The sequence below is a fragment of the Pseudorasbora parva genome, chromosome 7 (genome assembly GCF_024679245.1).
Source record: "Pseudorasbora parva isolate DD20220531a chromosome 7, ASM2467924v1, whole genome shotgun sequence".
Lineage (NCBI taxonomy): Eukaryota > Metazoa > Chordata > Actinopteri > Cypriniformes > Gobionidae > Pseudorasbora > Pseudorasbora parva.
In genome coordinates, this window is record NC_090178.1 from 47,758,317 (window position 1) to 47,830,405 (window position 72,089).

Sequence of the window (72,089 nt, forward strand, 5' to 3'; positions counted from 1 at the left end):
AACACAAGGTCAGCAGGACTAAACCCGGTTGATTCCTGCACAGACTCACGGGGGGCAAACAGAAGAAAAGGAAGTCCCTCATCCCATTCTCTTTCAGTTTCAACACAGTATGCACACATCATTGCTTTTAGGGTCTGATGATAGCGCTCCAGGGCACCTTGTGATTCAGGATGGTATGCAGTTGACATACGGTCCAATGCACCCAATGTTTGTGTGAACTTCTTCAATGTAAAGTTCGACCCTTGTTTGGTCTGTTTGGATCTCTTTGGGCAATCCAAATGTGGTACACAACTTTACAAGAGCTTTAATTACAGCTGAGGACATAATTGTGCATAGGGGAACTGCCTCAGGGAACCTAGTTGCAGTGCATATAATAGTGAGTACATACTGGTAACCACTTTTGGTTTTGGGAAGGGGGCCTACACAGTCTAATACCAACCGCTCAAATGGTTCAGCTATAACCGGCATGGGATGTAGAGGAGCAACAGGGATCTTCTGATTTGGTTTGCCAGGCCTTTGACATATGGGGCAAGTTCTGCAAAACTCTGCTACTGAAGACTTGCAACCTGGCCAGACGAAATACTTGGTTAAACGGTAAAGTTTTATTGATAACCAAATGTCCCGCAAGTACAGTCTCGTGGGCAAGCTTCAGCACATGTGGACGATAAACAGCAGGAAGAGGCATTTGATTAACTTCATGTCAGTCAGAATCATAATCCTCTGGCTTCCATTTCTTCATTAATACTACACTATCATAGTAATAGCAAATTCTCATTTCAGGGCCATTTTTACAGCTGAGGGCTGCCTCGACACATGGATAGGTCTGTCTTTTGAGCAGCAACCAATTGATCTCTGTCAACACTAAGAGTCTCATGGGGGCTATTTACAGTATTTTTCAAAATAATAGCAGTACAATGTGACTAACCAGAATAATCAAGGTTTTTCGTATATTTTTTTATTGCTACGTGGCAAACAAGTTACCAGTAGGTTCAGTAGATTCTCAGAAAACAAATGAGACCCAGCATTCATGATATGCACGCTCTTAAGGCTGTGCAATTGGGCAATTAGTTGAATTAGTTGAAAGGGGTGTGTTCAAAAAAATAGCAGTGTGGCATTCAATCACTGAGGTCATCAATTTTGTGAAGAAACAGGTGTGAATCAGGTGGCCCCTATTTAAGGATGAAGCCAACACTTGTTGAACATGCATATGAAAGCTGAGGAAAATGGGTCGTTCAAGACATTGTTCAGAAGAACAGCGTACTTTGATTAAAAAGTTGATTAGAGAGGGGAAAACCTATGAAGAGGTGCAAAAAATGATAGGCTGTTCAGCTAAAATGATCTCCAATGCCTTAAAATGGAGAGCAAAACCAGAGAGACGTGGAAGAAAACGGAAGACAACCATCAAAATGGATAGAAGAATAACCAGAATGGCAAAGGCTCAGCCAATGATCACCTCCAGGATGATCAAAGACAGTCTGGAGTTACCTGTAAGTACTGTGACAGTTAGAAGACGTCTGTGTGAAGCTAATCTATTTTCAAGAATCCCCCGCAAAGTCCCTCTGTTAAAAAAAAAGGCATGTGCAGAAGAGGTTACAATTTGCCAAAGAACACATCAACTGGCCTAAAGAGAAATGGAGGAACATTTTGTGGACTGATGAGAGTAAAATTGTTCTTTTTGGGTCCAAGGGCCACAGGCAGTTTGTGAGACGACCCCCAAACTCTGAATTCAAGCCACAGTACACAGTGAAGACAGTGAAGCATGGAGGTGCAAGCATCATGATATGGGCATGTTTCTCCTACTATATGGTGTTGGGCCTATTTATCGCATACCAGGGATCATGGATCAGTTTGCATATGTTAAAATACTTGAAGAGGTCATGTTGCCCTATGCTGAAGAGGACATGCCCTTGAAACGGTTTTTTCAACAAGACAATGACCCAAAACACACTAGTAAACGGGCAAAGTCTTGGTTCCAAACCAACAAAATTAATGTTATGCAGTGGCCAGCCCAATCTCCAGACCTTAATCCAATTGAGAACTTGTGGGGTGATATCAAAAATGCTGTTTCTGAAGCAAAACCAAGAAATGTGAATGAATTGTGGAATGTTGTTAAAGAATCATGGAGTGGAATAACAGCTGAGAGGTGCCACAAGTTGGTTGACTCCATGCCACACAGATGTCAAGCAGTTTTAAAAAACTGTGGTCATACAACTAAATGTTAGTTTAGTGATTCACAGGATTGCTAAATCCCAGAAGAAAAAAAAATGTTTGTACAAAATAGTTTTGAGTTTGTACAGTCAAAGGTAGACACTGCTATTTTTTTGAACACACCCCTTTCAACTAATTGCCCAATTGCACAGCCTTAAGAGCGTGCATATCATGAATGCTGGGTCTTGTTTGTTTTCTGACAATCTACTGAACCTACTGGTAACTTGTTTGCCACGTAGCAATAAAAAAATATACTAAAAACCTTGATTATTCTGGTTAGTCACATTGTACTGCTATTATTTTGAACAAGACTGTACCTCCATCCGCTCCCCAAGCTCAGGCTTTATTGTGAAGTCACATTGGAGAGGTTCAGAGGGGATTTGTAAGAACGAGTCGGCAAGACTTAGAACATCTTCAAACTTTTTGGACTGTACTCGAGTGACGGCACATGCAGGAAATGTAGATGAGAACTCTTGGGAAAGAGTAGACATTTCATCAGTTTCACCCTTATTTGTCACGACCAGTCTTGGGAAAACTTGACCACCTGCCAAATAATTTCCTAAGATGAGACCTACTCCATCAAATGGTTAGTGTTCACACACTCCAAGATTAACTAATCCATTCACAAGATCAGACTTTAAGTGTACCTGATGGAACACTATCACACCCCATCTCAAATACCACGAATTAAAACATTTGTGCCAGTGTATTAATTTAGTGAGAAGGGTAATACCTCTTTTAAAATGAAGGACTGCGCCGAGCCAGTATCTCGCATGATCACAACAGACTGATGTGCAGTGTCAGACAAGGAAACAGAGCCAGAAAAGAGAAAAGGTTGCATAGACTAATTTTTATCCATAGCCATTGCGTGCTAACCTAGAAATCTAGACGCACCCTAGCGGCAGCAAATCTAATCTGCTGCGAGTATCGTCTAGCAACTCTCAATACAGTTCTGAGCTGTAAAAAAACAAACTCTGGTCAGGCCAATCACATCGTGTATAGAGTTGGTGGGCGGGGCTTAACATAGTGACGCCAGAGTTGCGCCCGCATGCTACTAGTAAACACAGAAGCTGGCGAACAGCGGTCTGTCAAATCAGCTTTAACCGCGACTCTGGAAGACTTGGAGTTAAGCTTTTCTCTGAGAAAAGAACAAAGAACGGCACTGAAGTCATTCTTAAAAAGGGAAGATGTGTTCAGAGTTTTGCCAAACGGATACAGTGAATGTTTAATCTATCAACGAGCTCCACTTCACGTTGCTCTGGTTGGTTGTAGCGCTATCCTATTGCGTGCAGAGGGACTTTGAAAGACAACCGTTTATCCTGCCCCTCGGATTGAGCTGTCAATGGTGAGTTTCCAGACCAAACATCTTGATGTGGGTCTGGCTTGTCAGGCTAATTGCATGCACCAAAGTAGTTTTAGTTTTGGCTTCACCATTTTTCTTTTTCCAGGCCTGACACTCTGCAATCAGAGGCCCTTGATCAAGACAGTAAAAACAGGAACGTCCATCTCTTCCCATTGAAGAGACAGGTTTCCTATCTCGATTACCATTACTTTTCAATATGTGCAAAGGCACACATGAAAAACCTTGCGGGGTATTCCTTCTAGCAGGTGGCATGTTTGACAATCGGTTAAATGGAAAAAAAATTTGGTGCATCAAAACAAATTAAATTCACCAATACAGCAGCATCCAACAATGGCGTTACTTTGTGCTCATTTAGGTGAACGACGATACTCTCCGGAAGACAACTTTTAAAATCCTCCAGTAAGATTAACTCTTGCACCGTCTCAAAAGTAGTAACCTTACTGAAGAGACAAAAACAATAATATTTTCTCTCTGGAAAACTCTACAAAAGTCTGTCTCTCTGACATTGTATGTCCTCTGAACTTTTGGGGATACACTTCCGGGACAAGCTCATATGTGCGCAGAACAGCGGCTTTGACAATGTCATAATTGAGGGACTGTTCAATGGGCAATGATGCACTAATTTCTTGAGCCATACCTGTTAAACTACCCTGTAGTAACAGTGCCCACAAATCAATCGGCCATTTAAGCTTACCTACGATACATTCGAAAGCAACAAAGTACACGTCAACCTCTGACTCTCGGAAGGGAGGCACAAGTTTGATGTATTTACTAACATCAACTATTTGAGGTAACTAGCATAGCAGCCCATACGGAAATGTAATATATGTCTATATATGAAATATCAATATATGCGATATATGTGATATATAAAGTAAAAACATATATGAAACATATTAGAAATTGGAACAATTCCATATATTGACATATATATGTATCCCATATGTTAATGTATGTATAAAACATATTTTGACATATAGGTCTTATATATTAAATATCCTAATATGCTCATATAGAGTAAAAACATAAATGCACATATATGCACAGCATCAGAAATTCCATATATTGACATATATATTTATTCCACATATTATATATGTTTAAATTATATATGTGACAAATCATTATCACTGTCAAATGCCGTAGAGTCTTAAAATCTAGACTATGTATACAACAAATGACATTTAAAATATAAAATATTTATAATGTTACTTATTGTCAGGTGAGGCAAGAGATGAAGGACTCAAGGGTGCAGAGGTTAATTGGCTTTTTATTAGACTTCAAAAATAAACAATCGAAACAATCAAACCCCTTCATGCTTGTAACTGGCTCGTCTTAGTTTTTTATACAATAAGAAATACTCAAAAAAACGGGAATTCACTTTTGCCAATAGTTTGTGTTGAAACTAACTGTAAGATTCTCAATGAGGGAGTGAAAATAAATTGTATCTATTTAACCACTGAATGAGATAACATAGTAACAATTAGCACATGGATGGAAATCCAAGACAGCATTGTGAATATCAAAGCTCAACACTATAAGTAAACAAATAAACAGTAAATCAATTCTAAACCCAAAATACTAGTGATACACAAACAAAAAACAGTACCAAACAATTCAAAATGCCCTAGAGGGAAAAGGATATACAGTCTGCAATGCAAGTCTCTTGAGTGTTGTAGAAGTCCCAGTCCTAGCAGGCAATGAAGATATACAATACTAAATCCTAGATTAGGCACTGGCACAATCCAACACAGGTCAGAAGTAGGTATCAGTGCACTCAAGCCCCATAACAGAGTCCTCTGCGAGCTTCTCTGCAAACTTCCAAACACTATGAATTAACATTTTTATGGGTACATAAAAATGTGCATTTGAACAAGATTGTAAAGCATTAGAATGTACAATTCACTTAACTCTCAAACACAATGTGATTCCAGGCATTTTCACCCATGCTCCATTGCCATGCCTCTCCTCTATGCTACTCGTAACCTTAAAACCACTTCCTCCCTCTGTTGCCCTCTAGAGGACAGGATGAAAAATGTCACCCATGTACCAGAGTAACCGTACATGCTACACAGAACAAAACATGAAAGTACACGCAATGGCTATGATGAGCACAAGCCGCATGCTAAACAAACAATCCTAAACACATGGACAAAAGAGTGTATACTGCCCAAGCAAAACTAGATGCTCACACGAGACCAAGCGAATGCTCAAACTGTACACTTTCAACGGGGAGGAAAACACACATGGAGCTTTTAATGTCCGAAGCCTGAACCTAAACCAAATTATGAAATGCCAGGATTCAAACACCACTATATAAATCCATATAAAATCCAATACAAGCATACTGAATGTTTGCATATATTATGTTTAAATAAACTTACATATATAAATTCGACATATATTGTTTACATATATGGCATTAACATACAGTACCATATAAAAAATCATCATATAAATAATTTTAATATATGTATATATAATAATTTTTCTATGGGTATTTCATACATGGTATAAACCTATATCTTCATATATCGTGAGAATGTATATATGCGCTAATAATGTATTGCCTTATATGAAACATATATGACATCACTACTCGGATATAGGGACATATATGTACATACATTACATTTCCGTATGGGAGGAGTAGACATAGGGGAAGAAACAGAAGCAGAGGAGGTCTAGAGCATGGAGGAGGAACAGGTTGTCATCTCACCTCCTAATATTTTAATTTCTAAGTGTGGATTTTAACATCTCTAGCACTTTCCACCTCTACTACTCTGAGCTTTAAACGGAAATTTTCATTTTCCTGCTGCTTTATGTTGAGATCTAATTATTTAAGACGGCTGGCTAAGGCCGGATCAAAGTTCAACTCCTCAGTCATTGTCTTTTTCATAACTGCAGGTTGTTCTTTAACCTCTGGTAAAATACCATTGTCTACGAGCTGCTCAAAAAGTAAATCCTTAATTATCTGCTTTCTTTCTTCTTTCGGGACATCTATATTAAAAAATCTGCAATTTAAAGCAGATCCTTCTTCCTACACTTTTGGAAGACCTCTGTGGTAGGTGAAAGAGTAAATGCCAATAAATAAAACCCTATTTTTACAACCACAGAGACTCTCCCCTTCACCTAAAGCAAAGAGAGCGAGAACAGACGTTATAAGAGAGAAAAGAGAAATTGTTCTCACCATATCAACGTAGTTGTTTCTAAAAATGGATGGACGAGCCCCCATTGATAATTGATAATAAAATAAAAGGTAACACACTTCAATCTCCGGTCCCAGCGTGAAGGAATTAAAACAAGTCTGCTTAATTGCAGGAAAAAGTAGGAATTTATTTACAAAAAACCCCCCAAAAAACAGTAAGTTTAACGGGGGATAATCTGGAAGCACTGGGTCAGGGGAGAGCAAGGCCTAAAATAACAAAGAAAACGATCAAACTAACTAAATTTTGAAGCAGCTAACTTACCCCAGTTACTCAAAAGAAAAGGAGAAAATGAACAACATACAGTAAACTTTCCCATAACTCCTTAAAGGGATAGTTCACTTTGAAATTAAATATTGATATAAATAAAAATGGCATTATAAGCTCCCCTCTCAGCCGCAAACACGCTGACATAACGAGCTACAGGTGTGTGTCATCCTGCCTGTGAGGAGCAGAGAGAGAGAGACACATGCTGCGTCCCAATTCGCCTACTTATACTACGTCCTAAAAGTATGTACTCTTTTTGTGAAGAAAAAGTATATACTTTTGAGTGTGTAGCAGAAAAGTATGCAAGCTTCGGGACATACTACTTCGCCATCTTTAACGGACTCGCTTAGTCTGACTCGCGGACTGTCGCTTAGTTACGTGCATCCCGTCACCGTTTATCTGCCCTGTCAATCATCGTCAGATTGGTCACAGTTCAAATCCTTCACATTCAGTTTAATCTCCTACCGTATCGGAGAGAAATGTAGCCGCTCGTTGATCTGCCATGTGTGGGTCTTTAATGCAGAGACTCTCCTCATGTATTGACAGTTTAAATATAATGATGCATTTAAAAGTTAATGGCCAAACGTGTCATTTCAAAAGTTCTCAATGCTGCTGCAGGTGAAATATAATGTGACAACACTGAATAAATATATTTTTGTCAGGTTAAATATTGATAGTTGGTCACTCAAACCCCTTTATCTAAACTTCTCTACTTAACCGTCGAACTCGCACATCCGTCATGTTTGTAGTTTTTTAACGCTTTTTATCCGCGTTTGTAGTTCTAATCGAATCCTCGGCCAACTCGCAATGGGTTGTGGGCAATATCAGCCGTTAGAGTGCCCATCGATCCATACTGTGAATTCGGACCGGAAATAGTAAACCATCCGGGAATCTTTGGAATACTCTTTTCAACATACTACAATTTGGGACATACTAATTCTATTTTCGAATACTATTTAGGATGGATAGTATGCGAATTGGGACGCAGGGACAGCCACAAAGCATTACACAGGTTCACAGCATATCACCACGCCCACACAGGTATATACACAACTGAATAAAACCAATTTCAGAGCAACCATGGAAAAATACGTCCAAGGACGTAACAAAAGCACTACCTTGATCTGCAGCGTGCATTTTCCCTTATGGTTTGTAGGAGCTGCATGCTATGACTACTAGTGATGGTAAATTCTCACACTCTATTGTAGTTTTAAACTTATTACAAAAGACTGTGTGACAATTTACCTAAAAATGGAAAATTATATGGTGACTGGTAAAGACATGTTCTGTTCACTTAGCTTTATTGTGGCTACAACATATTCGGACGGGATTAGTTTAACATGTCAACATGACATCACGACTTTGCGTAAACATACATGCCACTTTTTAAAGCCAAGTGGCGTTTTATCTGTACGCATTTTGAGCTATCTGCGTGTATGTTTACGCCGAGTGATTCCGCGTGAATGTCTACACCGAAACTAACAATCATGCATTTGTGTGTGTGTGTGTCCACAATGTAAATGGATTTATAAACATACTAAATAATGCTTTTTTTGAAAATGTAAAAATGTAGAATGTTTCTTGTGATGGGTAGGTTTAGGGGCAGCAGCAGAGTAGGGGGATAGAATGAAACAGCATTGATAAACATGCTAAAAAGCAAATATGCATCTTGATAGCGCGCCAAAATGGCATACGAATTGCCATATCATACATATGCCATTTCATGAGATCAGTCTGAACATGGAGACGTGTGGTAAAGTAATTATTACCAGAGCTTCTCAGTGATTTTATTCATTTCTGAATGTGCCATCTCAGTAATCATTACAGACAATGTCAGTAAAGATTACGCCCACTTTTACCTTCTACTACTAATTTCGTGCGAATAGACCCGCTTTAAATATGTATGTAAATATTCTATATTTTCCGGTGTAAAACTAGTTTTCCACAATTTTTCAAATTCAGAGACGCTTGAAGAAGCATTCAGTTGGGGTGGGACAAGCATGTGCCAAACCTCAAGTGTTTTCTTCTTACTATTCAGATCACAAAGAAGGCTGAAAGAAGTTGTCAGAGGCACAAAACTTCTCTTACCTTTAGGTAAGTGCCTATTATCAACAGATTCCAATCAATATCCAGGTGCTTTGATCGTTTCACACCCTATCTACTGAGATACATTCATCTGATTTATATGTAAGGGTACCATGAATTTATCCTTCAATTTTGTGAAAAAATACTCCATCTGAAGGAAAAATTTAGCAGGTGGTGGTGAGTTTGTGTATAAATGTAACTTTTGTAACTGTAACTGTATTTCTAGCGAGAAATTAGTGTTGTGGCAATTCTTGGTTATCGCCAAAGTTCTCGCTGTTTTGTTGTGGATCATTAGACAGTTATTCTGCACCAGAAGCCTGTTTGAAATCAGTTTTGTGAGGTACATTTGGGAAGGCAACAAGCCAGCTGCTTAAGCTTTCAAATGTACCATATATTAATGAAACACTTAGAGCTCTCTCACTATAACTCGATAACTCACTATAACTCAATTACCCCTCCCTGTGCCAATGCTGGTTTCCAACTCTTATGCTACATAATATATATATATATTTTTGGTCAGATATTTTAAAAATATACTTCAATTTGGATTTTTCTCCTTTCCAATCCTACATGGGTTCCTTGCCGCTCTTCAAAGTGGGTCACTAGATGGGTGGTCGACTATCAAAACAATGTGCTTATTACGCACATAAAAACTTGATAAAGTATCCAGCTGTCACAATGGTGAAATCATCTATGTTGATGTTTTCCTGCTGACATGAGAACATTGGAGCAAGTTTGATGGTTCACGGTTTTCTGGGCAGTATTTTTGCAGTTCAGTGCACAGTTATGACAGCTGAGATTTTGAGTGTTATGAGGCACAGTGAGTTGCTAACTAGACAAACCGCTACATGAACAAGGACTGTGCATAGTTGACATATTAGATGAAGAGAGCACATTTTCCATGTGTACTTTCTTTAAGCTCCATAGAGCTCACCAGAGATGATGTCAATAGTTCAAGCCCCCTGGAACATTTAGGTCTAATTTTTTTTCTGTTTATTTTATTCATTTACAAGAGAAAAGACTGAATTTGATCAAAATGGGAAGAGATAATAAAGGTGTTATGATGCAGTACTTTTTTCACATCTGTTCTGGAGGTCAGTATTATGCCCAGAAGTATCTGCCATCTTTTCCCTCTCACTATCACAGCATGCCAATATCATTGTCATCATGTGAAATGCACATTTTTATGCTTCCCTGTTTGATATCAAGCTGTAATTTGGCATCCCAGACGGGATGAGCACCTGCAGAACAATTACCTTCTTCAAAACAGCAACCATCTCACAGCAGTTTCCTGCTGAAAAAATGATATTGTAAAAAACATAAAACTGATAGCTAGCCGTTCGCAAGTAGTCATACAACAGAGGATCTCAACTGGTAGTAATATGTTATGCACATAACATGTGACCCTGTACCACAAAACCATAATGGTTAATTAAGTTTTTAATTTGAGGTTTATACATTGATGTATGGTTTGTTAAGATTGGACAATATTTGGCTGAGATACAACTATTTGAAAATCTGGAATATGAAGTTCCTAGATATGCATATTACTACTTATAAAAAAAATAGAAATTTACAAAAAAATCTTCACGGAACATGATTTTTAATTGTTATCCTAATGATTTTTGGTTTAAAAGAACAATGTATAATTTTGACACAATATTTTGACACGGGTATTTTCACAAATATACCCGTAAGGCTTATGACTGGTTTGTGGTCCAGGCTCACATATAATATTGCATTTATATGCTACATTTTTTGGACAGCAAAATTCCCAAACATAAAATCTGGGCAGGCATATAGAAAGGGAAAAAACAGCTGCGAAGTGAAACAGAACCTCACCACAGCTCTCTTATGACAGAACGCAAGAGATTCCAGGAACTGGAGATGTTACAATTTAATCTAAAAGTGTTTTTGAGTGTCTGTGAAAGTGTGTAAGAGTCCTCTCCATTGTTTGTGACTGAAGCCTATGCTTGTGAAGGGGTGAGGAACAAGCTTTGTCAGCAGACTGTAGTGGCTAATATGTGGTTGAGCTGGTAAATTCCCACAACTGAATGTCATGCCCAAAGGCAACAGATCAGATTAGCAGTTCACCCATCCTCTCATGAGCCACACATTGAACTTTTTGCAGACTGATTCAATCTCTCCTGCCCATGAATGGCTAAAGCAAAACCAAACAGCACAGATGCCATAGACCAACCAAGAGACTGCTGAGAGGTCCATCCATTATCCTGTCACTGTGAATACAGATAAAAATTCTCGATTTGTGTTTCATTTAATCAGCATGCCTATGGAGATCTGCAGAATCGAATAAACAGGTGTGATTGAATCAGAGGCACTGTAAAATGTAGGGAGAGGGGAATGGGTCTGTCTAGGGTCGGAATGGCAAGGAAAGCTTCCCTGTGACAGGGAAAGCGTTTCGGCGTATCCCTGCCGAGAGTTCAGGCCCATCAGTCTAATGTGCAGTGACACCACATTACCAGCAGCACTCAGCACCTCTCTTCTCCTGCTGGCTGCTCCATTAATTAGGTTAGGGCCTGCTAATGGTACACCTCACAGTGAGGGAATGCAAAACAGGGCTACAATCCACCTGCACACGCAAATACGCACACTTGTGCGGGCAAAGACCTCCAATGGGCTACATTGCAGCAGCACCTTATTGTTTGATTGTGGTGTAAGACTTCCTTTGCAATGAGAAGAGGACAACCAAGAAATCGATAGTCTATTCCTTCCGTTAATGGCTGTTTTATCAATGAATGAAAGGATATTGAATGGGTTTCACTCAACTCTGGTGTATCTACCAAGGAGGTCTATAATAGTTGGACAGAGCACCTCTATCATTCCAGTTCATCTCAAAGTTTGCCTCGGCTAGTGGATGCAGACTAGAACGTACAATAACATAATAACAATAATTGTGATTCTAACTAAAACCTTTAGGTTAAGTTATTGTCTTAAATTGATTGTAAAAAATCTAGTAATCTGCACATACTATACCTTGGTCACTCAGAAAACCCAAGTTAAGATGAACTGCCTTTTTTCAAGGAAAAAACAACAACTATGTAATACTTTCCTTCATTTTGTTTAATGATATTTTTCTATTTTATTGCTAACACTTACGTCACAGATACCTTGTGAAACTTTTAAATAGGTTGAAATAATCCCTCTATATTTGTGACTTCTTGCATTTGTGACAAATCTTGCAGTTGATCATGCTTGAGTTACACACAGTTTCACAATGGTAATGTGGCGATCATGGTATTACAGGAAGCACAGCAGCAATAAGCACTGGTTTCTAAATTGCGTTACTGCTTTCTCAAAGACGACTACGCCACCCAGAACTAACTTTGGGAAGAGCCCGAGGGGCACAAGTTCGGTTTCACAGATAATGACCACGAGGCATGGGTACCATAGATAACATTTATTGAACAATAAATTAGTTGTTTAAAATGTATTTCAATGAATCACATATGACAGATGGAGAATTCCACACACAGAGCAACACCCCCGGCTGTAAAAGTGGCTAAAACGGGTGGATTGTGACATTTATAAAATTCACAGGCGGGGATGCGGGCGGATAATTAACTCTGTGCGGGCGGTTAGTAGCGCGGATGAAAAATATGTGCAATATTTCTGTGGCACAGACAGAGACAGAGAGACAGACAGACAGAGAGAGAGAGAGAGAGAGAGAGAGAGAGAGAGAGAGAGAGAGAGAGAGAGAGAGAGAGAGAGAGAATGAGCGTCACCTGCGAGCCACACCGGTCTTGAGTCCTCTGTCGAGAGATCACCAGACCTGGATTTGACGTTAAATTGTGTTTACTTTTTATTATGTGCGCTTGGCAGATGTTCATGAGGGGCTGCCAATGTTACTTTCGTTTTGTTTGGTTAAAGTCTTTTAAATGTTTGTCGGTTCCCGCCTCCTTCTTCCCCCATCGAACATTTTGTAGGCTATTACACACACACGCAACAACGATATGCCATTTGACCCATCACGGCACCACCAATGCGACATTGAAACTTTTGTTGATGCCTCTCGTAGCGCAGATGGAGCGAGTGTTGCAGGAGTAGCAATGGAGTAAAAGTAAAGTTGGTGAGTGAAGTAGCTATATGAAATTGTTGACAATGAGTCTTTAAAGGCACTTTTGCCTGTTCCATTAGCCCATTCATGACGCTGTTGATGTTGAGAGAGGTGCAGGATAAAAAATAAAGCATTTTAATTTGAATGTTTTAGCGTGTGTGATTTATCGCGGGCACGGGTCGGGTAACGGGCCAAATATTAACGGGTCTGGGCGGGTACGGATTTAATTTTGATATTTTCATGGGTCACGGGTCAGATCTGGTGCTAAACTTTGCGGGTACGGGCGGGGGCGGGTCTCCAAAAATGGACCCGTGCAGGACTCTGGATCAAACAGACGATCACACCACCAGTGCTGGGGCTTACCACCAGGGCGGCAGGCTTGACACCGGGCTTCAATAATGCCCACAGTAACAATAATAATAACCACACGTGCTCCAAACCACACTCACACACTCCAAAGGATTCACGGTCTCTCCACGCCACTCTGGTGAATAGAGAGACAACCACACGGGAAAGGTCAGCCTGCCCTCTCCAGGCCCCAGCTCCAATACAGGAAAAAGAAAACACAAAGAACAAAATGTTACAACATAGACACAAAAGAACCACCAATCAACAAACAATTAAATAAAACAAAATTACAATTACCATAAAAAATAAACCAAACTAAATAAGACAAGTCAATAGATACAATGTAAAGCAGTCAAATACAACGTCGCTAAATGCGAAGTAGTTAAATGCAACATAGTCAAATGAAACGCAGTAAATGCAAAGCAATAAATGCAAAGGCAACGTCAACACAAAACAAATGAATCAAAAACAAACACAATAAATGCAAACCAAATTAATAAAACAAAAACATTACCAAATGCAACACAAACTCAATTGATACAAAACATGCCTTTAACAAAATGCAAAACAAATAAACGCTACAAAATATAAAAGTAATAAAGAAAGGAAATAAACACAACAAAATAATAGAAACAAACAAAAGAGACACAAATTAATAAATGCAACTCAAATTATTGAACTAAAATGGAGTTAAAGCAAAACAGCAGTGTTGAATGTGCACCCAAGCTGAAATCACGAGGTTCTGCAATCAGGATGCAGACTGGAATCAAATGGGCAGGCTCAAAGAATGGTTTAAACTCCTAAAACACACAAAATAACTATAACCAAGTTACCTTTATAAGGGCCAAAGGGAGTCAAGAGTGGGTTCTACATACCAGATTGTGCCAAACATAATCTATCCGATCACATGCCGACGAGAAATCACATGCAGTTCGCCAGTACAGCGGAGCCGCGACAACAACCGTTGCGTTGTTGATCATCCGCGGGTGCAACAAGCTCTTACCCAAACGCCAGCCCAACCAAAATCACTGTTAACTAACAAGCAAAAGCTAAAGGAACATTTAGCATCTATCACATAGACAGCCACGGAAAAAAACACTCATACATACCCCTCGTGTGATGTACCAAAACGCTGGAAGTGCGATCAGTCGAGTATGACGCGACACCCGTTTACCGTACCTCGCCTTATATATGCTCCATCGCAAATGTTACCACCTAGCAATAACCTGCACTTAACCACAGTAACAACAACGGTAGTCAAGAGTAAATTTAAATGTGTGGTAAAACACATTATTTCGAAGGCTTGATTGTGTTTGCAATGGGCTCAGATAAGTTAGCTGGCCGAGTGTGCTGTGATTCATTAACCGCCTAGTGCACGTTTTTTGGAAACCCCTTAACTTTACCGGTAGTCTGTAAAGACTGCATCTATAGCGATCGGCACCTTTTGTATCTTTAGAACAGTTATAGCCAAATATCTGTTGCAAAAACTATAGGAAGGCTTAGGTTCTTAGGAAGGTTGAACAAACCTGCAATCTGGATGAAAATAACAGCCCTTCGTCTGCATTGCGGCAACAACGCTCACATCAAGCTGAGGGGGGCACCACAAGAAAATTATCTCTCTACACCTTTTGCTGTAAGAACTGCACTAACAGAAACAAAAAAGCGCAATCTATATTAGCTATATCTTTCCATAAACACGGACTTTGCAAATAAAGAAAACTACTGAAAAAATGTCTCCCACACTCTTCCAGCCTAGGATGAAGTCATAATATATTAAAAAAAAGTTTTGAGACAAATGGCCGTTTAATGGAAAACCATGTGAATGTTGCTGCATGATATTGAACATCTCTGCCCCATCTGTTTGGTAACCAATGTGAATATTATCTTAATATTCAATGTTAATAGCCGGAACAATGTCAACATAGATGCTTTTTTCTAGGTGAAATGGAAATAGTGAACTAAATTTTAGGGCGGACACCCTGGACCCTGGACATCGCCACTCTGCGGGCAGCCCCTCACAGACCACTGCCATGCACACACATAATAAAACATAAACAAAACACAACGTAAAGTCCAGGCCCGGTCTTCACTTCTCCTTCACTGTCATCACTCTTCCTTCTATGCTCCCAAGCTCCTCTAAGAGACATGAGACCTGTGCGGCGGGCAGCTTGCGCTTATTTTCCCTCACGCCCGGCCTCGTCCTGCTCTTACGGTCCCTCAGCCTTGCTGCTTGCCACACTAAGCATTTGTTAGCACCGCATACTATAACTATTTAATTTTACTTGTTTTTATGGGCCTTTCAAGACACTCAAGGACACCACAGAGTTGAGTGACGGTAATAAAAAAAACAAGACAGCAATACTACAAAACAACAGCTGTTTAACACTAGATCATTTAAAATTGATCAGAGAAAGCCAATTTGAATACATACATTTTAAGACATGCTTAAAAATTAGTTAGTCACAATTATATGATGTGATAGTTAATCACATTCTTGTATACAGTCAAGCCAAAACCTATTCAGACCGCTTTGACTTTCTCACATTACCACAGTTTATTTGGTATAGTTTAGAAAATAAAAAAAGAACTTAAACACAGAGTTAAACTGTGTCAGAACAAATTCATCTTGATAATGTCAGATAACTTTGATGGAAAGGGACGTAATGATTACAATCAACCAATTAGCTGTTAAATTTAAGAACACAATTAGATAATACCAGTTTAGGTCAACTAATGCTTCATTTTGTTCAGTCTGTGGTGTAAAAGGTCACATTGGCAATAAAAAAAAAAAACAAGGGTCAAAGTGTCAGGATTGGTGGAATGGATGAGAGCGAGGACTCAATTTGCAGGAGGAAATGGGTTTTAATAATAATCATAAAATAAAACAAGACAAACAAAATCTACCCCGAGGGAGAAAACGAGACTTGACTAGACTTGGCTTTACTTGACATGATGACGATCCAGCACACGACTGCAAACACAAGGAGACTAATAAATAGGGAGAAAACAAAAGAGGGTAACGAGAGAAGACAGGTGGGACAAATTAACCAATAATCAAGAAACAATGAGGATGGCTTTGACAATGGACAATAGCACATGGAACACACAGACATTAGCCTTCAGGTAGGGAACAAGATTCATGGTGTAACAGTTCCCGGGCTTAAAAGCGGGCTCAGGAATGGCCTCCTGGCATACAGTGAGCTATGGGACAGTCTCCGGGCAGGCAGCGGGCTGGGCAAGGAGTCTGGGCAGCGGTGGCAGGGCAAGGAGCCTGGGTGGCACGGGCAGGGCAAGGACCGTGGTTAACATAGGCAGGGCAAGATGACTGGACGGTGTAGCTGGCACCTCTGGGCCGGTAGCAGGCTCTGGGATGGCCTTCAGGCCATAGAGGATGGAGAAAGCCTTTTCCTCCTCCTCCTTTTACGAGAACAAGACGATGGTATGGTGCTTACCGCCTCTGGGTAAGCTGCAGCGTCTTTGGCCTCCTCTGGGGAAGCTGTAGTGTCTTTGGCCACCTCTGGGAGAGCTGCAGCGTCTTCGGCTGCCTCTGGAGGAACTGCAGACTCATAAGCTTCATGGTCACACAAAACATGACAACAGGAATGCATGAAGCTATTGAAAAACATCAGCTGCATGCATCACAACAAAAGACAAAACATAACACACGGACAGAATAGTGCACACTCACACGACAAGACCGAGCACACAAGGACGAGCAAATGCTCATTCTGTGTGCTCACAACAGAAGACAAAACACTAGGAGCATGAATGTGTGAATCCCAACACAAAACCAAAACCCAACTAGACTGAAGTAATGGGAACCAAAAACCACACCCCAGACAGAAAACTCACATGGACAGAAGAGCACCCAGCTCGAGCATCCTCAAAGCTGTGTGCTCACACAAGACAAGACAAACAATACAGTCAGGGCTCTGTCACGTAACCAAGACAAAACTAGACCGAAGTGGCAGAACCCTGACACAAAGTGTCAAAGTTTAATGGTAGACACTTTATGAATTCTGTTTGGGCTTAATCTTAGTTTGCTTTTTTTGACTATCGTCACTTACATAAAATAACTATAGCATCCTGCACCCACTGGTATCTGAGAAAGTTTTGGTTTGACTGTAAATTTTGGAAGAGGATTCCAAAGATGAGGAGCAGCACAGCTGAACACAGTGGACCCTATAGAGACTAAACGAGGGTACAACAAGGAACACATATGAAGGAGATCTAAGTGTGCTTGGGGGTGTAAATGTAAAGCAAGTTGGAGAGATATGAGGGTGCAAGGTTGTGAAGAGCTTTACAAAGAAAATGAATATTGTACTTTACTTAATATTTAACAGAAAGCCAGTGTAAGTGATAGAAAAAAGGAGAGGTATGCTCTATGGAGGAGGTTTTAGAAATTATACGAAGTTTGTAAGGTTACCCAATTAGCAGAGATTTGCAATAATCAATGTGCGAAGGAACTAGAGCATGTACAAGGCTGCTAAATTTGTTGTGAGAAATAAATGAAGACGCTGATGTTTCAAATGTGGATATATGCACATACTTATAGTGCTATTAAAGAATTAGTTAATTTCAAAATTAAAATTCTGATATTTTACTCACCCACATCTCATCCAAGATATTTAGTCAAAAAATAACATTTTTTTAAGTAAAACATCCTAGAGGAAAACAATTTGCTCATTGGTTGCTTTTTCTAAGCTCAGGAGACATAGTTGTGATTCTCCTATGTTTCATGATTAAGTGTCAGTTGTTTCTCAGATGTTTCTCCTAAAATTCCTTAGGAGAAACAAATAAAGACGCAAATGAGAGATTTCTAAGAGAGTTAAAACTGAGACTGTGGTGAGAGAAGTGTGGAAAATCTCTTTATTGTCTAAATTAGGTGTCAGCTTTGTCTTCCCATGTTACTCCTAAATTCCATTTACAAGTTTGTGTGCCGATATATTCTTAGTGAAAGTGGTAAACAGCTTTGGCTTGCTGTCTGCTATCGAGGGGCTGGGAGAGGATATTCTACCCAAGCTCCGATTGCCCCCCCATAACTGGCTAAATTAAATGAATAAAAGAATGAATGAATGAATGCATGAATAAGTCATTTATATAGCACTTTCATATGTACTACTGTACACCCAAAGCACTTTACACTCGTGTCAGGTGTCTCTTCTCAACCAACACCAGTGTGGTGTACAAAAATGTAGAAAAATAGGAGCAGGGGATGCTGCAGGAACTAAAAAGGGGAAGAGGTAAGCTGCTGGTTTTATACCTTGGTATTAACTGAAAGATTTGATGGGCGTACTCCTCCCGAAATTACATTTACTAACTTCACGAGTTTGTATGCCCTAATCTTAGTGAAAGTGGTAAACAGATTTGGCTTGCTGTCTGCTATAGAGGGGCTCGGAGAGGATAATCTACCCGATCCCCCCCCAAAACATAATGCAGAAATAGACAGCAAGGAAGAATTATGGGAATTTAAACAGCTCATGATTACTTGAGGAGTAGGCATATTTATTCAAGGAGACCCCCAAAAATTGTAAAATAGACTGAATGGAAGATGGCACTGCAGAATCATTGAGGTAGGTAACTGTCATAGTAGTTTATGAAGCAGGTGAGGCGTTTCATCAACAGTCTGGTATCGAGCGGGGCACTGCAGCAGCATTCTCGAATTGGCGGGGCAATGCAGCGGCATTCTCAAAATGGCGGGGCAATGCAGCAGCATCTAGCAAAACACTGCAACCCCAGTCTCAAATTGGTGGGGCACTGCAGCGGCAGTCTCAAAATGGCAGTGCAATGCAGTGGCGGGGCACTGCAGCGGCAGTCTCAACATGGCAGAGCACTGTAGCAGCAGTCTCAAATAGGAGGAGCAGTATAAGATAAAAATTAAAAGATAAAGATAATTAAGATAAAGCTCCACTCTTCTCCCGAAAAAGTCTGTTGGTTCCTCAGTGAAAACTTTTATAGCATCAAACAACTAACTAAGCTAAACTTATTTAAAACAAATAGGCATCTGCAAACCGTTTTTGTGCTCTCTTTTTTTATGACATTGGGGTTCCCTTTATCGAGGGAACTCGCACTGCGTCATCGTAGATGACACTTCGGGGAACGCCACTAGTGAGACTCCACTGAAGCTTGAATGAAAAAAGGGCAATCCTGTTTGGTGTTGCGTCATGCCGTAGCGAGTGATGGCATATCCGGAAGGTACAAAGGGACTCCGGCACAAGCAGTGTTAGCTTTCTGCTCTTCAGCATTAGCGCTCTGTGTTGAATTGTTTGTCTATTTGGTGTTGTTTTTCCAAATGAGTATTATGTGGCAGGCTCGTGAGCCTCGTAGTTCTGTCCCGCGTCTATTGAGGCAGCGCAGTGGCAGATCAGTGGGCTCACAAATGAACTTTTCAGCAGGTCTTGGGGCTGCAGAGGCACTTTCTCAGTCCCTGCTGACAGTTCAGATGTTCTCCTTCCTCACGTGGAAGCCCGTGCTGTGGCCTCTTCCACTGGGGTGCAGAACCCGATGCTTGAGCCATCTGATTCTGAGGAATTAGATGTGCTCAGCATCGAGGGGGGTGACATTAAGCACCAACCACGCTGCTTCATTCATAAAATAGGGGAGCTCGGGCAGTTCCCGAGGGGGCTGCCTGTAGTAAACCGGTGTTCTCCGTCCCTGTGCGGAAGCCTGCGATGTGGCTCTTCCCCGGGGTGGAGAACCAGATGCTTGAGTGAGCTGATTCCGAGGAATTAGATGTGCTCAGCATTGACGGAGTGAAGTAAAAGAGAGCTCGCCACCTCAATGCAAGGCTCGATCTCGCATTGCCTAGGCAGCGCGTGGATTACGGGTCTGCGGCAAGAGTGAACACATGCGATCAGTGTACATGTGATACTGTTTGGCGCGAGGCATACAGTCAGCACCTGAGGGATATTTCAGCCTCGCGCCTGTGGTGTCATCTTGAGGGATGAAAGCCAAATATGTTGTAAACGAACCTCACGTTGCTGAGGCAGTGTGTAGATGGTGATTTGTTAAATACATATTAAAACAGTAATGTCTGGTGATTATGGCTGCATTTAATTCTGAGGAATTACATGGGATTTATCCAACTTTGAGGAGTAATATTATCAGCCTACAGGAGGAGAAAAGTCTGAGCACAGCGTGAGATACTGTTGAGATCTCTTCTGAATCTTGAGACGACAAATGAGCAATCAGTCACAGGTCGGAGTGGAATACCATGGGTCACGCTCCTCCCTCTAAGTCCACCCTGAGGGGTTCCCAAAATGCCCCAATGAACAGACGAAGAGAAAGTTATAACAACTTTATTTTTAAATTAAAAGAGGAAAACTAATAAAAACTTCAGCAGGAGGTTGTAGGGAGTGGCTCGGGACACCAACATCAACTTCTGGCAGTACAGGTAGGTACTCAGAATTTGGTCTCGTCGACTCACAGGTGGGCATACAGGTAGATGCTCTGAACTTAGTCTCACCAAAGGGCATACAGATAGGTACACAGGGCCCTAACTGGTGGGCATACAGAGGACAAAGGGCTTTGGCTGTTAGGCATACAGGTAGATATACGAGTGGGTTTATAAGACACAGAGCTTTGGCTTTTAGGCATACAGGCAAGTACACAGGGCTTTAGCTTTTTTTTTTTTTTTTTTTACTTTTGGCTTACTGGTAGAGGGAGGCAAGAACATCCAATCTCCTCAAACAACTGAGCAGGGTGTCAGAGTATGAACTGGCACCTGGAAACACTCAACAATAGAATGGTTATACGTGAGGGTAACCAGAGAATTCCCCAGCGGCAGTAGGTAAATACAAGCACTCCCTTTCTTGACACAGTAATCGAAGCCAGCTCTTACTTCCACAGCGCCACCACCAGACAATAAGGAAGGTAGAACAGTCCCCCAGTCATGGACGTGTTGAAAGGCTGTCCAACACCAGCACTCGGCTCTTCTCAGGCAAGGCTCTTTCCTTGGCCTAGAACACGGTCACTGACAAACACTAGCAAAAGCACTGCACTTTACCTGGTGCACTCCAAAGAAAAGAAAAAAAAGGACTGCACACACTCACGGTGATATAAGGCCAGTGGTACGTTTCCAGCCCGGGCTCCGAGTCCTGGCTAATTGTGCAGGTTTAGGCTTGGGACAGACACAAGGGATATTGAGGCCACAAACCAGGGACTCCTTCCTCCTCTCTTGCTAACTCCAGCAAGAAAACATGTACAAGCAGACTGGGTGATGGGCAAACACTGTTAATTAGATTAGCATCAAAGGAAAGGCATCAACACACCAAACAGTAGTCATCCTCACCTCCAGCCGCAATAACACAAGGAAATACCTTCGTTGAATCTGAGGATCTGGGCTTTTGGTAAGAAGTCAGCGCTAATATGGGTGGTAATATATAAACAAGGAAATGTTTGAAAGTTTCGGACTGCTCCTGTCTTTTCTCAAAACACATGTCAAATGTTCAAAGCATTAACTCACCAGATTAGCGTCACTCTCCTTCTTCTATTGCCTCTCCAATTCGATCCGTTCATTGTGTCTTCCAAACATCCAGTATTCCTTCAAAACACCCCACACAATCATAAAAGCACAATGTAAACAAAGGGCTTAGCACTTATCTCCTCCGGGTTTCAAACATAAATCTCCATATTCTTCCACTACAGCCTGCAAGTCCAAACAGCCAGTCTCACCACCACACCAGTTACTTCCATCACACTCCCAGCGAACACCTGGAACAAACTTCACTTCCCTTTTTTTTATAGGTCTTGCCCTTTCTTAATGGACCAATTGCCACATCCTCCTCACACACCTGATACATATCTCTTTTGTTTTCCTTGCTCGGAGTCGACTGGAACCGGCCCAGTGTTGCACTGAAATCGGTCCGGGCAGAACTATTTCCACCACTTTCATTTCATTTCAATTGTGTAAAGTCACTCCGTGACTGTGGCAAGGGGGGCGTGGTTCAGCGAGGTCTGCAGCGGGAGAGAGAGCCGCGGGACAAGCGGTACGTGAGTGGGTTGGAAGCAGATTAATAACACCTGTCTCTTGTTCTAGTAATGAGCGCGGAGAGGGGATAAAACAGCAGTGGAACCGGAGATCGAGGAGAGAGAGAACCCGGACGGTTGATGCGAACCCCCATGTACAGAGACTGAGTACCGGAACCCGGAAGTGCCGACCCGGAAGTGATCGAGAGATCGTGTTATGAGATTCCACACTTGAATGTGTGTGTGCTGACAAGTTTATTGAGAAAATAAAGAGCAAGCATCAACCGTCCAGCCGACCCCTTGTCCTCTTCCTTCCTCCTTATATCGAACTTTGTTACAGTGGTGCCGAAACCCGGGAAGGAAGTAGGACCGCGCCGCCGCCATGACTACTCCAACGCCCTCCGCCACGCCGTTTGCGGACATTATCACCTCTCTCGCGGCCCTCCACCAGGAACAACATCAGTCCATGCTGGAGCTGCGGGCGGACCAGGAGCGCCGATTTGAGGCCATCGTCCGCGGCCAGCAAGAGGACCGCGAGAGGTTCCGGAGCTGGATAGACTGGGAGGTTCGCACCGAAGCCGCCGGGCTCGCCAGCGCACCGGTCCACGTGCCCCTACACAAGATGGGGCCACAGGACGATCCCGAGGCCTTCATTGACCTGTTTCAAAAAGCGGCGGAGGCCTGCGGGTGGCCCCGGGCACAGTGGCCGGTGCGCCTTATTCCACTGCTCACCGGAGAAGCCCAGGCGGCCACCCAACAACTGCCGGTGGCGAACCTCCTGGATTACGAAGATCTGAAGAGGGCCATCATCCAGCGGGTCGGTCGGACCCCCGAACAGCACCGTCAGCGTTTCCGCTCGCTGGAGTGGGGGGAGACCGGCCGGCCCTTCGCGATGGCCCACCAGCTCCGGGACGCCTGCCGCAAATGGCTATTGGCCGGTGGAAGCGACGTGGACCACATCGTCGATCTGGTGGTACTGGAGCAGTTCATCGCTCGGCTACCCAAGAAGACCGCCGAGTGGGTCCAGTGCCACCGGCCCACGTCGCTGACGACGGCCATCAACCTGGCGGAGGACCATCTGGTGGCGTGCCCAGGGGTCGGCGAACCCCGACTAACCTCTCCCTCTCTCTCTCCCCCCTCTGTCTCTCCTTCTCACCCTGTCCCTCTCCCTAGGTCCCGCCCTCCAGGGCCCCCTCGCATTCCCCCCAGAGGTCGGGGTGGAATGGGCCCAGGGCAGTACGGGAGTTCGAGGGCCCCGCCCAGGGGGGCGGGGCTGCTGGGGTCGGGCGGAGATAACGGTTCCGGTTCCACCCCCCCTCCGCGCTCATATTCCAACCCACTCCCCGCCGCAGGGGCGGCGGGCAGGCCTGGGCTGGCCTGCTGGCGGTGCGGCGACCCGGACCATTTTGTGGACCGATGTCCAATGATGGACATCGGGACAATGATCCGGGTCCCGGACGTTCAGGGGGCCACCCCTGATCAAGCAGGAGAGTACCAAGTTCCTGTGAGTATCAAGGGGGGTACATATCAGGCCTTGGTGGATTCAGGCTGTAACCAAACCTCGATCCATCAAAGCCTGATGCAGCCTGGGGCATTGGATACAAGCCGCATGGTTAAGGTGCGGTGTGTGCACGGGGATGTGGTGGAATATCCGGTTGTCCCAGTCACGATACAGTTTAGGGGAGAAAATCATAGTGTTGAGGTGGCGGTTAGTCCCCACCTCCGGCATCCGCTAATTCTGGGGACAAATTGGCCCGCCTTTCCGGCGTTATTGGGGTCGATATGCGCGGATGCCGCTTGGGGGAACAAGGCTAGGAACGGGGCGGTGCGAGTGCAGGTTGGTGAGACTGATACGGGACCCTCGGGAACTGCTTCAGAGGAACCGAGCGGGGTCGAGAGACTGATTCTCTCGGACCGCGATGACTTCCCTCTGGAGCAGTCTCAAGACGATACCCTCAAACATGCTTTCCACCAGGTCCGCACGATCGACGGTCAGTCCCTTCAACCCGCCTTGCCCGTCACGTATCCTTATTTTGCCATAATTAAGGATAGGTTGTATCGAGTGACCCAAGACGCTCAGACAAAAGTGGATACAACCCAGTTGTTAGTACCAAAGAGCCGCCGGGAAATGCTTTTCCAGGCGGCTCACTCTAACCCAATGGCGGGCCACCTGGGACAGGCGGCCACGCTGAATCGTTTAATGACCCGATTTTTTTGGCCAGGCATTCATGACAATGTGCGCAGGTGGTGCGCGTCTTGTCCTGAATGTCAGTTGGTGAATCCCCTGGCCTCCCCAAAAGCGCCATTGCGCCCCCTTCCATTAATGCAGGTCCCCTTCGAGAGAATTGCGATGGACCTCATCGGGCCATTAGAGCGATCCGCACGCGGACATCGTTTTGCGCTAGTTATCGTGGACTACGCAACACGATATCCGGAAGCAGTGGCTCTCCGCAACATCTCGGCGAAGAGTGTTGCGGACGCACTGTTTCGTTTAATCTCCCGAGTGGGGATTCCGAAGGAAAACCTCACTGATCAAGGCACGGCGTTTATGTCACGCACGTTAAGCGAATTATACGGGTTATTGGGCATCAAATCGATTCGGACAAGCGTCTATCACCCACAAACAGACGGCTTGGTCGAACGATTTAATCGCACTCTTAAATCCATGATCCGTAAATTCGTACAGGAAGACGCCAAAAATTGGGATCGGTGGTTAGAACCCCTCTTATTCGCTGTGCGAGAGGTCCCGCAAGCCTCCACGGGGTTTTCCCCCTTCGAGCTTCTCTACGGACGACAGCCCCGTGGGGTGCTGGACGTCCTACGAGAAACTTGGGAGGAGGGGCCTTCTTTGGCCAAAAACGAAATTCAATATGTGCTGGACTTGCGAACAAAACTCCACACCTTGGGGCGGCTATCTAGGGAGAATTTGTTGCAAGCCCAGGACCGCCAAAGCCGGTCGTATAACAGGGGTACGAGACTACGCAAATTCACACCGGGAGAGAAAGTGCTTGTATTACTCCCGACATCGAGCTCTAAATTAATGTCGAAATGGCAGGGGCCGTTTGAGGTCGCTCGACAGGTTGGAGACCTCGATTATGAAGTGATACGGTCCGATAGGAACGGAGCACGGCAAATATATCACCTCAATCTCCTGAAGAAATGGAATGAGGTCGAATCAGTGTTGTTGGCGACGGTGATCGGGGGAGAGGATGATCTCGGGCCAGAGGCGAGCATCAAAGCACAATCGGTCGCACTGGCCCCTGGGGGAGATCACCTCTCACCGTCCCAACTCACTGATCTCTCAAAACTACAGGCGGAATTCGCCGACGTGTTCTCGCCCCTACCGGGCCGTACCGACTTAATTCAGCACCATATCGAGACCGAGCCGGGCGTGGTAGTTCGCAGCCGGCCGTATCGTTTACCTGAACACAAAAAAAAAGTAGTTCAGGAAGAATTAGGGGCAATGCTCGATATGGGAGTAATAGAGGAGTCCAACAGTGACTGGGCGAGCCCGATCGTTTTGGTCCCTAAAACCGACGGCTCGGTCAGGTTCTGTGTGGACTACCGCAAGGTGAACGCAGTGTCGAAATTCGACGCGTATCCAATGCCGCGGGTTGACGAGTTGCTTGATCGGCTGGGCACGGCTCGATTTTATTCGACATTGGACTTAACGAAGGGCTATTGGCAGATCCCCTTGTCTCCATTGTCCAAAGAAAAAACAGCCTTCACCACGCCGTTCGGATTGCACCAATTCGTCACGCTTCCCTTCGGTTTGTTCGGGGCACCCGCTACCTTTCAGCGCCTCATGGACAGGATTTTGCGTCCCCATGCCGCATATGCTGCTGCCTACCTGGACGACATCGTGATTTACAGTCACGATTGGCAGCGGCATATGCAACATGTCCGGGCGGTCTTGAGGTCGTTGAGGGGAGCGGGGCTCACGGCCAACCCGAAGAAGTGTGCAATTGGGCGGGTGGAGGTAAGGTATCTGGGCTTCCACTTGGGTCATGGACAGGTGCGTCCCCAAATTGATAAGACCGCCGCAATTGCGACCTGCCCGAGGCCCAAGACCAAAAAGGAGGTAAGGCAGTTCTTGGGGCTGGCGGGATATTATAGACGGTTTATACCAAATTATTCGGACCTCACCAGCCCCCTGACTGACCTTACTAAAAAGGGGCTACCAGATACGGTCCAATGGACGGAGCCGTGCCAGCAGGCCTTCACCCGAGTTAAGGCTGCTCTATGTGGCGGGCCGCTTTTACACTCCCCTGACTTTTCTCTCCCTTTTCTGTTGCAGACTGACGCGTCGGACAGGGGGCTGGGCGCAGTCCTGGCCCAGGAGGTGGAGGGGGGAGAGCGGCCGGTGCTGTACATTAGCCGTAAGCTCTCGAAGAGAGAGGCTAAGTACAGCACCATCGAAAAAGAGTGCCTTGCCATCAGGTGGGCCGTTCTCACCCTCCGCTACTACCTTCTGGGGCGGGAGTTCACCCTCTGTTCGGACCACGCTCCTCTCCAGTGGCTCCACCGCATGAAGGATACCAACGCGCGGATCACCCGTTGGTATCTAGCTCTTCAGCCTTTTAAGTTCCAGGTGGTCCACAGGCCGGGTGCTCAGATGGCTGTGGCCGACTTCCTCTCCAGAAATGGGGGGGGGGGGGGCTGCAGGCCGGACGGCTCCCCGGCCTGAGTCGGGCGGTGGGGGTATGTGGCAAGGGGGGCGTGGTTCAGCGAGGTCTGCAGCGGGAGAGAGAGCCGCGGGACAAGCGGTACGTGAGTGGGTTGGAAGCAGATTAATAACACCTGTCTCTTGTTCTAGTAATGAGCGCGGAGAGGGGATAAAACAGCAGTGGAACCGGAGATCGAGGAGAGAGAGAACCCGGACGGTTGATGCGAACCCCCATGTACAGAGACTGAGTACCGGAACCCGGAAGTGCCGACCCGGAAGTGATCGAGAGATCGTGTTATGAGATTCCACACTTGAATGTGTGTGTGCTGACAAGTTTATTGAGAAAATAAAGAGCAAGCATCAACCGTCCAGCCGACCCCTTGTCCTCTTCCTTCCTCCTTATATCGAACTTTGTTACAGTGACAAATCCAGTCTCTCTTGCAAGGAGACAAATCTGAGCACACTGAGTGATGTTACTGAGATACTTTCTTAATCTTTAGAGGAGACAAATATGAGCCATCCAGTCTCTCTCTAGCCAAGGAGACAAATCTGAGCACACTGAGTGATGTTACTGAGATACTTTCTGAATCTTTAGAGGAGACAAATATGAGCCATCCAGTCTCTCTCTAGCCAAGGAGACAAATCTAAGCACAGTGAGTGATGTTACTGAGATGTCTTCTGAATCTTTAGAGGAGACAATTAAGAGCAACCCAGGCTCTCTTGCCAATGAGACAAATCTTAGCACAGTGAGTGATGTTACTGAGATCTTTTCTAAATCTTTAGAGGTGTAAAATATGAGCCATCCAGTCTCTCTAGCCAAGGAGACAAATCTGAGCACAGTGAGTGATGTTACTGAGATGTCTTCTGAATCTTTAGGGGAGACAAATATGAGCAATCCAGTCTCTCTTGCCAAGGAGACAAATCTGAGCACAATATGTGATGTTGTTGAGATCTCTTCTGAAGTTTTAGAGGAGACAAATATGAGCAATCCAGTCTCTCTAGCTAAGGAGATACATCTGAGCACAGTGTGTGATGTTTCTTCGATATCTTATAAAGCTTTAAATGAGATAAATGTGAGAGTGTAAGCGTCTCTGGTTAAGTAGAATATTCTGAGCACAGTGAGTGATGTTACTGAGATCTCTTATGAAGCTTTATAAGCGATAAATGTGAGATTGTGAGCATCTCTGGTTAAGGAGAATAATCTGAGCACTGTGAATGATGTAACTGAGATCTAAGCTTTAGAGGAGATAAACGTGAAAGTGTGAGTATCCCTGGTTAAGAAGAATAATCTGAGCACAGTTCGAAATTTTACCGAGATCTCTTATGAAACTTTAGAGGAGACAAACATGAGAAAACGTCATTTTTTGTCTCAGGAAAAACATGTGAGAAGCAGGAGACTTAGCCTTATGTCTCAATTTAATGTTCACTTGATCTAATTTCTGTCTAGGAGACAGATGTGAGTTGACAAGGAGATCTCATGTTTGATTTTCCTTTTATCTGGGATTCCAGGATTTTTCTCCATATAATGGACTTTAATGCGAACAAACGATTAAAGGTCCAAATCAATGCAGTGTCAAAGGAAGGGCTTCAGAAACTGCATCATCCCATACGGGGAATAGGGTCTGATCTAGACAAACCATCTGTCATTAAAAAAAAAAAAACACTTTTAACCTCAATTGCGCAATTTCAGTGTTGTTCTTCTTCATGACGTGTGACGTCCTCACATTGGAAAGGTCATGCACGTGACATACATGGAAGTACTGACACAGTGCAAAGACTAAATCATACACTCTTCAAAGAAATACCCTTTCCAATGTGATAACGTCATATACTGTGAAAAACAACACCGGAGTAAAGAATTTTTGGTTAAAAAGTATAGACTATAAATTTGTATAATTATAAAAAAAAAAAAAAAAAAAAAGATGGCCGATGGTTTGTCTAGATAAGACCCTATTCCTCGTCTGGGATTGTTCAGAGCCTCTGAAGCCCTTCCTTTGACACTACAGTGATTTGGATGTGCAACCGTTGGGTGCAGCTGAACTCCTGGAAAGTTTTCCTTATAAAACTTAATTTCAGGAAATGTTCATTTTGAAGTGCACCAATCCTTTAAGGATGACAAACAGACCCTTAACCTGAGAAGATGAAGTGATAATATATTTATAATTGGAGAGTAAAAAGCTGTTAGATTTTTCAAATTTGGATATTGCCATCAAGATGAACCTCTGTTTTATCTGTACTCAACTTGAAAAAAATAAAACTGTCTAATTGTTCTTTAGAAATTGCATCACATTTTATTCACATTGCATTGACCTAGTGCACAGTGCATTGACCTAATTTGAAGTATTTGGTCTTCCATTAAGGTACTACAAAACCAAACCCTGCTTAGTTTCATTGGGCACCAAGGCAAGAGCAGCTGCAGGATGTTACAGTGTCTCATACACTTATGGTCCTGGACAAACAAATAATAAATAAACAAAATAAATAAACAATGTGTTCCCTGCTGGACAAATCCAGAATAAATCAGCATGAATTCCATGTTGGTCCATGCTGGTATATGAAGGTAAGATCAATTGCATTTATATTTTTATAAGAGTTAAAAATGGCAGACCATACAGAGCATGTAAACTCTTTCAACAATCTCAATAAGAAAACTGACAAACCAAATAAATTTGTATTGTACAAAAAAAGTATGTATTATCAACTAATGTCATTTTATAAAACTTTACAATTCTGTATGATGCTATACATTTTTGCTTCTGTTGTTACTATTAATATTGTTATTGTTGAAAGCTCTCGTATGCTAAATACACTGTTTTGCCAAAAATGAAGAGGAAAATGTGCTTAATTATGAAAATATTTACAAAGTGAAGCAATACATTAAATCATTCATTGCCAGCCATTTAGATAATGTCCTGCTCATTTTAGATTAATGGAACAGGTGCCCCTAATTTCACCATGGCGACTCCATTGTCCATATCTCACAGCTCGTGACAGTTTCTTTCCTCCTGTTCTTTGATTATTTTTACTGGTTAATTTATTGCATTTTTTTACTGGTTAATTTATTGCATAACAGCAAATCATTCATACCTGAGTATTACTCCACTGAAAAAAAAGTGCAATAATATATTAGGGTAATATGTGAGATGCGTCACTGGCTACTCTATTACAGGCAGAATATTTCTCAAGCAGTTTCCTAATACATATAGAACTTAATAAATGACTGATTTGGAATACTCTGACAGCAATTAAATGGACATACACACATCAGGCAAATTCAGTTGAAGTGAATAACACTTATTATCTCTTCATCACAGCAACTGTTAGTGGGTGGGATGTATTAGGCAGCAAGTAAACATTTTGCCTTCAATTGTTGATGTTAGAAGTAGGAAAAATGGGCAGGCTTAAGGATTTGAGCAAGTGGTCAGGCCCGTGTGGTCAGATCAAACAGACGAGCTACTGGAGCTCAAATTGCTCAATAAGTTAATGCTGGTTCTGATAGAAAGGTGTCAGAATACACAGAGCATCTCAGTTTGTTGTGTATGAAGCGGCATAGCCGCTGACCAGTCAGGGTGCCCATGCTGACCCCTGACCCCGCCGAAAGCACTAACAGTGGCACATGAGCATCAGAACTGGACCACGGAGCAATGGAAGAAGGTGGCCTGGTCTGATGAATCACGTTTTCTTTTACATCACATGGATGGCCGTGTGTGTGTGTGTGTCACTTTCCAGGGGAACACATGGCACCAGGATGCACCATGGGAAGAAAGCAAGCCGGCGGAGGCAGTGTGACGCTTTGGGCAATGTTCTGCTGGGAAACCTTTGGTCCTGCCATCCATGTGGATGTTACTTTGACACGCACACCACCTACCTAAGCATTGTTGCAGACCATGTACACCCTTTCATGTAAACTGTATTCCCTGGTCAGCTGTGGATCTTTCAGCAGGATAATGCTCCTGACGCAAAGCACAAATGGTTCAGGAATTGTTTGAGGAGCTTGAGCGCAACAACAAGTTTGAGGTGTTGACTTGGCCTCCAAATTCCCAGATCTCAATCCAGTCGAGCATCTTTAGGGTGTGATATTTATATTGAAACTTAATATTGTAATAAAAGCACTTCAGAACCAGCCAATAGACAACTAGACATCTCTGTAATTAGACAACTAACAAAGTTAGTTAACATATCTCACACCATTCTACAGTGACCAGTACAATATTTTTGCTTCTTTTTGAGACATTGTTTCATGTACTTTTTATTTGTATCCTTTTCCATTGTTGTTATTGCTTTTAGTTTTGTCTTTTCAATAATCACTTAAATCACTCTTCAGTGATTTATAAAACTATGACATTAAGCAGCTTTCCACAATGAGATTTCCTGTAATTTCCAAACTTCTTTCCTTCAGAGAGGTGAAAATATGTATCAGAATATTCTCCTCTGAAAATAGAATCACACTCCTTCAGTGGTCTGCATTTTTTGACACTTCCAAAAGAAAAGACAAGGTCATTTGAGCATCATGTGCAAGGTGAACACTACTGTACGTCTGTGTATCTGGACAAGAATGATGCTTCATCTTCCATAATGACTTACTAAAGACTCTCAAGATACTGACTTCAAATGTAAAAGTTATAACCTTGTAATAGAGTTGATCTCTAATATGTTAAACAAAATATTTTATTAGCATTTAAAAAAATGTTTTGAAGATCCTCAAAGGAAAAATATCATTGCTGAGTTCTGAGTCTCTCTCTCTCTCTCTCTCTCTCTCTCTCTCTCTCTCTCTCTCTCTCTCTCTCTCTCTCTCTCTCTCTCTCTCTCTCTCTCTCTCTCTCTCTATGACAAAGCCTCTTGGGTTTCACTACGACTTGAACAACATGAGTTTTACTCTTCACCCACGCCATACAGCTCCCTTGATTACCTATGATGGTGTGCTTTACTGTGGTGTGGTTTAATGCAAGAGAAGTGAAGTTTGAAGTCGATTGTAGTTGGACTGGACATCTGGCTTCTCTTCTCGAGCGGGGCGGTCCATGGATTTGTTTGATTTTCCCGCATTACAAATAAAACTTCTTCGTGACTGAATCCTGGATAAAATCAGGTGATCCAAGTCCTCTTTCCGAAATGACTCCACTGAGTCACTTTAGTTTTTCCTTCATTTCAAGTTGCATAAGGATTCGACCATGTCGAGGAGCGAAGGAAGATTTCACCCCATCTACCCGCTCCCACTGTCTCGTGCCCTCACTATTAGCGTATCCTAAAGTTTCAGACCTTAGCATCCCTCCGCCAACAGGGATTGGCTTTTGCAGAAGCTTAAACATGCTGCTTAACACGAAAATGAACTTTACTGGTTCTTGCTGAAGCTCAAACGTGCAGCCTAACATGAGAATGAACCCTGCAGAAGCTCAAACGTGCTACGTAACATGAGAATGAACCTCATTGGTTCTTGCTGAAGCTCAAACATGCTGCGTAACACAAGGATGAACCTCATTGGCTCTTGAAGAAGCCGAAATGTGATGCGTAACAAGAGAATGAACCTCATTAGTTCTTGCTGAAGCTCAAATGTGATGCGTAACAAGGGAATGAACCTCAGTGGTTTTCTTTGTTTGCTTGATTTTTTTTTTTTTTTTCACTTTCACAGTGTGGTAGCCTGTATGCTGAAACTCTCTGAGGTAGACAAGAAGATGGGTTTAGAACAAAATGGAAGCAAATCTTCTATATCTGTAGATACACATTTGCCCTTGTGGGATCAATAATTGTTTGCTGATGATGCCAAATACACTTTTAGTGTGGAGTGAAGTGAGGTTGCTCTGGCTGACCTCAGCGCTTCAGTAGTTATGAAGGGTCTGTGAGCAGTCTGTTGGCATGCTATCAGAAGCTAGGGTCCATTAGATGTTTTTTGATGGTACTTAGCTATACACAGCATACTCTGGACTGTTATATTGACAGCATATTCAAAGTGGGTCACTTGTGAAATATGATCTCCAGATAATTTTGTACTTGATGCAATCACTGTTGACAGACTGATTAAAGTAAATTAAAATTGTATTTATGAAGCACATTTAAAATCAACCTGAGTTAGCCAAAGTGCTGTACATTGAGAAGATAAATGTCTAATAATACATACAAAAAATTAAAAGCACAAAAAAGACAGAGGACTTCACACTGCATGACTGTCAAGAGGAATAATCACCGACAACTCTCTCGCTCTGGTGCCCAAACTATATTTCCCAACTAAACACACATGCAATGTGACAAGTAAACAATGCAAGATGACTTGTGCGTCAAACCATAGTTCTTGCGCAAGACTTTGTTATTAAAAATGATAAACTGCACAAAGTTTGGTAAACAGATTTGGCTTGCTGTCTGCTATAGAGGGGCTCGGAGAGGATATTCTACCCGAGCTCCGATTGCCCCCCTAAAAACATAATTCAGCAATAGACAGCAAGCAAGAATTATGGGAATTTGAACAGCTCATGATTACTTGAGGAGTCTGCATATTTATTCCAGAAGACCTCCCAAAATTTTAAAATAGACTAAATGGAAGATGGCACTGCAACAGCATTGAGGTAGGTAACTGCCGTGGCAGTTTATGAAGCAGGTGAGGTGTTTCAGCAGCAGTCTGGCATCGAGCGGGGCAGCATTCTCAAATTGGCGGAGCACTGCAGCAGCATCAAGAAAAGCACTGCAGCAGCATTCTCGAATTGGCGGGGCACAGCAGCAGCAGTCTCGAAATGCCGGGGCACTGCAACGGCATTCTCAAAGTGGCTTGGCAATGCAGCAGCATCGAGCAAAACACTGCAACAGCAGTCTCAAATAGGCAGGGCACTGCAGCGGCAGTCTTAAAATGGCGGGGCAATGCAGCAGCACTGAGCAAAACACTGCAGCAGCAGTCTCAAATTGGCGGGTCACTGCAGCGGCAGTATCAAGCAAAGCATGGCAGCAGCAGTCACACAATAGTGGAGCACTGCAGTGGCAGCATTAAATAGGAGAAGCACTGCAGCATCAAATTGGCGGAGCACTGAAGCGGCAGTCTCAAAACGGCGGGAGCACTGCAGCGGCAGTCTCAAAACGGCAAGGCACTGCAGAGGCAGTCTCAAGATGGCAGGGCACTGCAGAGGCAGTCTCAAGATGGCAGGGCACTGCAGTGGCAGTCTCAAAATGGTGGGGCACTGCAGCGGCAGTCTCAAGATGGTGGGGCATTGCAGCGGCAGTATCAAGCAAAGCATGGCAGCAGCAGTCACACAATAGTGGAGCACTGCAGTGGCAGCATCAGATAGGAGAAGCACTGCAGCATCAAATTGGCGGAGCACTGCAGCGGCAATATCAAATTGAGAAGCACTGCAGCTGCAGTATCAAATTGAGAAGCACTGCAGCGGCAGTATCAAATTGGCGGAGCACTGCAGCGGCAGTATCAAATTGAGAAGCACTGCAGTGGCAGTATCAAATTGGCGGAGCACTGCAGCGGCAGTATCAAATTGAGAAGCACTGCAGTGGCAGCAGCAAATTGTAGGAGCACAGCTCATCAGCTCATTTATCTGACTCCTGCAGTTAGTGCTCAGTGCTGTAATACTCGCGCGGTGACTCACTCATTATATTGAACAGACACGTTCAGTTTTTAATTGTAGTGTCTTCTCCAACTCAGTCACAGTAATCAAGTTGGTAGCTTTGGGAATGGCCTCACAGGGCAGTGAAGCATTCTGGGAATTGTAGTCTTTCATCCCCATGAGACAAAATACATTTTCTGTCTTTTCTCAGTCTAGAAGGCACCAAATTCAAAAATAATTTCACATTTCTACTACATTGATGACACAGTTTAAATACAGATTCATCGTCCCAGCACTGAAGTACCCCTTTAATTGAAAGATTAGATGGGCAAACTCCTCCTGAAATGTTGTTTAATAACTTCACTTAGGAGAAATACAAGAAGACACACAAGTAAACAACGCAAGAACACGTGCGTCAGACCAGAGTTATTGCGTGAGACTTGGAATTGTTATTAAAAATGATAAACTGCACAAAGTTTGCTCCAAATTGTCTGTGCGTTGATTTGTGGAATAAAAGAAAAAAAGATTATGGCGGAGGAAATTGTTGGAGAGACAGTGGGAGCAAGGATTGTGTTCTGCAAAGAGTTTGAGTTAAATAAATAATTTTGTAATGTGCTGCTGCTGCTGGACATGCAAATGTTTGGGCTTTGTTTCTGTTTGATAGAATTTTAAATATATCTATTAAAATACTGATGTTCTGTCTATAACTCCTCCCTGCCTCCCGCTGCCCTGTATCTTGCTCTCTCATTGGTTGTCGGTCATAGGCGATGTAATGTTCAGTTAGAACTCATTTCACACAGCAGGAGATTGAATCACCGACAGGTCCAGATATTTAGCATGCCAAATATCTTGCGGGTGTCGGCGAGTCTCTCTGATCGCGTCTTTGATACTTCACACTGCGTGATTGTCACTCGCATGCATGAGCACTGTTTTGCCTATGATCTCTGCCATTTGTCGGCGATTTCGCAAAACCTCACGTAGAGACAAAATTGGGGCTAAAATTGGGCAGTTTGAACTCGGCATTAGGGCCTGCTACTACGAAGGCTCCGTCCCCCCTGCAGGCGAGATCTCAGTACCACCAATATTTAGGAGCTAAATTATAGAGAGCTTTATAGATAAGCTTTATAGACTCCCTTCAAATCCATGTGAATAAATCTTGCATACAACATGACACAGACAAACTTGTTTTTTCCACTATTTTCTGGAATTCAGTGGAAACAGCCCAAACTTTCTGCAGGGCGCTAGATCACACAGGGCCTGAGTTACACACTTTCAAAACTGAATTTATAAAAAATAAAATAAAAATCCAAAAGCATCTCTTTTTGGGTGTTATTACAGCTTGGACAACGTATACTTACATGTTTATCACTTTTAGCAGTATTGTATGTAACTTCAAAGGGTTTCCTATAAAATGACACCAAAATTGTGACCTTAGACCACTGTATGTGTGTATGGGAAGCTTTTCAATTTGGGTAGGCCAAATCCAGGCGAAAATCCCAAAAATGGTCCCAGAATTTAAGAGGTTAAGACCGATGAAATCCTAGAACTTTAACAATAGAAGTAAGTTAAGGAGTTGGAGTGCCGATATCAATTGAGTCTTCAGCTTTGTTGGCCCAAATTGAATGATTTGGGTTTTATGGTCTTTAAGTAGCACTCAATTGTTTGTAAGCCACTATTTGAGTTAATGCAGGGAAGCTTCCAGTCTCTTGTATGCTTAATTATCATTCCATTTAATAGGTATGATTCTGCATAGCAGTGGTACAACACCCCAAATTTACACATTATTGATCCTCAGAGGTAATGTACGATGAAAATAATAACGGTTCTAGAATCGGTCCTTAGGGTATGAAGCACCGACGATGAATGGACACCCAAACTGACCATAAATCTTCTATTTGACAGGAAACATTGAAACCATTTCAGTACCGTACCTGTATGCCAATCAAGTTTTCAATCTGAAATAAAAGAATCCTGTGAGACAAAATCAAAAGCAGAACTCAAATCTAAGAGGAACATAGTATCAGCAACATCTGTGATTATTCAAATATAATTAAAAAAACTTTTAAAAGAGCGGACTCAGTGCTATGAAGGTTCCCTTTCAGGGAACTCAAGCTTTGTCGAAATGCTGTGAGAACATATAGGCTGCCCCTATATGCTTTTCCTCTGATTGCTCTGCTTCCGGGAGTTCTGGAGAGGGTACGCCAGGACGGGGCTCGTTTGCTGTTAGTAGCCCCGTTAATATCTGTTAATAGCTGTTAATATCCCTCCTGGAAGGCTCTCCTCTGGAAAATCAGACCAGGAGGGACCTTCTTTGAGGGGTCCTAGCTTGTAGGTTCAAGTCTCTCGGCTGAGGTTGTTGAGACCATCCTTCACTCCAGAGCTCCATCCACGAGGAAATTATATGCACTGAAGTAGATCTTATTCACTTCATGTTGCAGAGTTTGCCAGTTGGACCCAGTTATCTGCCCAGTTGGTACAGTGATGGAGTTCCTGCAGGATAGATTCTCGGCAGGGTTAACCCCTCCACAATAAAGGGGTACGTGGCGGCCTTAGCTGCTTTCCACACTCCTTTGGGTGGTGTTTCTTTGAGGAGACACCCGTTAGTGACTTGTTTCCTTCATGGTGCCTTGAGACTGAGGCCTGTCCATACGAGGGTTCCAGCCTGGGATTTGGCCACTGTGTTCCAGGGCTTTTCTGAGGCTGCATTTGAGCCTATCAAGGAGTTTTATCAAAATGTATAACAGGCTGGAACTGTTCCAGTCACTAGACAGTTATTAATAATGTGAAAAATATAAAAAATCTATTTTAGTAAATGGAAGAGTGTAAAGGAAGAGTGTCATGAGGAGAAAAGGTCAGTTGTTATTTTGAAGGGATTTCATGACTCGGGTTGTGTTGATTTTGTCTGAAAAGAAGTTTCACAGTCACAAGAAGAGCTCACAGATGGAGTCTTAATGGGAGAGGTTAAGACAGAATCAGTAGTTGAAAAAATTGTTCTAGAGCTATATGAGTTCACAACAATGATTTTAGACAGAAATGTATGCTTTGCAACCCTATCAGCCTTTTGGGATTGTGGATTAGGGAGACTATAAAATAATTTGTGGGACTCCCGCTAAGTGGAAATATCTAACAAAATAAAATAACTAAAATAATATAAAATAAAAATAATTTACAGGCGCATGGTTGGAAGCTAACTCTCTCGTGGTTCATAGGCGCAGTACAGCCAAACCTAGCACACAGTGGCAAAATGTCTGCACTGCATGACTCACTGAATCACTTAGTGTCTAAAAGTCTATTTTGTTATTGAGGAATAATAATAATGTTTGTGTTGTTGCTTAATTTTTGAAGGAATTGCTAAAAGCAAAGAAAGCAGTATTAGGCCCTAGGCTATTTTTCCTTTGAACATGAAATATATCCAGGTTTATTATTATTATAATAAAATGTATTAGGCTATAGTATAGCCTAATTATTATATGTAGCTTATATATATTTTTATTTATATTTCTTTCTTTTTTTGATGTATTTCTATGTTCTACAGTCCCTGACAAAAGTCTTGTTGACCTAAAGACCTAAAGTGCCGCTGAAATATATTTCTAATCAAGATTTTTTTTTACAAGAAATGGCATTTTAATCCCAACAGTTTTTGTGATAATGTTTCAGTGAAAAACTAAACTTTCAAAAAGTATTCTAATATTCACAGCTTGGTAAAGCCCATTGAGTCAATTTTTGCAAAGACATAAGTGTTGTCACCTTGTCATTTGAGCTTCACCTGTGACTAATAATGGATCAATTAGGTCTCAAGTGTGTATAAAAAGAACCCCAGTGCACTAGACCTTCACATCAACTGCAACTAGACCTCTGCAAACATGCCTAAGATTCACCCAGAGACTAAAGTTTTGATTATCAAGAGGCTGAATACCAGATCCACTGCTGATGTGGCAGACACCTTCAATGTGTCTCAGGGTCATGTACAGAGGATAAAAAAAAAGATTTGAAGAGACTGGAGACGTTTTTGACAAGCCCAGGTCAGGCAGACCCCGCAAGACAACTGCTCGAGAGGACTGTTTGTTGGCTCGAAAATCCAAGGCCAACCCATTTTCCACTGCAGCAGAGCTCCACGAGACCTGGTCACCTGAAGTCCCTGTGTCAACCAGAACAGTTTGTCGGATTCTGTCTCGAAATGGCCTCCATGGTCGAATCAGTGCCCAGAAGCCAGCACTAAACAAAAGACAATTGAAAAACCGTGTGGCATTTGCCAAGGCCCACAGCCTGCTAAAAGGATGGACGCTGGAAAAGTGGCAGAAGGTGGATTTTTCAGATGAATCTTCTGTTGAATTACAACACAGTCGCCGCAAATATTGCAGGAGACCTACTGGAGCCAGAATGGATCCGAGATTCACCCAGAAAACAGTGAAGTTTGGTGGCGGAAAAATCATGGTCTGGGGTTACATCCAGTATGGGGGTGTGCGAGAGATCTGCAGGGCAACATCAATAGTCTAAAATACCAAGAAATCTTAGCTACCTCTTATATTCCCAACCATAAAAGAGGCCAAATTCTGCAGCAGGACGGGACTCCATCGCATACTTCCATCTCCACATCAAAGTTCCTCAAGGCGAAGAAGATCAAGATGCTCCAGGATTGGCCAGCCCAGTCACCAGACATGAACATCATTGAGCATATGTGGGGTAGGATAAAAGAGGACCCATGGAAGACGAAACCAAAGAATATTGATGAACTCTGGGAGGCATGCAAGACTGCTTTCTTAGCTATTCCTGATGACTTCATCAATAAATTGTATGAATCCTTGCCAAACCGCATGGATGCAGTCCTTCAAGCTCATGGAAGTCATACAAGATATTAAATTTGGATCTCACAGCACCACAACTTAATTTGCTGACATATTTTTGTATTTGCTGTAAATTGTTTCAATTTCTGTATAGGCGACACAACTTTTGTCTTGCCAAAATGTCTGCACCGCATGACTCACTGAATCACTTAGTGTCTAAAAGTCTATTTTGTTATTGAGGAATAAGAATAATTTTTGTGTTGTTGCTTAATGTTTGAAGGAATTGCTAAAAGCAAAGAAAGCAGTATTAGGCCCTAGGCTATTTTTCCTTTGAACATGAAATAATTTACAGCCGTATATTCACACTTACCCTGTAACTATATGAAACAAGAGGGGAACAAACACTACTTTAATTTACAGCCTATAGATTCACACTTACCCTGTAGCTACATGAAACAAGAGGGGAACAAACACTACTTTAATTTACAGATTAATTTTACTTATTCAGTACTTTCCAGGATGTAATCTAAAGCGTTACCGAAATTGCTTTTTTTCTCTCTGCTTCTGTCATGTTGGGTGAATGCATCGTCTCACCTTTTCTGTGTGTGTGGGTTTGTTGGAGGCGTGGTTTCTGATTACTCTCACTCTGATCACGGACACCTGCTGCACTCATCACCAGGGCTATTTATATGAGGTTCTCACTCTCGCTTGCTGTCAGATTATTGCAGTTCGTTTGGGTCCTGTCTGCGTTGTGTTCCTGTTTCCCGTGTCGTGTCTTGGATGTTCTTCTCTTGGCTCCGGAGTCTCGTCTCCCGCAGATTCGGATAGCCCATTCAGCCCTGCATCACACCCCGGCGTGCTCCATCCACCTGCCCGCTCTGCTGATGCCTGATCTTCAGCCTGCCTATCCTATTGTGTTCCTGAGTATTCGTCTCGCGTCTTACAGCGAACTGTTTGCGTTCTTCCTGAACTTGAGTATAATAAACTGTTTAATTCTCGCACCTGGATTCTCTGTGTCTTTTCTACCAGCGAACGTAACATAATAATCTGACCACCGTAATGGATCCAGCGAGAATGGCAGAGCTTCAGGAATATTTGACTGCCAGCAGTCAACGCATGGATTAGCAAGAGGAAAGGTCTCGGCTACTGCTCAGGCAGTTCAGGCTCTTGTGACGCAGGTGGCCGAGCTCTCAACCCAGATCCAACAGCTAAGATCGCCCGCTGCGCCCGCCACACCGTCTGTTCCCCTCAACCCGAGTAATGCGATTCATCAGCACGAGCCCAGAATTCCCACGCCAGAGAGATACTCGGGTGAGCCAGAGATGTGTCGAATTTTCTTGACAAGATGCTCTTTTTTTTCTCACAGTTCCAGAGTGGCGTTAGTGCCTAACCTCCTGTCTGGACGTGCGGCTTAGTGGGGAGCAGCGGAGTAGCGGTGTGGGAAAACAAGGATCCATGCTGTTCCTCGTTCCAGGCACTCAAGGAGGAGATGAGACGGGTGTTTGACCGGGCAGTGGCGGGTCGCGAGGCGGCCCGGAAACTGTCCGATCTCCATCAAGGCAAGCATTCCGTCTCTGACTACATGATCCAGTTTTGCACCTTGGCTGCCGAGTGCCGCTGGAACGAGGAGGCGCAGTGGGATAGATTCCTGCATGGGCTGGCTGACCGCATCCAAAGAGAGATCTATGCGCTTGACCTTCCCAAGAACCTCAATGGATTAATGGAGTTGGCGCTACGGGTCGACTCCAGGCTGGAGTGACATGATCGCGGCCAAAGGCAACCTGAGACAAGGGATTTCATCGCGGGGGATGCGGTCAGTCCACTCAATGATCCCGAGCCCATGCAGGTGGGTAGAGCTCGGCTCTCCCGGGAGGAGAGGGAGCATCGTAGAGCGGAAGGATTATGCCTCTACTGTGGTGCGGCGGGGCATTTCCTCAATCGCTGCCCGTTAAAAGATCAAGCCCGACAGTAGAGCGGGGGTTACTGTCGGGTAGAGCAGCATTGGGGAAATCCTCGTCCGCCACTCTCCTTCCGGGTAGACTGCAATGGGCTACCGGATCCCACGTCTGCGATGCCCTGGTGGATTCCGCTCGCACCTGGATTCTCTGTGTCTTTTCCACCAGCGAACGTAACATCTTCTTTATTAGCTGAGATAAGCAGTTAGCCTGGTTCTATAAGCACCAGATGACTTTGTTTCATCCCACATACAAACCAAACTAGAACATTCAGCAATCTCTGCATTACCGCTTAATTCCTCTGTAAATACACGGTTGGAAAACAGCACCTGCTCTTCCTTGCCTCTCATAATCAGTACTTCGGTTATTTTCCAGTAATAATACAAATGTGTGTTATGTCAGCTTCATGCATTCATTAATTGTATTTTTACCAAAGCTTACGAACAGATCTCCCGGTGGGGAAGAAAGGACATCACACCACTTAAGCCCTATTTGGACTGGATTAGTTTAAAATGGGGACGTGGGGGTAAAGTAATTATTACCAGAGGTTCTCGGTGATTTTAGTCCCGTCCGAATGTGCCATCTCGGTAATCATTACGGACAATGTCAGTAAAGATTACCGAGACTTTTACCTTCTGTAAAAAGGTCCGGAAAAATTACCTCAGGTAATACTAATCCCGTTCGAATAGACCTGTTGTAAAAAATGTATGGTAAAATTCCGTCATTGCCTGTTTAAAAGTAAAAAAAGAGCACATTTTGCGACCTTGGAGGCGCTTGAAGCATTCGGTTGCGTTGTAGGTGTTGGGACAAATCTGTGGAAAATGTCCAGTATTTTCCGCATATCATTTAAAGCAAAAAGAAGATCAAAAGCACTTATTAGAGGCACAACACATTTTAGCTCTAGGAAAGTGTCTATTACTAACATAATCCAATCAGAATCGTTAGACTGGACCTAACTGTTTATTAAAACACATATATATTGGAGACGGAGTTCAGACTGGCGCTCAGGTTGTGTGTTTCCTCACGTGATAACGGTAACGTCATACGCACATGACATCAAGGAGGTGCGTAAAGCGAGTTACTCCTCCCACTTCTGCTAGTTTTACTGAGATGTCTTATCCCGTGCGAATTGGCCATTGATATTACAGACGTCCTGAGGTAAAGTGACTTTACCCCCATGTCCCCATGTTAAACTAATCCAGTCCGAATAGGGCTTTAGAGAACAGCCTCTTTTTGTCCTCAACCTTTTCTGTCATTTCTTTGCGTGTGTTGTGATTTATCTGAAAGTAATTTAAATAAACAGCTTTACCAGAGTTACTTGTTGTTTACCATTTTGATTTTTCTTTTTTAAGGTAAAGTGTGTCCGCAGAGAGAATCGAAACAATAATGACCATTTATAAACAGGCTTTCTTTCTATCCCTCATTTGAACAAAAAGGTGGTTCTAGCTTTAAATTGTCTTCAGTTGAATGGAATTTTCAATCGTTTTTTTGAAGATCAAAAATGACAAGTGTTTAGACTATGGCATCTGATACGTTGCTTGTTATTTGGTGTTGTAAAGGCTGATGTGTCACTGAGAATGAGGCCACTGGCGGAGGGCCCAGGTAACATGGCGTGACACATGTATCCCAGAGGCATTGCCTGTGATCTGCCTCATCACAGAGAAGCAGCGAATTAATCCACTGGCTGTGCATTTATGTCAAGGGGAGTAGCAGTAGGTTAACATGACCGAGAGTGAATTTCAGGAACAAGCACACTACTTGAAACTACGTGAAAGAGCTACTCTAGCTATTTCCAATGCCTATAGCCTGGACAGAATATTTCTGTTTCATTTTTTATGTATGCATACTCTAGTTCCATAAAGCATTTTGACACTTAGGTCACACTTCAAACATTGTTGAATGTCATTTTGTTAGATAAAATGTATCAAACCAAGTATCAGCTTAACAAATGGAACCGTATTATAGTGTTACCAGGTGATTTTTATGGGATGAATGAAGCAATTTATCTGATGTTATGACATTTTAAGTGTGGGTATATGTTGTAAGTGTATTTAGTATTATGAATTGGGAGTTTTAATGATCACAATATTATATATCGGTCACTGATAATTCTGTCTGATGAGATTATAACATTTTCACACCTATTTTTTTTGGGAGAATTTTAGGCTGAAACTTAACCCCAAAACATGCCAATGACTATGAGACAATTCTGCACTGCAAAAATAAATAACAAAATCTTCTTAGTATTATTGTCTTGGGTTCCAGTACAAATATCTAAATACCATAAACTCATACATTTCTTGTCTTAAGCATGAACACTTTTGATAAATTTTTCTGAAAATAAGACTAAATATAATTTAGCTTGCTTCTCGTGAACATGTGTCTTGATTTAAGAATGTTTCAAAGGTTTTTGTTCTGGAAAACATGATAAAAAAAAAGATTTTCTAAATTTTTTTTTGTGAAGTCTGCTAAATAAATGTTATTGTTGTTTATAGGGTTGACCCCGAATAGTCGAAGATTCGATCCATCGATATGCGGAGCCGGATTCAACCACCGATCTCATGGTCGAATCTTCGCGGGTGTTATGAAACAAAGATCATACCATTTTGGCAATATGGGGGTGCTCAATATTTTAAAGACGCCTTTAAAATTAGAAAAAATTCAATGAGTGCATTTACATGTATGTTCTTAAGCTAATTATGCCTAATAAGCTGACAATGAACATGGTCAGGTAAACGCGGAAACCCGTTTTCTTTTATCTGAGTAACCTAATAAACGGCATAAGCATAAACCCGGCGGGAAAGGTTCTTTTTTGCCTCTTACCCCAATGTCACGCTGCATGTAAACGCATTAACCTGCTTTCTGTCGGCTTATTGAAGTGCACATGCGCGATAGGTGACAAAAACACAAACTTAGAGCAGTTTTAAATGCATCCAGACAGAGCGAGCAAGGGTTTTGCCTGAAATAAGGACATATATCACAAACACGGACTCTTTTAAGACCCAGGAAATTGTAAAGATGTGTTCTCATGCAGGAGAAGTAGAAGAGGTTCAGTCAAAACGCTGTATCTGTAACTTCATGAGGGATAATATGAGCCGTAAATCTCCCGTTGACATGGTACACGCTTTATTTAAAATCATAACTGACATAACATTTTTAAAACTCAGAGTCAGATATATGGACATTATTATTTTTGACGTCACTACAAGTAAATAATTTGGTTTATTAATAAAGTCATGTAAACGTGGTTTACTTGATTTGTCAGTTGGTTTGCATGTAAGCATGATTATTTCAGCTGATTTTTTGGAGTTACTGGTGTGCATGTAAACACACCCATTGAGTGTACACACACCACTGTGCACTGAGAACTGAGTGTACAGTTCTCTCTCTCTCTCTCTCTCTCTCTCTCTCTCTCCTCCCCCTGACTTCCAGTGACATGAGTGACTTTATGCCAATAAAGAGTGATATTTGGTAGTGACAACCAAAGGAATGAAGGCTATCTATCTTAAAATATTCATTCAGAATTTCTCAGGTGGATCTTTGTAACGCACTTGTTGCAACACTTCATGTTGCAGCCTTCTCAGGATAAATCGCTTAAGTTGTATTTCCTCATTTGTAATTTAAGTGTCTGAAAAATCAATACATGTAAGATGTTATTAAAGTTCATGTTCATTTAAAGGCAGATCTCCCAAAACTTTTGGCAAAATAGTATATATATATATATATATATATATATATATATATATATATATATATATATATATATATATATATATATATATATGAAGGTTATTGAAATTCCAGTTATTACAATACAAATAAGAAATTCGGATTTGTGATAAATTATAATTATTTTCAAATGGATATACTGGAGTTACTGATAATTAAATAAAATACATAGATATGTAAAATTTGCTTTATTTACTGGAAATGTATTGATACCTACAAATTAATTAATTTTGAATGCTTTTATAATTTGCAGCTGCTTCCCCAGGCCTATACGCGGATCAGTGTTGAGTCCATGAGCAAGGTCAGGCCTTGACAGGTCTGTGGGGCAAACCTAAATTGGAGAGGCAATTAGAGCAGACGGGGTAGAGAGGGAGCAGAGAGGAGTGATGAATTACTGTAGGCTCACAAATGGACACAAAAAAACGGCCTCTGGTGTATTCGCCTACAGATTCACATAGCCTGATGCTAAGATATGACAGCAGGTCTTTGCAGACGTTCACAGTAAAATGCTCCTCATGGATTTAAGCAATGCTTGAAGTGGAAAAATAAAGTGCCGGTACTCACCAATGGGGGTGGGGGTTATGGGGGGATTGTTTAGTCAATAATTCAAGAAGGTCCATCTTTTAAAGCTCAAGATCAAAACAATTTCAATCAGAAACAATATCTTTTTTGTTTACACCATTGGCAGGTAATAAGCAAAAACTTCATTTTGATATTTGCCCCCAGAAAACAAGAACAAATATATTATGTAATTTTACTTATCCAGTAAATCCATATTGATTCAAGATTTTTTAAAATATATTTAACAAGACAGAAATACTAAGTAGGATGAGCATTTTTTACAGTGTAATATTTTTAATGTTTTTGAAAGAAGTCTCAGGCTTAAAAAAACAGTAATATTGTGACACTGAACACAATTCAGTATTCAGTAAGTACTAATAACTGAATAATTGGTAATGATGAATGCAGGGCCGTTTCTAGCCTTTCTGGCATCCTAGGCAAGATTCAAATCTATGATCAATTAGTAGGAAGGTGTTCAATTAGGAGGTCAAAAGAAGCTCATGTACAGTTCTTACGTCTGAAGAGACAATCATACAGGAAAGAATACAGTATGTCTTTTACAGTATATGATAATTCATATGATGACATTCATTTCAAGATGATTAGTTAAAACATTTCAAATGCACCTGCAAACGATTTTTAATTTCTACTCATGTTTAAAAACTAGACTAGAACATGACTATCCATCATTGTGGATTTCTTAAAAATACTATGTAAAAATCTCATCTCGTCTCGTTCTCGTTCGATAAGTGTCTTATCACACCCCTACATTTTTCTCACATTAGTGTGTTGCTTCATTGTTGCTTCATTTCTCTCAGAAATGATCATCATGTTGGTAAGCACTCTGTGTATCCTTAAATTATTTTTTTTTACAACACCGGGAAAGATCATTTACACTCATCTTTTTCTTCTAACATTACTTATTCCAGCGCGTGCAGACAGGTTTGCCAAGTTTTTTTTTTTTTTTACAACAAAACCCACCAACTACTAGCCCAAAACAAGCCCAATAGCGTGTTAGCAGGGTTCTCCCACAAATAATGGCATTTAGGGGTAAAATGTGTGTTATTTTGGCAAGGTTGCCTGCTAAAATTCAGATTCTTGGGTCTATATCTCACATAATTTATATACAGATAGACATGTGACAACTATATAGTTACAGTTTGGCTTGGTTTAGGGCTAGTTCCTTGTAATTATGCATCATTTATTATTTACAGTTATTACTATAGTAAGTACAGGTAGTAACGTGTAACTACATCACCTTAAAATAAAAGTGTTGTCTATAGCAGTGGTTTTCAAACCCTGGGTCGCACTTACAAAAATGGGTCGCCAGGACAATTAAGAAAAATGGAGTTAGCTTACATTAAAAATTTAAATATATATATTTTTTCAAAAAATCATTCTATAGGCCTATATAAAAGTAATAAATACATAAAATATATATTGACTTAAATTATTAACAGATTAACAAACAAATAAAAAAACAAAAAAAGGAAAAGAAATGTGTGACAGTTGCTGCTGACTGGTTCATTATCGTGAGGCGCGACGCTCCTCCAAACAAGTTCACGGAACGGAAACCCAGAAGACAGAAAGCAAATGTTTTCTTTAGGCTATTTTATACCAAAATGTAAGTAAACACGTTTGCTATTTTAAATAATGTCCCTCTCTTCTGTATGACTATTACAGCTTTTTTTTTTCCTCTGCTCTTACGCACGGGCGCCTCGATCACGCGCACACAACATGCGAACTGTGATGGCATTGCAAACTTGACATCGCAGCCAGTTCATTATCAAAATAAAATAGCCAACCTAATATATAAAAAGTTACATAGCTCAGTTTAAATAGCCAGTAGTAGCCAACACTTCGTGCCATTCAGCGTGAGCACTGCTCCTGAGGTGTTTCCAAATAGAGACCCGCTCGCAACATGCATGTTTTGTCCCGCTCCTGTCCGCATACAAGTATAAATAGTTTTTTTTTCTGCGTGGTCTGGCGTGGGAGAATACGCGCAAAGTGCGCTGGTAATTCCAAAAAAGCTACCATCTCAGTTCAACGCGATCTCACAAAGCTCTGTTATCAATAAAAATGACTGCACAATGAATCTTTTTTTATAATGTCTGAACTTTCTTTGTTATAATCAGAGGATTTGTCAGCATACAGAATTCAGCACTGCACAAAAACTCTTTTGAGCGGTGAAGGGATCTCTCGATTTTTCTCTTAAATGCATCTGTTTGGCCATTGCGTTCTAGAAATATTGTATCGGCTTTGTTTAACCAATATATTGGTTATATTGCACAACGCGGCAAAAACGTGTTATACTCTGCCTCCACCTGTAATTTGTTTTTATTTTATTTTATAACATTTTGTTTGTTTCTAGATGTTTTCTTTTTAGATTTTTTTTTTACTTTGCTGTAGGCCTAGTCATGCAAATAGTTTTATTCTCCCGAAATCCACACACACACACGAGTAGCTACCACCCGCACTCAGCCATCAAATCTAGTCCCGCGCCGCACTCTATATGCGTTGGGTTCCGCGAGTCCCGCGCCGCACTCTATATGCGTTGGGCTCGGCGAGTCCCGCACCGCACTCTATATGCGTTGGGTTCCGCGAGTCCCGCGCCGCACTTTATATGCGTTGGGTTCCGCGAGTCCCGCGCCGCACTCTATATGCGTTGGGTTCCGCGAGTCCCGCGCCGCACTCTATATGCGTTGGGTTCCGCGTGTCCCGCGCCGCACTCTATATGCGTTGGGTTCCGCGAGTCCCGCGCCGCACTCTATATGCGTTGGGTTCCGCGAGTCCCGCGCCGCACTCTATATGCGTTGGGTTCCGCGAGTCCCGCGCCGCACTCTATATGCGTTGGGCTCGGCGAGTCCCGCACCGCACTCTATATGCGTTGGGTTCCGCGAGTCCCGCGCCGCACTCTATATGCGTTGGGTTCCGCGAGTCCCGCGCCGCACTCTATATGCGTTGGGTTCCGCGAGTCCCGCGCCGCACTCTATATGCGTTGGGTTCCGCGAGTCCCGCGAGTCCCGCGCCGCACTCTATATGCGCTGGGTTCCGCGAGTCCCGCGCCGCACTCTATATGCGTTGAGTTCCGCGAGTCCCGCGCCGCACTCTATATGCGTTGGGTTCCGCGAGTCCCGCGCCACACTCTATATGCGTTGGGTTCCGCGAGTCCCGCGCCGCACTCTATATGCGTTGGGTTCCGCGAGTCCCGCGCCGCACTCTATATGCGTTGGGCTCGGCGAGTCCCGCACCGCACTCTATATGCGTTGGGTTCCGCGAGTCCCGCGCCGCACTCTATATGCGTTGGGTTCCGCGAGTCCCGCGCCGCACTCTATATGCGTTGGGTTCCGCGAGTCCCGCGCCGCACTCTATATGCGTTGGGCTCGGCGAGTCCCGCACCGCACTCTATATGCGTTGGGTTCCGCGAGTCCCGCACCGCACTCTATATGCGTTGGGCTCGGCGAGTCCCGCTCCGCACTCTATATGCGTTGGGTTCCGCGAGTCCCGCGCCGCACTCTATATGCGTTGGGTTCCGCGAGTCCCGCGCCGCACTCTATATGCGTTGGGTTCCGCGAGTCCCGCGCCGCACTCTATATGCGTTGGGTTCCGCGAGTCCCGCGCCGCACTCTATATGCGTTGAGTTCCGCAAGTCCCGCGCCGCACTCTATATGCGTTGGGTTCCGCGAGTCCCGCGGCACACTCTATATGCGTTGGGTTCCGCGAGTCCCGCGCCGCACTCTATATGCGTTGGGTTCCGCGAGTCCCGCGCCACACTCTATATGCGTTGGGTTCCGCGAGTCCCGCGCCGCACTCTATATGCTTTGGGTTCCGCGAGTCCCGCGCCGCACTCTATATGCGTTGGGTTCCGCGAGTCCCGCGCCGCACTCTATATGCGTTGGGTTCCGCGAGTCTCGCGCCGCACTCTATATGCGTTGGGTTCCGCGCCGCACTCTATATGCGTTGGGTTCCGCGAGTCCCGCGCCGCACTCTATATGCGTTGGGTTCCGCGAGTCTCACGCCGCACTCTATATGCGTTGGGTTCCGCGAGTCCCGCGCCGCACTCTATATGCGTTGGGTTCCGCGAGTCCCCTGCCACATTCTATATGCGTTGAGTTCCGCGAGTCCCGCGCCGCACTCTATATGCGTTGGGTTCCGCGAGTCCCGCGCCGCACTCTATATGCGTTGGGTTCCGCGAGTCCCGCGCCGCACTCTATATGCGTTGGGTTCCGCGAGTCCCGCGCCACACTCTATATGCGTTGGGTTCCGCGAGTCCCGCGCCGCTTTCTATATGCGTTGGGTTCCGCGAGTCCCGCGCCGCACTCTATATGCGTTGGGTTCCGCGAGTCCCGCGCCGCACTCTATATGCGTTGGGTTCCGCGAGTCTCGCGCCGCACTCTAAATGCGTTGGGTTCCGCGCCGCACTCTATATGCGTTGGGTTCCGCGAGTCCCGCGCCGCACTCTATATGCTTTGGGTTCCGCGAGTCTCGCGCCGCACTCTATATGCGTTGGGTTCCGCGAGTCTCGCGCCGCACTCTATATGCGTTGGGTTCCGCGAGTCCCGCGCTGCACTCTATATGCGTTGGGTTCCGCGAGTCCCGCGCCGCACTCTATATGCGTTGGGTTCCGCGAGTCCCCTGCCGCACTCTATATGCGTTGGGTTCCGCGAGTCCCGCGCCACACTCTATATGCGTTGGGTTCCGCAAGTGCCTGCAATTTCTCAAGCACATTGTTGCGCATGTGAAGAGGATGATTTTTCCCCATCAGTATTGGGACGCGAGTTAAGTAGCCAAAGCCTATAATAAATAAAGGTTTAGCATCTAAATGTATCACCAATATAGAAACATTTGGACTCAGGCTGCGTAAGTCTAGCGCTACATGGTTACTTTCAGTTCCTCATTAAATTATTTTGTTTTGACTTTATATAGTTTTAGCCTTCTGTTCTGAATACCGTTAAATTTGAAGGATTTCAAGGAGTGAGGGGAACTCAAATAACCTATGTTTTTTGTACAATATTTCGCTTTATTTAGCTTACTGGTATTATTATGAATGCAATCAAATGCGACTTATACGTGACTTACCTGTTTATCTCTCTCTTTCAAAAGTCTTGTTGGTTAACAGTTAACCAGTTAATAGCGTCCCATAGATATGCCTAGCTATCAAATTTGTGCAGAATCAACTTTGCTTTGCGAACACATTAAGGAACAAAAGCAGTTATGTGGAAAAGTGCTGAGCTGAATAGTTGTGCCATCTAGTGGTTTAAGGAAGAATACAGTCAAATGGCTCATTGTATACAAGTATTGTTATGCTTGGCTTGACTTATTTGAATGTAAATAGTGTAAAAAAAAGTTTGAAAACCACTGGTCTATAGTAATTACATGTAATGTGTGTAATAAGGGATACTGTAAAGTGTTGACAATATTTATTGTATGCATAATTACATATGTAGCAACCATTACCATCACTATTATGTTGGAATAAAAAAAATTAAAAATTAATTGTGCGAACACAGACAACGGGAAATGAATTGTCTGTGAACTACTCATCACTACTGTCAGCCTCAGTCAACATTTAATTTCATTGCAGGTTTGTTTTTCTCCATTGCCTTGAATGGTGGCTAAGCCTGTCGTTCTGCCTAGCAGCACCTTTTGTTTTGCACAAGAAAAAGTTATACAGGCCAACTTCAACAGCAGAAGAAAATGATTTATATAAAAAAGACTGACAGTCTTCTTTTTCCTTAGGCTGTTCCCTTAAGGGGTCGCCACGGCGAATCATCTGCCTCCATCTAGTCCTATCCTCTGTATCCTCTTCTCTCAGCCTGACTACCTTCATGTCCTCCTTCACTACATCCATAAACCTCCTCTTTGGTCTTCCTCTTGACCTCCTGCCTGGCATCTCTAACCTCAGCATCCTTTTACCAAAATATTCACTCTCCCTCCTCTGAACATGTACAAAACATCTCAACCTGGCCTCTCTAACTTTGTCTCCTAAACATCTCACATGTGCTGTCCCTCTGATGTACTCATTCCTGATCCTATCCATCCTCATCACTCCCAAAGAGAACCTCAACATCTTCAGCTCTGCTACCTCTAGCTCTTCCTCCTGTCTTTTCCTCAGTGCAACTGTCTCCAAACCATAAGACATCGCTGGTCTCACTACTGTCTTGTGCACCTTTCCTTTCATTCTTGCTGGTACTCTTTTATCACACAACAGACCTGACACTTCTCCAGCCATTCCAACCTGCCTGCACACGCTTCTTCACCTCTTTTCCACACTCCCCATTGCTCTGGACTGTTGATCTTAAGTACTTAAAATCCTGCACCTTCTTTAGCTCTTCTCCCTGTAACCTCACTGTTCCACTTGCTTCTCTCTCATTCACACACATGTATTCTGTCTTGCTGTGACTAACCTTCATTCCTCTTCTCTCCAGAGCAAACATCCACCTCTCTAGACTTTCCTCCACATGCTCCCTGCTCTCACTACAGATCACAATGTCACCCGCAAACATCATAGTCCATGGAGATTCCTGTCTGACCTCATCTGTCAGCCTGTCCATCACCACGCAAACAAGAAGGGGCTCAGAGCCGATCCTTGATGCAGTCCCACCTTTACCGTGAAGTCCTCTGTCTCACCTGTGGCACACCTTACCACTGTCCTACTGCCCTCATACATATCCTGTACCACTCTAACTTCTCTGCCACTCCAGACCTCCTCATACAATACCACAGCTCCTCTCTTGGCACTCTGTCATATGCTTTCTCTAAATCTACAAAGACACAATGCAGCTCTTTCTGACCCTCTCTGTACTTCCCCATTAACATTCTCAAAGCAAATAATGCATCTGTAGTGCTCTTTCTTGGCATGAAATCATACTGCTGCTCACAAATGTCCACTTCTCCCCTTAGCCTTACTTCCACTACTCTTTCCCACAACTTCATTGTATGGCTCATCAGCTTAATACCTCTGTAGTTTCCACAGCTCTGCAGATCTCCCTTGTTCTTAAAAATCGGCACCAACACATTTCCCCTCCATTCCTCAGGCATCCTCTCACTCTCTAAAACCTTGTTGAACAACCTAGTTAAAAACTCTACTGCCATCTCTCCTAGACACTTCCATACCTCCACTGGTATGTCATCAGGACCAACTGCCTTTCCTTTCTTCATCCTCTTCAATGCTCTCCTAACTTCACCCTTGCTAATACTTTCCACTTCCTGGTCAACAATATTTGCCTCTACAACTCTTCTCTCCCTGTCATTTTCCTCATTCATCAGTTCATTCCATCTTTCCCTCACCCTCCTGTCACCTGTCAACACATTTCCATCTTTATCTTTAATCACTCTAACCTGCTGCACATTCTTTCCATCTCTATCCCTCTCTCCTTCCTTACTATCTAACATTGCATACATGTCCTCATACGCTTTCTGTTTGGCCTTTGCCACCTCTATCTTAACCTCATGCTGCAGGACCCTATATTACTGTCTACTTTCCTTCGTACTCTCTCTGTCCAGCTTGTTCCTAGTGTGTCAATCCGAGGTATTATGGGAAGAACAGCAGCAATAGGCACTCGTTTCAAACTGATTTTTACTGATTTCTTAAAGATGACTACACCACCCAGAACTAACTCTGGGAAGAGCCCAAGGGGCACAAGTTCAATTTCTCAGATAATGACCAAGAGGCATGGGTTCCATGTATAACATTTATACATCTTTATTGAACAATAAACTAAGTGTTTAAAATGTATCTTAATAAATCACATATGACAGAGGGAGAATTCCACACACCGAGCAACACCCCCGGCTGTAAAACAATGATCAACCAAAAACAAAAACAGACATCACAACACAAGCGCTGGGGTTTACCACTAGGGCGGCAGGCTTGAGACTGGGCTTTATTAATGCCCATAGTAATAATAATAATAATAATAATAATAATAATAATAATAATAATAATAATAATAACCACATGTGCTCCAAACCACACTCACACACTCCAAAGGATTCACAGCCACTCCACGCCACTCTGGTGAATAGTGAGATAACCACACGGGAAAGGTCAGCCTGCCCTCTCCAGGCCCCAGCTCCAATACAGGAAAAGGAGAAAGCAAAAGAAAACAAGGTTACAACATAGAAACAAAAGAACCACCAGTCAACAGACAATTAAATAAAACAAAATTACAAAAGCCAAACAAAATAAGACAAGTCAATGGATACAATGCAACTCAGTTAAATGCAAAGCAGTAAATGCAAGGGCAACGTTAACACAAAACAAATGGATCCAAAACAAAAACATAATAAATGCAAACCAAATTAATAAAACGAACTAAATAGAAGCAAAACAAGCATTACCAAATGCAACCTAAACTCAATGGATACAAAACATGCATTTAACAAAATGCAAAACAAATAAACGAGAGTAATAAAGAAAGAAATTAAATAGATACAACAAAATAATAGAGACAAACAAAAGAAGCACAAATTAATAAATGCAACTCAAATTATTGAACTAAAGTAAAGTTAAAGCAAAACTGCAGTGTTGAATGTGCACCCAAGCTGAAATCACGAGGTTACAGGATGCAGACTGGAATCAAAATGGGCAGGCTCACAGAATGGTTTAAACTACTAAAACACACAAAATAACAAGTTACCTTTATAAGGGCCAAAGGGAGTTAACCGTGGGTTATACATACCCAATCGTGCCAAACATCATCTATCCGATCACATGCCGACGAGAAATCACATGCAGTTCGCCAGTACAGCGGAGCAGCGACAACAACGCAACGGTTGTTGATAGTCCATGGGTGCAACAAGCAGTCACCCGAACGCCTGCCCAATTTAAATCACTGTTAATAAACAAGCAACAGCTAAAGGGACATTTAGCATCTACCACATAGAAAGCCACAGAGAAAACACTCATACATACCCCTCGTGTGATGTACCAAAACGCTGGAAGTGCGATCAGTCGAGTATGGCGCAACACCCGTTTACCGTACCTCTCCTTACACTTTATCGCAAATGTTAACACCCAGCAATAATCTGCACTTCACCACACTAGCTAACCTCTTCCTCTGGATACTCTCCTGGACTTCCTCATTCCACCACCAAGTCTCCTTGCCTTCTTTCCTCCTTCCAGATGACACACCTAGCACCTTTCTACCTATCTTCCTGACCACGTTGGCTGTAGTAGTCATCTAAACGACCTTCCTGACCACCTAAAGCTTGTCTCAACTCCTCCCTGAAAACCACACAGCACTCTTCCTTTTCCAACTTCCACCACTTTTTATTCTGCTCTGCCTTTACTCTCTTCATCTTCCTCACCACCAGAGTCATCTTACACACCGCCATCCTATGCTGTCTAGCTACACTCTCACCTACCACTACTTTACAATCGCTAATCTCCATCAGATTAAAGCATCTACCCAGCTAACACAAAGTTGCTGTCAGAACGTTTTGTTAACATTCCTTTTAAGTTATGAAAACGTTATTTGGGAATGTTTTGTACACATTGAAAACGTCCATTTTTTTTTTATGTATTAAGAAGAAATTGTGTAGGGTCTCTGTGAACGTTATAGAACGATTCCATTCAAGCATTTTGAAAACATTACAAAAACATTATTATGGAAAGTTCTTTAAATGTTTAAAATGTCCAGTTGTTTTTCCATGTATTAAGAATTGTTTTTCTTGTTTTATGTGAACGTTATAGAAACATTCCACTCTATCATCTTGAAAACGTTATGAAAATATAATTAGTTAGTTCTTTAAATGTTTTAAATGTGGGGGTTTTCCATGTATTAAGAACGTTTTTTCTTGGTTTATGTGAACGTTATTGAAACATTCCATTCTATCATCTTGAAAACGTTATGACAACATAATTAGTTAGTTCTTTAAATGTTTCAAATGTTTTTTTTTTCATGTATTAAGAACGTTTTTTTGTCGATTTATGTGAAATTTAAAGAAACATTCCATTCTATCATCTTGAAAACTTTATTTCTGAATGTTTTTTTTTAAAGATTCAAAATGTCCTGATATTTAATGTATTAATGTGTTTTTCTAGGTTTAGGTAAATGTTAAAGGAACATTTAATTCTGTCATCTAGAGAATCCTAATCGATAAATTGTAACATACAATACATCTCAATGAAAATAATATCGTAACTGACATCTTATTTTACACAAACATTTCATATTTTACATTTTTTGTAACCCTTTTGCCAAGAATAACTACACTATACAGTACATCTCAATGAAAACAATATCATAACTGACATCTTTACTTTCACATTTTATATACATAAAATTCCACAAACTGAAACATTTCAAATCGTATAACAAAATATTTTATGTGTAAAACAATTAAGTGTGTTGTGTGTGTCCTCTTTTCCAGAAATTTTTGCTTCGGGCTGAAGTGACATCTTAAATTGTGGCATCTATAGAAACAAAACATAGTATTAGTATATCATTTGCATTGTTTTCTGTATTCATTTTTTACAAACTACAAAAACTACAAAAGCCTTACCTTATCTCTGTGTGGTGCAAACGTCAGTGTTTCTGCTATGAAGTCCTCAATTACTTTTTCCAGCACTTTGGTGTGTGTTCGACGACAGGCATCTTAAAATCCAGTAAAGAGACACAAAACCCAAACGTGTTACTGTGTACTTACAATAAATGACGTCTAAGCATACAGTATGTACAATACACTGTTGATTTGATCAATACCTCATATGCAGTCTGATTCAGTTTATAATTAAAAGACTGACTTACTTGTCTCATTTGACAGCGTCTTAAGCTCTGAAAAATATTTTACAGATGGAATAATTAGAAAAGAAAGCCACAGACACTTGATAAGTCACAAAATGGATTACAATAATTACCTAATACAATGCCAGCCCGTTTAACAAGGTTACATGTGTAGAATTACTCTTATGTGAGCAATTATATGTGGTTTTCTCTAAGTTATGGAATTATTTAATATAAATAGCAAATTAATAATCCTTATACAAACATTACTCACATGAAGGTGTGCTTGAAAATCTCTCAAGTCTTTTCCTTTTAATTAGTTAATCAACCTTGTCATCTACGAAAAAACAAATATATTTTTATATTTTTCAATATATTAAAAGAAACAACAGCAGGCTTTTCATAATGACAACGCTCTTGTCTCGTCAAGTTATTAAGGTGACATCATCATCTTCTCTGTGTTTACAGATGAGTCTTTGAGCAGGCTCGTCTTCACTCTCCAAATTTCATGAAAACATGGCATGCTGAACATTTCAAGTGACTTTGGCATATGTCTCTGTTATGAAAATATGTACTACACAGCAGATTAATTTTCTAATTAAACTTTCAACTAACAGTTACAGAAATATATAACAACTAAAAAAACATGATTTTATTAAAATGAGTGATGAAATTTACAGACAAATAAATGTTTTCAAGACATCAATGGCCTCTATATTTCAAGAGAACATTTTTTTTTTTACAAACAGAATGGAACGTAATGGCATTTAATTCACAGGTTAAGACTAAACATACAATTATTTCTAATGGAAATAATGTTAATAGTAATGTTGCCAGTGCAAGTTAATATATTTCTGGCTTGTGTGGTGATCAGAATCCCCCTCTGAAGTAACTTTATTTTACACTCACTGGTGCCTGAAAGTGGGTTTTCAACTGGAAATTGTGTTAAATGTCTTAAATATATTTATTTTTTTTTATATTTTTTTATTAGCCTGATGTTATGGAAAATGACTGCAGGAGTATTTACTATCCAGTCATACAAGCTTAGCATATATAACAAAACAACAACAAAAAGCCTAACGTCTAATCGACTCACCTGTTAGAAGGTCTGCGATCTGGCCTTAGTAAAGGTAAACTGCACACTTTGGATACTGTTTGAAAATGGCGCTGCATGAAGTATACACGAGGTGATGTCAGAATGTAGAAGACAGCTTGTTTGATTTGAAGTGCACACCACAGGCAGAGAGATCATTACACTTTGGCTGTGGTAGTCTAGTCTAGTGGTTAGCGAACAGATGTGTAAGCTGCCGACCCGTGTTCAAGAATAAAGAAAAATTGTGGGAAACAAAAACTTACGATCCATTCACAATGCAACATTTTCTCCAACCATTTTACCTATATAAGTTGTTTGTCACTTCCCTGAAATAGCCATGAACCTTTACCATATGAACCCATACCATATGAACCTTTATCAAAGTTCCCCCCCCCCCCCCCCCCATTGACAACAGGACAAATGTATTTTATCTGCATTATACTTACGATTTCTTGTAGCTCAGTTGGCAGAGCATTGCATTATCAACATGCAATCATGCAATCATGAGTTCAATCCCAGAGAATGCACAAGCTCCTAAAGATTATGCACTACCGATAACTAAGGGTTAGGGTTAGGTTTAAGGATGGGTTAAGTGTAAACATTAATAATAATAATAAAATATGTGTTCAGTAAAGTCCACAGATTGCTTTTAAATGCGTTTTGTTTGGTAATGACAGTCATGCTTCAATTTTATTGACATCCGACGTAACACAACACTGTCATTATTTTCACACCAGCTAGAGGCGCCTGCCTTTAAAAACACAAATATAGGTCTTATTAATGTGCTTGAAAAACAACCTTTTTTCCCTCCAAGTAATGTAGTGGTTATTGACAACCTTTAAAGTGCAGAAAATATAAAATAAGTTAGCCCATATATTCTGGCATATTCTGTGCTAACTACATATTTGTTCATAAAATATTTTTTTTTCAGAGTGTGTGTAGTTTACAAACCAATCATAAATTTATCATTAGGACAATATAGGGAAAGGTTATTGGTTCTTGTTCAGCAGTGTATTTTATTTCTTAAGAATTGTTAATTAAAGAAAGATCAGAAAAATGGCATAGGCCAATTGTTGTTATGTACTGGTTGCACTTGTAATTTCTGATCCCATTTCTTCTAAAATAATGGCATTCCAAGATTGTTGTGAGAACATATTCGCTCAACATTATGAGAACATCAGTCAAGCACAAATAACATCATAAGGACATTCCAACAATGTTGTTCTAAGAATGTTTCCTCTCAACGTTATGAGAATATATTTGATCTATGAAAACGTTATAAGAATTTTCCTGAAACATTATTTTAGGAAAGTTTTTTTCTAACATTTTTCATAACCTTTACATAACGTTAGTGAAAGTTATGGAAACATTCCCCGTTAGCTGGGTACATAAGATATAGTCCACTTGAGTGCTCCTGCCACCACTCTTATATGTCACCCTGTGTTCCTGACTGTTCTGAAAATACGTGTTCACCACAGCCATCTCCATACTTTTAGCAAAGTCTACCAACCTCTGTCCTTCTGGGTTCCTTTCCTGAAGACCAAACCTGCCCATCACTTCTTCGTCCCCACTATTCCCTTTCCCAACATGTCCATTCAAATCTGCCCCTATGACTACCCTCTCACCTCTGGGAACAGTCTGCATTACTTCCTCCAACTCGCTCCAGAATCTGTCTTTCTCATCTTGCTTACAACCTACTTGTGGAACATAGGCACTAACAACATTCAACATCACACCTTCAATATCCAGCTCATCAACCTGACATTCTCTTTACCTCCAGAACATTCTTCACAAACTCCTCCTTCAGGATCACCTCAACTTTCACTTTTCTTCCCGTCCACACCATTATAAAACAGTTTAAACCCTGCTCCAATGCTTCTAGCCTCACTCCCTTTCCACCTGGTCTCCTGGACACACAGAATGTCAACTTTCCTCCTCTGCATCATATCTACCAGTTCTCTGCCTTTACCTGTCATTTTACCAACATTCAAAGTCCCTACTTTCAGTCCTAAACTCCTGCCTTCCTCTTTTCTCTCTGCCTACGTACATGCCTTCCTCCTCTAACACACTTTAACAGTAGCCCAATTTCCACCAGTGCCCTGTAGGTCAATGGCACTGATGTCAAAATCATGTAATCACTCCAAACTTTGGTAATATAATTTGTGTTCAGGATTGTGTGCATATATTTGTATTTTTTATTTATTTCCACAGTATATCCTAGATTTGACATGGCAGTAATTGGAATCATTCAGTGCATCCAAGCTCTCTTTTGAATGACTGCTATTTAGAGGCTGCTAATCCTGTTTTTCAGGCAGTGCTCAGCGCTGTGAGTAGTAGGATATATATGCAAGACAAATTGAGCAAATTGGTTAGTCCTAATTCAGTGCTGCAGTGTGTTTTGTGACCCATAGATCAGTGTTCTGCTATTATCAAACACAACTGCTTTTGTCAGATAAGTTGTGTGCATTGTGGGCAGCAGCTCAGAAATGTACAATCCCCTAAAAATGGGTACAATCAGTGAGAATGAACATTACCATTTTCAAACTTTTTATTGTTATTTTGACTCCAATAACATTTTCTTTTGTGCGCTTTTACATATAATAGCTCTGTATGTTTCTGGCACAAAATAAATAGTTATACACTGTTTTACCTCACTCTTTTATCTCAACATTTTTTTGAGGGTTTTACGTATACTTCAGCCTTCAGACCGTCAGTCCAAAACCAATGTTTGTGCTATTTGCAATACGATCCCATATGGGGCCCATATGACATATTGGCATATGTCAACAGCAACAACAAAAAAACACACATAAAATGTGATGTTTACAACTATGTTTTGAGCTACATTCATATGTGGATTGAATCTCTTTCTTAATATCCACAGGACTAAGCATCAGGAATCAAACTGAGCGTGTTCAACAGAACTACTTTGTAAACATAAAGAAGTCACTGGTGGGTAGTCAAGTCCCGAAACAAACTCCAACCAGCAGGGGGAGGACATGGGGGAAATTGAGAGCTCAACCAATTTCAAACCGTTCTCACTCCCTGGGTATACAATAAATGCCACATATTCAAGACTATTGTAAATCACTATACAGGCTCCAAAGGGCCCTTTAGAGCCTTTATTGTGTCACTGCTGGCAAACCTATTGCTTTCAAAGAGAAACGTTTGCCATCAATACACTGACATAAAGATCATGGGAATTTATCATGAAATTATATTACTGGGGTATAATTTTGCATGAATTGCAGGATTTATAAGAGAAGGGTTGATTATTTAATGCATGTCATTGGAGGAGAGGATCAATCCACTAAGTTCACTGACTTTTTGTGAAAGTAATTTGCAACACTGTTTGGATTCAGTTTTTGATTTTTGACTTCAGTTTTCTGTATTTTCTTTCGCTGTTATGGTAGGGGTAATTATTACACATATTCTGAAAGATTACTGAAGCTCCCGATCAAAACACAGGTGAAAAATAAGCAGAAACAAGCAATAGCATATGTAAAAGAACATTAACATTAAACATCATATCAATCAGAACTGCCTAATGTTACTGAATGAAATGTTGACCCAGGACAAGCTCTGTGAAGCTTTGGGGGTCTTGATGGTCTCCATCTACTCCATCATCGTTCTGGATGCATTATTTGATGAAATTTTGATTTTCTCCGCTTTTTCTTTGATTATAATGTTGCTTTATAAAACTGTTGTTTATGAAACTTACCCACATTCAAGTGTTGATAAAAAAAAGTAGACATGAAGCTGGAATAAAACAGGCTTTTCTGTTTAAAAGTTGTGGTTCTTTCTTTTGAGGTATTGAATGTTCATATATTCATACAAAACAAAAAAAAATTCTGGGGTTCCATTAACTTTTTATGAAAATTATCAAAAGCAGTGGCTGGCAACTTGGCAGGGAAAGATTTAAAAATTAAGTAGCCAAATTGTCTGGTAAAAGTTCAACCACCCGAAAGGTGGCACATTTCATTTGTGAACTGCAGCAGGTGAAGTTTCCAGAAAAAATCCAGCCAGCCATGCTCATGAACTATCACTCTGTTTATGAAGGAGGGTAAATTATCACAATTTTCCAAACCGCTTGTCCTATGAAGGGTCGCAGGGATGCTGGTGCCAATCCCAGTATCTGAAGACATAGGCAGGGAAACTCCTGAACAGATGGCCGGTCCACCACAGGGCTAACAAACTCTCACATGTTCACACTTTGACTTATTTTGCCCATGATGCATGCATTTTGATTGTGAGAAAACCCATGCCAACATGCAAACCTCCACACAGAAAGGCTTCCGGTTCTCAACCAGGACCAGCTTGTCAGTTGTATAGAAAATAATTGTTTTCATTAAATAATAATAATAATTTTGGGTGAATTCCACCTTGAATGTACAGTTTGAGAGAGACACACAAGATTGTCCACAGACTTGATGCCATGCATTTACATTTTAAAGGCATTCTGATAGATATAGAGAATTGAACTGGTTGATGTATGGGTTTGTTATCAGGTCTATGTGTGGGGTATGTGTTTGTCACTGGTGGCATGATTGCAGTCGTAATGGATTAAGCATCTCTCGGTGTGTTTCTGTAGATAAGACCAGCATTCTCTGACTCTTTATGGCTCACCAGGTTTCATGTTATCTACTGCAGTTTCACTCACACAGAACCGACACCAAGTGCCAGACTTGTTTCCAGTATTCCACTGCTGGGGTGTCAGTGACAGCTTCTTTAATGCAGATAAGCTGCTGTCTGAGGGAAAGAGGAAGGACTGGCCACAAAAAGAGGTGGGAGAGGGAGGTAGAAATAGCTTCAGGGGTGAGCAAGAATAGGAGGCAACATTCTTCACCAACATGATCGGCTGGCACAAAAGCAGATGCTTTGAAGTGTGCACATGAGTCAGGATGAGATGCAATGCTTTTTATCATCATAGTAAACTGGTTTCTATTGAATATGATGAACTCTTTAATGTTCATATTTCTACATTCTCTTCCAGATTTCCTCTCAATAAAAGAAAGCTTATGAATCAGACCGAGACCACAGATGTGATCTTGTTTAACTGTATACGATGAACCCAATGTCCAAATGACTAAACTGAGTTATTAACAATTCACCAGAATGTATTTCAGTTTCATTTAAATTTGCCAGATGTTTCAACAAAGCTAAAGTTCTCATAGAGTATATTTATCAGTTAGAAATGCTCAGGGTACGCAATTTCATCCATTGCACACCTTTTAAAAGTTTAGGTTCGGTACAATAATTTTTTGTTTGTGAAAGAATTATCCTTAAGCTCAACAAGACTGCTTTTATTTATTTAATTGAAAATGAAAAGCATGATATCGTTTAAAATAACAGTTTTCTATGTGAATATATTGTACAATGTAATTTATTCCTGTTATCAAAGCTGAATTTTCAGCATCAAATCATTCCAATATGCTGATTTGCTGCTCTGTCACGTTTGAGCACACGGAGACAGATGATGAACTCAATTGCAGGTTTATTGACAGATGAGGTAAATAGCAGTTCTGATCCAGTGTAATGAAACAACAGATGATAATGCTGAATAGTGGCAGGAGGTGCTTAAGACAGCAATCCTCATATAAACTTCTCCATCGCCTCCAATTCATTCAGAACTCTCCAGCTCGGATCCTCAACCGCACCAGCTCCACTGGATTTCTGTTCCCCACCGGATCAACAACAAGAATATTCTGCTATCCTTCAAAGACCCTCTCACCTTTTGCAGTTCTTTTGATATAATAGACTAAATAAGCTCGCGCAATAGGCTAGGGTGTGATGAGATCTCGCAAGATTAAAATGTGATGAGATTTCTCGCAAAATATCTCTAGGACAGAGTGTGACGGTGAAATTAGCATTGAATATCCCACTGCTGCATTTACATTACATCATCCTTTGTCTTTTGCTTTTTTTATAGAAAAAGAAAAACATTTAATTCCATTGGTAAATAGTTGTGATTCAACTGTAAATTATTGTAAATGTCTGTTCTCCGCATCCAGCACGAGCTGCAGTCACACACTGAGCTGCAGGACTCACAGTTCAATATGTGGAAAGGAGTTTAATAAGAAGGTCACACACGTCCTCGATCAGAAATTCTGGAAGCTCATAATTCATGTACAGTAATATCTGAAACGACCAATGTTAAATCATACAGGAGAGAAGCTAGTCAGTTGAGTTTGTTTGTTACAGTGCTTGTATATTGTCTTTCAGTGCGTATGGTAAATCATTCTCAGAAAGAAGTAGTGAAATGACATTCATTACAAAATTATTAGTTAGAGCGTTTCAAAATGCATCTGCATACTATTTTTCCATTCCAGAATTTTGTCATGGAGGATTTCTTAAAAAATGCTGTGGAAAAACCTTGTCTCGTCTCGTTCATGTGAACCCAATCTCATGTGTCTCGTCACACCCCTACAATTGACATATGATCACAATGGAAAAGCAAAAGGTCTGAAACCTTTTTGATTTTTGAAATTGTTGATTTTACAGTTGAGATGTACAACAGATCTTAATCTTGATTCTTAAATGGTGGTGTAAAAAAAGACATAAACTCTAAATCTTTGTTGAGATTGTAGCTCAATGCAAAATCAACGTGGAATATAAGCTTGTTAATATTGATGAGCTTTCTCCACGTATACACTTCTCAGTCAAACATAATTAGTCAAACGTTTTACATTGAAGGAACTTTGGCAAAGGCAGCAGATGTTAGACACATCATTCATTTGCCCCCCAATCGACTTCCCCAACAGGTCATCTATGGTCTGTTACTCAATGCCTGCAGAGTCCCTGTGAGAAGTGTGTTCCGTTTTTATACCCTACCCTTGCTAACTCTCCTTAGTTAAATTAATCTGGATGTTTTGCATCCCATACGTTGCACATGAGTGCACTAATGGCGGGAAACTTGCAATGGATTGATTTGGAACATCCTGATCACTTGGAGTCTGCCATAGAGCTGATTTATTATTAACATGAGTAGAGTCAGTTTGAGGTAACAATAAGTATTACATGGTTAAATCTCAAAATAATTAATATATGAAAGTGACATGTGAAGGCTAAGTATGGTAACCATACTTGGAATTTGTCCTCTGCATTTAACCCATTCAAGTTAGTGCACAAACATTAGGAGTAATGAGAAATGAATACACACACTCACACACAGAGCAAACCTTGGAGCAGTGGGCAGTCATTTTGCTGTGGTGCCCAGGGAGTTATCGGAGGTTAGCTTGCTCAAGGGCACCTCAGTCTGACTCTCTAACCATTAGACCACAACTGCCCTAAGTATCTACCTAAAAACTACCTAAATATCTTACGCTAGAGTTGTGTGGGGTTGGGGTAAATTAAGCACAATCTGCTGTGACATCATATTCATCTTGTAGTGTGGTATATGGAGTTGGCTGAAGAGTAGACTTGCTGTCTCCGTCAAAATCAAGGAGTCAAGGGTCTGTCCACATCAATTTCCCTTATCCACTTGAGTACAGTGGAATGTGCTTTTTTAATGGTGTTGATGACTCGCCTGAGGGAAAATGCTTTGGGAAATGTGTGTTTAAAGCCGCATTTACACTGCAGGTCCGATTCCGATTTGGTGACGACCCGCTTATATCGTCTTTTAAAAGCGACCAGCCCAAGACGTTCTGACCCGGAAAAGGAAGTAAAACAACGCGATATGCAATGGATGCAGACAAAATGATCATTCAATGTTTTGCTTTCCGCAATATTTTTAAAGGTCAGCAAAACATTTTTTCTTGTAAGGCAGAGAAAAAGGGGAGAGCCCTTGTTGCAGCCTGGGCAAATTTAGCGATTATCGCTGCAACATCAGTTCAGAGGGATGTGTGGAAGTGGCAAAGGTCTCAAGATTGGTGGGATCAAGTTGTTGGTCAGGAACAGTGGGTCAGCACTTCTGTATGAAGCAAGAAACTTTTGATATGTTGTGTGAGCGGTTGTCACAGAGGCTTTCTTACGAGGACACAACATTTTGCCAGGCAATCTCAGTGCAGAAGCGCTTTGGAGATTTTGGTGACTTGCGACAGGAGCTGGTTATCTAACACTGGCATATCTGTTTGACATAAGTGTATGCCCTAAGTGTATGACATCAGTATGCTCTAATAGTCCGGGAGTTTTCACCTGATTTGACGTCATTTGCATCCATCCCTTTTTCAATTATGTACAAAAATTTGACCACTTACATGGCAGACAACCCGATCACACATAAAAGCGTATAAATAGTACGAGTGTGCAATGTCGTGGAATGTATACGCCAAAACTCATTTTGGCGTGCATATGATACGTTGTTTTTCGCATGCATATGATATGCACTTTATGGCGTGTATATGACACGCTCTCTTGGGTAGGTTTAGGGTGGTGGGGTGGGGGGTTCGTATGTATAATGCGCCATAAAATGCGTATCATATGCACGCAAAAAACAGCGTATGGGCAGACACAAATGCTCGTATCTGAGGCTATCAGAATTCATGCGATTATTTCCTGCTTACGCATTCACGTCATATCCGATCTGTGCCACATGAGAGGGAAAAATCTGAATTGGGTCACTTGAACCATGCCGTGTAAATGGGGCCTGAAAGCGGAAATATATTGAAAGTATACCCCTGGTGTAAAATTGACACACAACTTTGGAGTCTTTTATTTCTTTATTTGTTCAAGGTTTCAATTTTGCAGCCTTCAGGTGTGAAAAAGACTTTATCCCACCAAATTAGAGTTAAATGTTGCCGGCTGGTTTTGATTGCTTAGGTTAGCGAGCAGCCCTTTATGGTCTGATCCCTGCTCAATGTAAATCAGACTTTGGCCTTTACAATCAGTGTGAACTTGATGTACCCGACTTCAAAATTGCTGTCATGTCACAAAGAAAGATGATTTCTAAAGACCTTTGCAAATCATTGTTGGATTTTTAAATTCAGGAAGTTACAAAACCATTTATTTAGCTTTAATGGCTGTAACAAACCACAATCAGAGCTAGTGGAAACAATCTTCGAAGGAATGGTCCTCCAAGCTCTCTATGAGCAAGGCACAAAATTATCCAGAACATCACAAAAAAAAACTATTTTTAAAGATCTTTAGGTCTCTCCTACTAGACTAAGGTCACTGTGCAAAGAAAGACAGTTTCCACTTTGCTATTTTACCAAGGAAAAACACAAAATCCATTTGTTAAGCAGCTGGATTGTTCTCAAGAATTCTATGTTTTATAGAAAAATCAATCAAAATGGGAACTCTTTAATCCTGTTGTATTTGAAATAATGATTTACTGATTTGCATAAGATTTGCAGTCAAGCCCGATGGTAGTCTTTGAGATGGATAGAGGATGCTTTGCTGCATCAGGACATGGATACTGTGTCATCACTGAAGGTGCTACTATATGAATCCTGTTCTGTATAGGGAATTCTCCAGGAGAATATTAGACCATCTGTTCATGAACTGAAGCTGAACTGGGTCATGTAGCAAGACAATGATCCACAACATATAATCAAGTCTACCTCAGAATGGTTGAAAAACAAGAACATTGTTGGAATGACCGGTAACACTTCACAAGGTTCATTAGTTAACATTAGTTAATACATTAGTAAACATGAAATAATAATGAGCTTCACTTATAAAGCATTTGCTTAATGCACCGTGTACTAACATGAACAGCTGTATTTTTAATCATTAAAATTCCCAAAGATGAACAAATATAGTAACACATGTATTTCTCATGGTTAGTTTATGATAGTTAATACATTAACTAATGTTAACTAATGAACACTTATTGTAAAGTGTTACTGAATGGCCTAATCTAAGTTCAGGCTTAAACCCCTTTGATAAGCTGTGCTATGACCTGAAACATACTGGTTATTTGCTTGTTTGTATTGACTGTGATCTTGTTGCACAATTCAAAATTTTAAACGTATATTTTAAAAGAATGTAATGTAATATAAATTAAATAAAAGGTCACTTAAAGGGATACTTTTTCATATTAAACTATTTCTATTCCCTTAACTAAGACGAGTTGATACTCACCTCTCTCGTCTCAGTGTGTGCTCTTAATCTCTCTGACGTGCGGTGATGATCTGATAGCATTTAGCTTAGCCCACTAAGTCCAGTTCATTCACTATGGTACCAAACAGAGATCAAGTTAGAAGCGACCAAACACCTCCACGTCTTCCCTATTTAAATACAGTTACACAAATAGTTGAACGATCAAGTATGGTGACATAAAATAAAACATGGCGCGTTTCTAATCGGATTAAAAAGGAGAACTATAATGTATGGCGGAATAGCACTTCTGAGAGTACTTCGACTCGGCGCAGTAAAAAGTCCCGCCTGAAAAATCCTCCCTCACATCTCCCCCTCCCCCCTATGTACAGAAATGAGAGAAGTGTGAACTGCAAAAAATAAAAATAAAAACATTAAATAAAAACATTAAATGTATGTACATTTTTGACTATACTCAAGCTTAAAAATGAATGAGACCATATTAAACCGCAATATCAGTAATCAATAAATCAACTCACCAACTTACAGTGTTTGAGTGTCCTTGCCTTCCATTGTGAATTACACACATTGTTGTTGCGCATGCTTAAACTGGCTATCCGTGTGAGAGTTTAGGCTTGAGGGAAGGGGCAGGGCAAACAATATTTAGAATTTGGATGGTGTAACGAGGTTCGTAGATGGGAAGGAAGGAGGCGGGAACCGGCGAACGTTTCAAACATTTATTAACTCAAAATAAATAAACAAAATGAAAGTAAAACCGCGGGCAGCCCCTCACGGACGACTGCCCGCAAACACACAAAATAAAACGTGGGCAGCCCCTCACGGACGACTGCCCACAAACACATAAACAAAACCTAACATAAAATTCCAGGCCTGGTCCTCTCTCGTCTTCCGCTGCCATGTTCCTCCTTTTATGCTCCCCTCACATGGCCGCGAGACGAGACCGGTGTGCCACGCAGCTGGCACTCCTTAACATTAATCACCGGCCCGCTCTCGCGGTCCCTCGCCCTGCTGCTTGCCACACCACATACCCCCATCGCCCCTCGCAGGCCGGGGGGCACTCCCGAGACTGCGCTCTACTCCCCCCCCCCCCCCCCCCCTCCCGGGGGGGGCCGAACACGGCGGCCGCGGCACCTGGGGGTAAGGACAGAGAGGCGAGAGAAATGTAGACGGGAGCACAAGGAGCCCGCGGACGAGAGAGGGGAGAGAGGGAAAGAGAAAAAAAAAAAAAGAAAGAGAGAAAAAAAAAATTCTGGTCCGGTTCCCAGACACACTGCCGTTCGGCCCTCCGCCTGCCGAGAGGCTCTTCCTCGCGGTGCTGTGCGATGGCACTGGACGCCTGGTGGGCAGCTCGATCCTCCTCCGCCCCCTGGCGGCCGGCAGTGACTCCTCCTTCCGAGGGACCCGGCAGTGAGCCCCGCGCTCCCTGCTCCTCCCCTCTCAGGCGGATGGCAGCAGGCTCCGGCCCACGGCAAGCGCGGCGACTCCTCCGCTCCCTCTCGGACGGCAGCCACCCCACCTCGACCCAGGGGCACGGCAGCGAGGTCTCTGTCCCACCTTTATCGCTCCAGCACCATCGCCTCGGGCAGCCCTCGCGGTCCTCATTCATCCTTGCTGCCCGACCTCCTCAGCACCGCGATCCCCCTCAGCAGCGAGGGCTCTTCGACAGCATGTCCCTCCTTCCCCCCGGGTTTTGGCACCAGTGTAAAGAGGTTCGTAGATGGGAAGGAAGGAGGCGGGAACCGGCGAACGTTTCAAACATTTATTAACTCAAAATAAATAAACAAAATGAAAGTAAAACCGCGGGCAGCCCCTCACGGACGACTGCCCGCAAACACACAAAATAAAACGTGGGCAGCCCCTCACGGACGACTGCCCACAAACACATAAACAAAACCTAACATAAAATTCCAGGCCTGGTCCTCTCTCGTCTTCCGCTGCCATGTTCCTCCTTTTATGCTCCCGTCACATGGCCGCGAGACGAGACCGGTGTGCCACGCAGCTGGCACTCCTTAACATTAATCACCGGCCCGCTCTCGCGGTCCCTCACCTCGCTGCTTGCCACACCACAGACGGCAGTACCCATTTTAAACTCTTGCGTCATTCTTATATTCTGCATCTTTAAGACATGCTTTTTTGTGTGAAAAATAATGCCACAAATACCAGTAAATTGACAAGCGCATAATCTATCAAAAGTGCTTCAAGGAAGGAACAGTGGAGAACCGGCCACAGGGTCATGGGCGGCCAAGGCTCATTGATGCACGTGGGGAGCGAAGGCCGGCCCGTGTGGTCCGATCAAACAGACGAGCTACTGGAGCTCAAATTTCTCAAGAAGTAAATGCTGGTTCTGATAGAAAGGTGTCAGAATACACAGAGCATCTCAGTTTGTTGCGTCAGGGTGCCCATGCTGACCCCTGAACCCGCCAAAAGCGCCAAAAGCGCCAAAAGTGGCACGTGAGCATCAGAACTGGACCACGGAGCAATGGAAGAAGAGGGCCTGGTCTGAGGAATCACGTTTTCTTTTACATCGTGTGCGTGGCTTACCTGGGGAACACATGGCACCAGGATGCACTATGGGAAGAAGACAAGCCGGCGGAGGCAGTGTGATTTTTTTTTTTTTGCAATGTTCTGCTGGGAAACCTTGGGTCCTCCATCCATGTGGATGTTACTTTGACATGGAACACCTACCTAAGTATTGTTGCAGACCTTGTACACTCTTTCATGGAAATGGTATTCCTTGGTGGCTGTGACTCTACCAGCAGGATAGTGCTCCTGCCACAAAGTATAAATGGTTCAGGAATGGTTTGAGGAGCACAACAATGAGTTTGAGATGTTGACTTGGCCTCCAAATTCCCCAGATCTGAATCCAATCGAGCATTTGTGGGATGTGCTGAACAAACAATTCAGATCCATGAATGTCGCACCTTGCAACTTACAGGACTTAAAGTATCTGCTGCTAACATCTTGGTGCAAGATAACACAGCACACCTTCAGGGGTCTAGTGGAGTCCATGCCTCGATGGGTCAGGGCTGTTTTGTCAGTAAAAGGGGGATCAATATAATATTAGGATGATTGGTCATAATTTTATGCCTGAGTTTTATTTTGATAAATGGTTATGTTTAGGGTTAGGGTTCAGGTTATGTGCTAAAACATGTCTAAATAGTGTAATGCAAATCAAATTATTGTGGCTATTTAAATAATACCACAACATATTTCATAATGATCTCTGTATTGACAACATTTCTCATTGAATGCAATGGAGTTTCTAGTTGGTCGATATAGTGATGCTGAAGCTGCTTCAGTTTTTGATGTCTTGGGAGTGCAAATGGATTGCTAGAAACCACAAAGTTAGATACTTTTTTTTTAATCCAAATGTACTTTTGTGTCGATAATTCTACCAATGACATGTTTGATGTGCAAGACATATACTTTATGTTTGTTCTTGGCAGAGGTGTTTCACCAATCCATATCCTCATTATATTAAAACACACCTTCATGAGACTGTCTTTATGGAGACCGAGGGGCACAGAAAGAGATTCCAGAGTCCTGTGTGTAGAGTTGCTCCGTCTTCACACTGCAGGCTACCTTTCATTACCTGCTAGCAGGATGAGAGACTGCCTCCAACATTGTGTTTAATAGTTTTCATGGAGAATGAAAATAGCCTCCAGGCTCCCAAAGCATATTGCAGTCTGAACCCTAACCTTTCCGTTGCCATGGCAACTTCTGCAAGTGTTTGTGCTGCCCAATTATCTCTCATATTTGGAGAAGGGCTCTGGGATACCTGCTGGCTCCGACCTATTAGGGTATGGTGTCAGCGACAGACCCGTTGAAATGATATCTGGACTGTGTGTGTATTTTACACATTCGGCAGACATGACAGAACACTGAATTCTGTACTAAAGGTGTGTAAAGTGCCCTTTTGGAAAGGTAAGAGAGATGATGGGTACAAAAATAAAGGAGCACAATAAGCCACTGTGTACAGGGATTTCACAGTGTGACCTTGTGAGATTATATGAATACTCCCAGAGCGGAGTGAGAGACTGATATGTGAGGTGAGAAAAGCAGACAGACACAAACCCATTGAGAAGAGCGTGTGCGAGAAATCAGTCCTCTGTTCACTGCTAACAAGATACTAGATCAAAAGATTTGTGCTTGAGGATTTGCCCATCCCTCCATTACACTGCCCTTCCTTCTTCTACCTTTTCATCTTTCTTTTGACAGGCAACTCCTTGGAAGTCAATGGAGTGTGATGTGCAGGCGTCACCCTCGCAGATATCTCAGGATGTAGTTGAGGGAAAGGTTCAACGTGAACGGAAGCGAAACGGTCTCTTGCGTTTGCCATTGTGACATCTCTTTCCTAGCTCACAACTTCATGGAAACGGCTTCAGTGTTGGGAGTCTTGCAGAGGTGTGGTGTGAAGATTTCTAAAAAAAATAGCCTACATAAAGTACTGTAAAATGTAGAATAAATTATACTAATAGCATAAGACACTATTATACTAATTATACTTCTTGTAAAGATACCAAT

The 72,089-nt window shown here is 42.2% G+C and overlaps 1 long non-coding RNA gene across 2 annotated transcripts; it reads right to left on the bottom strand.

Moving 5' to 3' along the window:
* Positions 1–20,901: 20,901 nt before the first annotated feature.
* On the bottom strand, positions 20,902–22,243 carry LOC137083898 (uncharacterized). Of its 2 annotated transcripts, none has more exons than XR_010906655.1 (4): positions 22,017–22,243; positions 21,843–21,914; positions 21,604–21,731; positions 20,902–21,510 (listed from the first exon to the last, which is right to left on the bottom strand). It is a non-coding gene; the product is annotated as an uncharacterized lncRNA (long non-coding RNA). The 2 variants fall into 2 exon arrangements; XR_010906654.1 differs by having other exon boundaries at positions 20,902–21,534.
* Between the last annotated feature and the right edge of the window lie 49,846 nt (positions 22,244–72,089).